This window comes from Pomacea canaliculata, linkage group LG3, assembly GCF_003073045.1.
Source record: "Pomacea canaliculata isolate SZHN2017 linkage group LG3, ASM307304v1, whole genome shotgun sequence".
In the NCBI taxonomy this organism is placed as follows: domain Eukaryota; kingdom Metazoa; phylum Mollusca; class Gastropoda; order Architaenioglossa; family Ampullariidae; genus Pomacea; species Pomacea canaliculata.
This window is the reverse complement of record NC_037592.1, coordinates 38,630,383-38,701,977: the sequence shown is the minus strand read 5'-3', so window position 1 is coordinate 38,701,977 and position 71,595 is coordinate 38,630,383. Positions and strand designations below refer to the sequence as shown.

The window sequence follows — 71,595 nt, the reverse complement described above, 5'->3', positions numbered from 1 at the left end:
AGAGACAAAGATCGTAAAGACCGTGATCGCAATCGAGAGCATGAACGCGACAGACGTGATTATGAGCGTGATCGAGATCGTGGCAGAGATAGGGGTCGTGATCGTGAACGAGAGAGGGGTCGAGACAGGGAAGAACCAGCTGAGAAGGAAAAGCCAGCCAGAAAGCCCTACTTTGAAAAGCCAGCTGAAGAGGTAAGCATATTTGGTGCTGTAATCTTCTCATTTAGAGGCATATTCCAGACTATGTACACCAATCCAACACCATACTTCGACTGTGCATTCAGCTGGTGTGTATTTTAGGTGTGAAGTGAGATGTGGCAAAGAAAAGCTTCACAATACAGCTCAGTGATATGTCTTGTTTCTTAGTTGATTCCTTGAGATCATTTTTGAGTGTCATTTGTTTATTCTTTCTTGAGGATGAAGACAAAGATAAGCCTCAACAGACAGCCAAAGATTTGGTGCGGTCCATCAATGATCGATTTAAGGTCAGTTGTGAATGCAATATTATGTACATTCGAAATAAAAGATCTGTCTTTCTTTCTTTTTTTCCTTTCTTTCTCTCTCTTTGGCAACTGTGGTTCAACCAGTAATAGTCATGCTTCTGCAGATAAATGTGTAAGTATGCTTTTGCTGTGGAGATGTTTATGTCTTTGCTAAGTGGGAATTGCCATCTGCTACTGTCATATTCACATCTGTTGGTAACTGCATATTCCCGGTAATTTGTATCAAATACAGTTTATAATCTTGAATATGCTTTGTGTCTTTTTTGTATCATAAAGCAGCGATTTAGCAACCAACTACAAGCAGGGTGTGGGATAGTCACCACAGTAGTAATGTATGTTCTGTTGTAGTTGGGACCATGACTTTTAAAGAAGACAGAAAGATCCATGACTTCAAGCATTAATGATAGATGTGGTGGTTTGGTTAGTGGGGTTTTTTTTTTTTTTTGCTTTTAATAAACCTCAAGTCTTCTGATGCATTAAAAGAGGTTTTTGTTTTTCAGGGTTATGCTGACATTGAAGAAGAGAAAAAAAGGTAACTGTTTTTCCTTCCAACTGTACCATAAACCTAGCTCAACCTAGAACCTTACAAGTGTTATGAAAGTCATAAATGTCATTTTTGATACCATTATTCCTGCAAAACTCCCTTTTCTTGGTATGTTTCATTATTTTAAGCTCAGTGTAGAGGGTTGACTAGAGGGCAGTGTGGTATATTTGTATATTTGCTTTGTTTAGTGTCAAGGGGAAGAATATCATTTATTAAATCCAATACCATTCTTTACACTTTTTAAAAAGCCTTTATTGCAACATCTCATTTGCATTCAAGGGCGGCAGTCAGAGCCGAAGAGGAGCGACTGAAGAAGCTCAAAGCAAAGACAGAGATTGACAGCTACGCTGAATGCTACCCTGGGTAAGCAGAAAGCTTCATCATCTGTGTTGCAAATATTTTTTAGTTTTGTCAGGGTTCTGTTTCACTGGAATCCTCAGATTTGGTAATGGAATGTTGATTATATTATAAGATGTTTATCAATCAGAATTGGCAGGGAATATTGTAGGCAGGGTTAGGGTTATGTCAGTGGCTGTACACACATATTAAGACAGATAAGAATTAAATCACATTTTTGATAACTGCTGATGATTGTGCAGGATGATGGAATCAGCTGATGCTATTGACGACTCTGATGAGGAAGCAGACTACACAAAGATGGACCAGGGCAACAAGAAGGGACCAGTTGGACGCTGGGACTTTGACACACAAGAAGAATACAGTTCCTACATGTCTAGCCGAGAAGCTTTACCAAAGTCAGTATTTTCTTTGTGGATTTCTCTCAGATTTCGCATCATAAAATAATGTTACAGTATGGAATAGGTTTTAAAATTTTGTGTTTTGTTGCATTTCAGGGCAGCATTCCAGTACGGAGTGAAGATGTCCGATGGTCGTAAAACAAGAAGAGCTGGACCCAAGGATGAAAAGTCAAAACTGGACAGGGAGCTTCAGCAAATTAACAAAATCATTGAGAAACGAAAAGCTCCTGGTGCAGAGGGATCATCCAAGAAACCTAAATATTAGCTCCAGCCATTGGAAAAACATGAATACACAGATCAGATGCTGTTGGTGTTTGAAGACTCATCACAGGCCAACAGATTAAATACGTAGCCACATAGAGTTGTGTTGCAACATTTTTTGGCAGACAGATTTTATTCTTGTACTTTGGTCTCCTTAACTTAAGGGTGAGGTTGATCCTGTTGAAATGTAGCTGTTCATGGGAAAGCAGATAGCGAAGTGGTTAGCTTGCTGGCATCTTAAACTAGAGTCATACCAGTTCGACATCATGTGGTGCAGCAAACTTTCCCCAGTCAACCCATCTGCTGGGAGTGGGTACCTGACTCTTTTAGGGTTGGAGGAAAGGAAATGGGTACCACCCTCATCTAAAGTGTGCCCCTTGTCTCTAACACCTCACCCTGATGACTGAAAGATAAGGGGATGATCTTCACCTTTAGCCACCTTTTGTTAATGATACCAGGATTGCTACCACAGCAGTTTCTGTCATCTAGCATTCGTTGAGCAGTGTTTTTTTAACAATACAATTTGTTGGTTTTTTTTTCCCATTCTTCAGTTGAAATGGAGCCATGTCTTAGGAAAGAATGCCTGTGTTCAAAATGACAATGCTAAAGAAGTGTTTTTAATAATACATTTTGATAATCATTCTGAGAGCATAGTCCCTTTGTGTGTGCATACTTGTCTTCACATTTGCTTGAATACATGTATTTGGCAGTAGCAGAAAAAAAAGAATTATAATGTAATAAAAGCCAGTAGAGGGCTTCTATTGATTGCACCTGTTGATATAGAATGCTGGATTTTTTTTTTAAAGTCTGTAATCACTCAATGATTTTGTCATTAAATGAAACTATGTACATTGTCTTGTTATGAAGGCTCTTTTGTTGTCTTCATTAGACTAACATTAGAAAAGTCATTTGTCAAGTTTCTGATCAGATGCAGAGTAAAGTGGAACTAGATTATACACAGGCGGCATAACTGCAGGCAAGGTTACAGTCGCTGCAAACTGCGATGACGGTTAAAGATGGACTTAGTCTTGACAGACAAGGATTACAGAGCAATGACCTGTAGGCAAAACCTACTTACGAATGGCGAGGATGGTGTAGACACACGTAGACTCGCGGTGAACTTGGCCTTTCCTGTTTACTGGCAGTGCAATATATATATATTTTTTTTATTGAGAATTGTTTATATTTACAACAGAAAAAGTCTGAGAGAGGGGGAGAGTTTCGCTATATAAAGGTAGGATAATATTTGAGGCACAAATCTTCGTTTGGCTACAAGTGTAACAGACTTTTCTTGAGTAGAGAGCTGACGGATACTGTCGCAAAACCGAACTTTTACAAATTGCACAGTCTGGGGATACGAACCGTCAGGTTAACTGTTCACAGGTAATTGGCTTCCGCCACGGAGGAAATAGCTGACGAAAGGTGAAATGGATGAAAGTAAAACAGATGGCCTCGTGAGCAAGTAGTCGAGGGATGTTTCAGAAACCAAACTCTTTTGTTGACAGCCATCCCTCCCTGTCTGCACATTCGCCCTGATATAGTCTTAGTTGCTGGCACGGCGTAAAACAACAACCAGCCCCGTTTCCATAATGTTTAAGTCAAGAGCGTGAGACTTGGCAGTCGTGGGTTCAGATCTCGTTTCGGTCACGCTGATGTTTTTGTTTTTCTTGGCATGTGGAACCTTTTCATAGAACCAGCTTGCTTGGCCATGATGTAACTTAAACTGCTGCCTCATTTCCTCAGCCTCCTTCAGCGTGGACTTTGTTTTACTCGTTTCAGAAGATACACTTTACCGCCTAGCGACTCCTGTATCTCTGTAAACGCTAAAGGAGAAAGCAGTCTTTATCCAGGCAGCCATATCCGATGTTGTAGGGAGTGCGATTAGCTGAGTAAAAACAAAACTGTTTCAAAGGGATCCCGAACCCTTCACCGCGTCCATGCGCCCCGATTTCTATCGACGGAAGACTGTGTCGTGGCGATAACGATGTCGGTCGTGGTGGACTGGCTCCCATTCAGCGAGCCCACAAAACGCTTTTGTTCCGGAAAGGTCGGGAGTCAAAACCACCATGGAAATATTGTGCCATCATCGCATCCGGACCGCTTCAGGCGAGCTCGCCATTGTTTCCTTGTTCTTTCATTGACTTAGTTTCTGCTCCTTAGCTGTGTGCATCGTTATTACACCCGTATGTCTGTTATGAGAATTAAAAAAAAAAAAATAAATAAACCCCGCTGGTCTACGTATTTTTATTGGTTTCTATCTTTATTCGTTTATAACTTGTTTTCACAACCCTCTTGTTTAAAATAAAAATCATATTGCCTTGGTAACTGTCGTCGACGCCATCGCTTCTGACTGTTGAAGTCTTGAACGTCTCGGCCCAGAGGTTTCTTTGCAAGCAGAGATAGAGATGTGCAGATATTTCATGTTGTTACAAGTTGCAAGCTCGTCACTACACATTACATGTTTCCATGCATTTTTAAGTCCACCTTTGCTGTATGAGCGACTTGACATGTAAGTGGATTACATAGAGAACTCGGCAGTGCGACCGACTTTTAAACTAAAGGCTGCTGGTTCGAGGTTTGAGCACGTATGAGGGGAAGTCTCCCCCGGACACCCAGCAGATTGGTGCCTGAGGGGAAAAACTACAATGTGGAAGGGTGTTGTGAGGTGGGTATGTAGGCTATATGCAGTGCCCTACACCTGATGAACCACTTCCATTTCATTGGCTGCCATGCACAAGTTTGACAGTTACCCGTAGGCTCACAGTCTTTATTTGTTTTCTGTCCTTTCCCTTTCCACAGCTACAGGTGTGCCGTGAGACTCTCGTCATACGATCTTTGTAAACTTTGAAACTCATCATCCTCACTGTCGCATGGATGCCGCCTCTGGTTGCTGCACACGTGAACACTCAAGTATTTTACGGTTGGGGATGTGAGTAGGCTGTGTTTCTCCAGCAATTTGCACGGGATAGTGATTCCCACAAAAATAGAAAGAAAGTAGTTTAACACAAAGCCCGTCAATTGCAGTCTCGGAAGATAAGATTTTATTTATCCCAGATAGCAACTAGAAGTAGTTTGGTTGTTTACTTCCCTTTTATCGCAGTTCTGACAGGGTTCGAAAGAGATATATGCTCTCAGGTGAAATAAGAGGCAGGAGCGAAGAAAAAAAAAAAAGTGGTGAGCAGGATTTTTCTGACACCGATGTTAAAGAGGAACAACTCAACATCATCTACTAGGGGAAGAAGAATAGGAAGGAAACATGGGCGCATAAATTTAGTTTGTCTGAGTTCTTCTTGATGACGAAAAAAAAAAATAGGATTAACATTGCAAACTCTACACAAAATATTTATAAATATTAATCCTTCAACAAAGAAATAAAAACCCATGGCTAAAGAATATTTAACATGTTGAATGCAAATTTTTTCACTTAATCATGCCGTCACCATTCGTTTCCTGCAGAACTCCGAAAGACATCAAAAGTGTGTCCTGATGTCTTGCGTTCACACACACGCACATACACGCACACACACGCACACACATGTAGGTGTACATTAGTAGGACATGTATGTGTGAGCATGAGTGAACCCAGGAATTAGCATAATGCACGTGTTAACATATTTTCAGGGCTCTACCCGTGCCTGTGAGTTTTTCACGAGCGACACGGACTCGGCCTGCGAAATGTTTTCTTCCTATGCCTGTGACTGAACAGTGCTCATCTATTTTCTTTTTCTTTTCCCCTAAAATACACAAAACATTTTAATGGCTGCTTCCTGTTGGAAGTGGTTGCGAAGTGTGGTCCATTTCTGCCTCTACCAAGTCTTTAACCGCATCAACAACCTGGTGACAGCTTGGAACTCTCTGAAGACAAGCTAAGGTGAGAGAAATAGGTTTTCGCGAGAATGTATTATCTCTTATTTCATCCTAGCTATCAGAAACCGACAGTCGTGAATGTTCTAAACAGATGATCAACTCTCTTTGCATATTGACTACTACTGTGGTTTTGCGGGCTTTGCACCTCAAGTGATAGTTCAACATCAATTTAAAGCAGTCTTTCTTAGACTAGAAGTATTTATATCTAGTGATTAAAAATGTAATTTTAATAATTTTTGTTATGGTAAAACCCACTTAGGATTTAGTTTCCTGAGCCAGGTAACAAATTCTTTAGTTCGTCGTTTCCGTAATGATTTGATCTTTTAATCCCAAATTCTGTGGAATCTTGTTGTTACTTGTATTTATATACCTTTGTATATACTATGTCGATTTTGGCTTGAGGATAATTTAAGCTTGGGACTTTTTTTCCCTTATATGCAGGTTGAGCGTAAGAAATGCAGTCAAAGGATGACACAGACAATAGATCGCCGAAAAAGGGTAAAGACCAGAGCCCAAGACCGAAGTGTCGCTCAGATGTCGAAGACCCAAAGGATGCCTCATCAGCGTCGGCACCAGTTGCAGAAAAGAAAGAGGAGAAGGACACAAGACACCCCCAGAACCTGCCGCCAAGCCAAAGCCAAAATCTCCGGATGCTGCGTCCCACAGATTAGCCATTGGTTGCGCAAACTGCCTTATATGCAAGCATCGGAAAGCGATGATAAGCAATAGAGGAATCATAGACAACATAGTCGAGTTTCCAATAGAAAGGCCTCCGACCTTCGACCAACTCATTGCAGGTCTCCGGCACGAAGATGGCCCAAAGATCATTGGGGCGGAGAGCAGTCCAGAGGAGTGGCCGCCTATCTCAAAGTTACATGACGAAGAGCGCCTCTCCGTCAGGTGGAAGTGTTCAAAACATGACGAAGAGCGCCTCTCCGTCAGGTGGAAGTGTTCTGGTGTTAGGCAGCATGTCCATCGCCGATGAGCGCCAGGCAACCAGTAAGAAGAGGGAACATCCGGCAGCAAAACCGCCAAAGACACCAGATAAACAAGTAACTTGTTCATGTCTTTGCGAAAGTACACCACCAATAATGGTGAACCCCAACATGAAGATCGACCAAGAGAGGGATGACCTCTTCAGGTTACTTCGTTTCACGATTTCTTCCCGAGCAGCACTCTGGAAGAAATAAAGGCTCTGGTGGAGAAAATCCTGGCAAAAGGCTACACTCTGGACTCACCCTGCGACTGCTCGATCACACCTCTATTGATGGCTGCGTTGGAAAACCGCGTGGACGTGGCCACCCTGCTGCTGGACTACGGCGCGGATCCCAACACCAGCAGACGATACCTGTCCAACTACACGGCCCTGCATGTCGCGTGCTTGCACAGTGGCACCTGCGACTCTCTGCCCATGATCAAGCTCCTGTTGCGGTGTGGAGCCAATATCAGAGCTCTCACTGCTAATGGCGACAATCCCCTGACTCTAGCCTGCCTCTACGGTACCCCCGAGATGGTCAATCACATCGTGGCGCACAGCAGACAGCACACAGGACTTGAGAATTACTGATTTATGTAGGAGTTAACGGGATCTGAAGTTCCGCTTTATTTCTTTATTTTTATTTCTTTCATTTGCATCTGTTTTCTTTACTGTCAAACTCTTCATCGTTCGTCAAATTAGTTTTGGAGATTGATGGAAAGAAAATTGAGATTTTTGATTGAGGATAGTGACGGTAGGACCCGTGATATGCAGTAGTGATGAAATGGTGTAACATGGACTCGCTTTATTTATCGTTCAGATTAATACAAATATTTGCAGCAGAAAACAAGATTCAGTTTGCTTACTAGGCGGGTCTATAGACTGTTTGAATGGAAGGCATGCGCTGTGCAAAGTTCGTGAGCGGTGACTAATGCTATGATACTCCATTGTTGCGAGGAAACAAGCCAATATTCTAATATCCTGAATTTTTGTCTCGACAAGCACCACGATAAATAACCTGCATCAAAAATTAATCTGTCTCATTGAATCTGTTTAATTCTTAATAATATACCAGCAGCTGTCACGATGGATAACAGGTAGAGCTCATGAAAATATTTTAATTGAGGGAAAGGTTACGATCAACACTTCATAGATGGAAAGTTACTTTAAATTACAAAAACTAAAATAGTGAACAATGATAATGATGATGAAAATGTTTGCTTAGCAGACGGACTCCTTTTGAAAAACTGAAAAACGTTTTGTCTATTCCTCAAAGTCGCTTTGAAAAATCAGGTCGTCTGCTCAAGTTACTTCTGGAATCATCGAAGCCAGTTTCCCTAAACACGATAGCGATTGTCGTTAAATGAAGAACATGCGACTTAAAAGTAAAAAGTTAATTAATTGCTCATGTCCTTTTCAGGACAACATACGGAAGCAGTTGAGAAATCTTGTTGTCTTCAGTATGTTTGCCTTCGCGGCGTCGCAGTGCATGTAGTGTTCGTGAGGTCATGATGGCGAGCACCACTACTGTCTACTACTTCTACTACTTGCCTACATTTATTGACATCACCTCTGTGTTCTCGTAAACATGCGAGCGGTCCGGTGACGCAGCGGTTAGCGCCTGTCACCAATAACAGGTTAGGATGTCCTGGGTTCAGATCTCGTCTCTGGCACGCGGTTCTTTTTCTGCACGTGGCATCTGTTTAGAGGGCTGGGTGCTTTGCGATGATATATAGCCTTAGATGCTGGCTAGGCGTGAAACACCAAATTCCAACCCCACCCCACACAAACACATTGAAAAGCCTGGTGGAGCAACGATCACAAGTACAGGATTCAGGATTCTTGGACACTGAGGGAATTCAGATATTCTTTATACACACATTCAATAGTCAGTTTGTAACAGCTAATACACTAAAACCTGATTTCAACGTGAAAGAGGTGCATGTAGTACCAGTCTAAAAACTTTTTACAATAAGTAGATCACATACAGTAGCAGTTGACCACGTCACACAGATGGTCTGTGATTTTTTTTTAAACGACTTTTGACGTTTAAAAAATATTCTGGCCGATCATATGTGCGTATATCTTTGTCATGAACCAGCCTGGTTCAAGGCCAGAACAGCAGCTGAAGCGGGTATACATAATTACAGAGGGGCCGTGGTCAATGGAAGCGGACAGCGAGAGGAAGCCTTTCTGTCCGTTTCTACTTGAAAGATCGCCGTGGTTGATAGAGGCGATCGAGGCCCAGGGTAAGCGGGTGTAGATAATTACAGGTGGGCCGCAGTCCATGAAAGCGGACAGTGGAGGGAAGCCTCTCTGTTGTTTTCATTGATGTGACACGATTGATGGAGGTGATATAGGCCAGGGTAAGGGGGTGTAAGGTGTAGTAGTAGAGAATAGCGCGGTGGTCAGTAGTCTTAGTACAGAGAGATAGCGTTAGGACCGGGGATGAGGGGTGGCGAGTAGCCACGTGCCTCGTAGTAATAGTTAGGGTTAGAGGGGTAGTCGGGGTCCCCTCGTGTTCCAGCAGAGACATAGTCTCTGAGTGATTGTCAGTCGCAGGCAGCAGGTCTGAAATAGGGAAGCCCGTTCAGTCAGAACGTATCACTACCTGCTGGCACTTGTGATCTGGTGGAGTAGAGAGAGGAGTGTGCGCTGTAACAAGGATTGATTCTACTGTGTCCGGCAGCAAGACTGCGAGGCACGGCTGGCAGACCCACCGTGCACCCATTGTGGTCACCTGCAGAACAGCCTACAGTCATCTCTACTACGAAATCGTCGCTGCACCATTGCCTGGGGCAACTGTGGTGGGCAGTGACAAGAAATAATCTACGAGACAGGGTGTATGCAGGCAGCTGCACCGTCTTCAGGGAACAACGACTTTCAGTCCAGAAGTCAGCTCTACTACGAGCATCATCGCTGCACCCATTGCCTGGGGCAACGGTGGGATAGTGATAAGAAATCGTCTAGGAGACCGGGTGTACGCAGCCAGTTCAGGAAGCAACAAGCGAAGCAGTCGAGTGGGACTATCAGTACGATATTATTCCAAGGCTGTGAATTGTGTGTCAGGGACGGACCGCGTGTCCGGACTTATGTGCAGATACGTGCAGATACGTAAGATCATATTATTTTCTCAATTCATTGTTTAATTGTCTTCATGTCAACCTAATTTGCTTTTGTTTTAATTATAATCTTTTACGTGTACACTGTCGTGTCAGTTGAGTGTTTGCGCACGCGGGTGTGACTGCTAATCAGGACGCGTGCGGACGTGTGAACGGGCGGACGAGAGGTGAGGGTGAAAGAGGGCGGAGCGAGCCAGCCAGAGTGACCCCTTTCCCATAAGGGCGAGAGAGGCCCATCCCTCTACAGCCACGCTCCGTTTCATCACAATCTTGTACCCATTTATCTACAAAAATGGAAATAATAATAAATTATGATTGACTATCTCTTCTCAGCTGTTATTTGACCTTTCGCTAAAAAATAAAAATAATAAATAAAATAATAAAAACCCAATAATATTGAGCCTTTATTTTTTGTTTTTCAATGAAGGTCGCAATTTTATTTTTGTTGCAAGAGTGTTTTCATGTTTCCACCCCACCGAAGGTGTCCATCTTTCCGCCTGGACATCCCACACTACGTGTCAGGTGTACGCTTCCAATGAATTTTAAAGGTAGACAGGTCTGAGTACTGTTACAAGTATGAGATTCATGTTGCAATGTTCAGGAAGCTAATACAGGTAGTCCTCGGGTTACGACGGTCTCGAGTTACGTCGTTTTCGTGGTTACGACACTCATTCCCACTTACAGCGACAGTGATAACAAAGCAACGTAGTCGGCTTATTATTGAGATGGAAAGATTATTGGCGCTTTGGTTGGAAGACCAATATCCGTATCCCTGTGAGTTTTATGGTTATTCAGGAGAAGGCTAGGCGACTGTTTGAGGCGTTGAAAAGAGAAAGGGGGAAGGAAGTGAAAGTATTTGTGGTTTAAGGATCGTGCGAATTTCCATAACATTAAAGTGCAAGGTGAAGCTGCTAGTGCTGATGAGAAAGCAGCAACTGAGTTTCCTAATGCATTGGCTAAGATAATTGAGGAGGTGGTTACTGTGCTCAACAAGTGTTCAACGTGGATGAGACAGGGTTGTTGTGGAAACGTCTGCCTAACCTAACACTGTTTATTACTGTTACAACACTTACAGTACAGTATTTCATTATTAAACGTACTGTACTACAATATTTTACTGTACTTATGTTTAATGATAACTATGTAGCGTACTGTGTTAGGATAGGTGTTTGGATAGGCTAAGTGTTTGCAGTACTGTACTGTTATTATGATGGTACAGTACTGTATGAACGTATGATCCGACTTACGTCGAAATTCGGTTTACGACGTCGCGTCAGGAACGGATCCCCGTCGTAAGTCGAGGACTACCTGTACATCAAAACAGTCAAAAATACAATCGTCTTGTTGCTATTAATAGAATGCGTGATTCAGGCGTGAGTGTAGTTTAGTTACTAGCCTCTGTGACATGCATGCCTCGTGTTACTGGAAGCACTAGAACCCTGACACACAGAGTGTGTGTATATGTCAATATATATATATGCTAGTGCAGCTAGTTACATTGCCAGTATTTCAGCTTCAGACTAGCCTTTTCTTTATCACGACACGCCTGAACCTTGATTCATTCAGGAATGTGCTCGATATTAAAATGAAGTGTCATTAAAATATTGTACCTTCTGCCACAACAATCAGGGGGTAAAACTTTATGTATATGCACGTCCCTCGCATACATCAATATATACCAAAATAAATCTAAGCTTTCGCAATGGCTCCTCCTTCCCTCACCTGTATCCCTCCCTGAGGACTGCTGTAAGGGATGGGCGAATTCCCTTTTCCCCACCCTACTGCATGAGTCACCTGAGTGGTTAGAAACCTTTATTGTGACAATGGTGCGCGGCTTGTATTTACCTTATATCACCCCACGTGACATTTTGACCGTTTTGTGGAGGGTTTTATTTGGGGGGGGGGAGGTTGAGGGAGGAGGAGGGGTTTTAAGAGGTACCCTATTCTCATTTTTCTACCATTCCCGTTGGTGCTTAGAATTGTTTTTGCCAATTCGTTGATCGTTTTCAAAAGGATGACTCAGTGTCATCAGTGTCATCAGTACAGATAGGAGAGCCTCTGCAACAGTAGAATACAAAGACTTTACGATCGTTCAGACAAAAACAATCCGGGTGTCCTGACAATATTGTGTATCTATATCCTTACATCAAGTAAGCTCTTGTGTGAAATAACAAATCATGTCACACTAAACCTTTGACCGTCGCATGAACCCTCTCAAAATCTAAAAATATACAATTATAAAGCCTACGGTTTCATGTCTTCAGTGCTAAGCCCCTCACACTGAGATGAATGCACGAATGGGGGATGATGGGGGAATTTTACAGAGGGGGACAAATTGCTATAGATTTAGTCCTGTCCTGTAACAGACGCCACATGCCTGAGACGAAACCTGAATCCAGGACAACTGGTCCTCACTGAGCTGTGACAGGTGATCACCGTTGCGCCACCGCTCCGGCGGCTTACGACAGATGTTGTTAGTATATCAACAGTCAATATCAAAAGCTTTTTCTATTCATAAGCAGCTTTTCGTGAGCCGAAGAGAAGCTCTTTCTATGAGGTCACTGCTAGGTCTTTCTCTGGGCCACACTGCATGTGAAATCTTAAGCATTTTTTAAATCGGTGATCTCAAGTTCTGGTCGAGTAACATGTTTGGTCTGAATAGTCGATTAGCTACTTTAGTCAGGCGAATTAAGACTCATTTAAAGAATTTACATGCTTATCAGCCAGCATCGGATTCTGAAAGTTATACCTAGAACTGTGAGCTTAAAGTTAAGTTCGACTTAAGACCTTATGCAACCCAGCCCCGATTTCTGTTGACCTCTTTCCCTCCATCCCTTGCACTATTGTAGGCAATGATGACAAATGGTCCATGGAAGCAGACGACAGGATGGTGGCTTGTAGAGAGAGGAGAGGGAGACAGTGAAGCGGCGCTCAGTGTCAGTTCGAGGCTCTGAGCTCATTCACGCTCTTAGTGAAGCTTCTTAGAAACATCAAAAGCATTTTAATTTATCTGGACCTGGACATTATCTTAATCTCTTGCTTGCATGAACCTTACACACAACTGTAAACATTTATTCATTCATGTCATCTTCACACGTGCAAAATTAAACACATAATACACCCAGGCACTTAGCCCGCAGAATTCTCTGATGATCAACACTTACCGACTTTCCGTCTTTCGACTTTCTCTTCATCTTCTCTCCGTTCCACCTCTGCCCTTTACCTACCCTCACTCCTTTCAATATTTCGACCTCACCCGTCCTCATAGCCTTCTTCAAGTGTGTGGGTGCAAGTAGAACTCGGTACACAATATCTAGTCACACGGAACCGCAGCCGCCCCCTTCCTCTCTCACCTCCCCCTCCCCATCACAGTGCGGATGTTTGCGCCGAGTGTAGAACCCTCGCCGCAGTTTTCTCGCCGAAACTCGTCGTGCGGTGCAGTCAGACTCTGTGTGCGCGTGCGCCGTAGATGATTCGAACCACCATCGACACCACCATCCGGACAAGCGGCGAGTGGTTTGGAGAGTTCAGCGCCCCCACCGTATCACGTAGTCGCTACGGCGAGCGACGATTCCTCGATGTGTTGAGCTGCCGTCGGAGCAAAGAGCACTCGCCTGTTGAAGACAGGTGCCACTGGTGCATTGACGACGGGTGCCACTGTCCCACAGTGAATCTTACATACGAGTTTGGAACAAACCCCTCTCTGCGAATCAAAGTACAATATTCTAGAGGTCATAGAGTGTGTAGTGCGTTCTACCTTGTCATGTGACCAGAAGACCCCACCCTCCTACCCCAGGTGATCAGCTCTATAAAGACGCAATGTTTCGCGGGGTGGAAGTAGTAGCCACGTCCACTGAAGTACCCGGCAGTGTGTCGGCAGAGCAGACTGGGTAGAAAGCGCCGGAGTGAGGAAGGTGTGAGAGGTTGACTTGTCCAGTGTCATCAGTAGAGAATCCTAGGAGAGCCTCTACAACTGTAGAGTACAAAGGTTGTTCAGACAACAACAATGTCGACTGTCCTGACACTACTGTGTCTCTGTAGCCTCACCTTGTGGACCACCGCGGATGTCAAGGTGTTGACTCCACAACTGACTTCCAAAATTGAGGAGTTCGTAAGAACCTCATTCAGTGCCGGGGAGTTGTCAGCCTCTCCTTGGCCGTCGTCAAGGGCAACGAGACCTGGACTCGAGGGTTCGGCATGGCCGACAAAGCGTCTGGACGACCGGTGAATTCCTCCACCTTGTTCGCCATCGGGTCGGTGACCAAGGCCTTCACAGCCACTATCCTGGGTATGCTGATGGATGAGAGTAACAGGTATGTATCTGCTACTTAGGTAAATATATTTGTGCTTGTATTTATATTTCAAGAATGTGATTTCTCTTTAGTAAAATACGCGCAGACACGCAATGCTTTGACCGTTATGGAGCTTTGCGTAATTAAATGCGCGAAAGACATGCGCACAAAATTATCGTGTTAGTAACTTTCGGTTTATGAAAGGTCTTTTGAATTTTTTTTTCAAATAGAATTAGGTCATAACTATTTAAATTGGTTTATTCAAAGTGTGAGAAATCCTTGAGGACGTTTGCCAACATCGCCCTGTTCAACACAGGCTCCATTCAAAGTCGATGTCGGCGCAGACTGTTGATCCTAGTTTCACATCAGAGGTTGGACCAAGATAACTTTTAGGACGAATAATTTTATTTGAATCGTTGTATTATATTTCTGGGAACTTCATTCCCTCTTTAAAAAAAAAATATATATATTCTAGTTAAAGACAGGAAGTCAGAGGAGGTCAACACAAAGCAGTTTGTTGTGTTGTGTTGTATTGTGTCGTGTCCGTGTCCAAAGGTCACATTCTACACGCACTTGTCGACCTAGAATTTCTCAAGTCGTTTGACTGTGTAGAGCCTGTTTCCATGAAGGATAGAAGATGGCTCTATCCATTTTTTCCCGTTTTCCTAACTACATAAAAATATCGAAACAGCGCGAAACTGTGAAGGCACTTTAGAGGATATTTTAGAAAATCTGAGAACCTGGTCTTAAGAGCACTCTTTGTGTAAAACGGTGAAAATGTATGAATGATTGCACACATGGCCACCTTCTGACACCTTAATCTCGATTACCTTAACCAGAACACGTGAGCGCTTTCCTTAAACGTCTGTAAAAAAAACTGTAAGCTACATTTTAAATATATTCAGTTCTCCTCGTCCCTCTCTTGCAACCCTCCTTTAGTACAACCGTCTACATAGCGAGAGCCTATTCTTTATAGTGGATGTAGTTCCGGAAGTAGCACAGCGTGACCTTTACCCTTCACCCTAACTATTCATTATATTTTTATCTTTCACCGATCTTCTCTGTTTATGCCATGGAAGTAGGTCACCAGAAAGTCTGTGGAAACCTAGAGGTAGTCATAACCACAAGGATAGTCTGAAGTAATTACAAGTCTCAGACGGATGGAAATAATACAAAAATGAAAGATAAAAAAAAAAAACCCAACAACAACAAAAAACAAAAAAGAGAAAAGAGAGAAATCTAAAGAGAAAAAAGGAAAAAAAAAAAAAAAAAATGAGAGACAACAGAAGAAAAGAAAGATACAAAAAAAAATTATAAAAATGAAAAACCCCAAAATAAATTATACATAAATGTTAAAAATGTAATGATCATATTTATTCGTTCACAAATACACTGATGCTTGTGGGGTGTAACCGCCAGTTAGTTCATTGCCCTGGTTAGTGGTTAGCTTAGTCCTTGCTACTCCTCGAGGAGCATAATGCCGCTTTGGTCTAGTAACCCGCTAATGTTAAAAAAAAAAAAAAAGCTATTACAGAAACCTCAACAGTTCATTGCCCTGAGGGTCACAAATGGTGGAAGCTCAGTTCATGTGATCTGATCAACGTCCGTGACTGTCATCATCATACAGACACGTGTTACCAGAATTATGAGGTGAGCACAAGGCCGGGTGCAGTGCACTTTACGGGTAGCATGTCCTGCATGCATTCTCAAAGCTTGCTTCTCACCAGTCCCACAGCGGAGTGTGCAACTAAATAACTCAAGCGGATCAGAGGTTCACGACATCAAAAGACATTGAGCGAGGGTGACAGCTGTAGACTGAGGACTGCTCACCCAGAGAAAGGAAAACAAGTTTGAAAAATGTGTGTGGTGTGTGTGCGTGTGTGCGTGTGTGTGTGTGTGTGGGATGGTGTGTGTGTGTGTGGGTGTGTATATGTGTGTGTGTGTGTTTTTGAAAGAAACGGAGGTAGCGATGGAAGGGGGAGAGAGAATGAAGCAATACTGTCTAGACTACAAATAATTCTGTCTTGCAACATGAGAAGGGAGGGAACGATACGGGTAGATAACCTTGGGTTAGGCTGAGCACACGACCGCGAAGTGTTTTGCTCAAACACTTCTTTGAGAAGAGATTATGAAGACGAACAGACGGATAAGACAAATCGTTTTTCCTTTCCTTTAAAATGTTAGGCGAGAGAGAACAGATACATGAAAAGTTTTTTCTCGAATGGAAAATCCGTTTTTGTGTATTTGCGTGTCATGATGAGAAATATTCTAAGACATGACCCATACTTCATTAATTACATTGTCGAGGTTTCAAACGCTTCCCGTACAGTATTATCTGAGCTGAGCTCTGGTTACTGGGAACCTCTCATGCAGACAAGCGAGGGAGGAATGAGACAGGAGGGCATTAATGAAGAAAAATTACTTTTTGCACAAATCCAACACACAAATAGTCAGATACTAAGGCACGGGAACCGCACCTAAGGAAAAGAGAGACAACAAAAAAGAGGGAGAGAGAAAAATAGAACAAATGAAGAAAAAAGGAGGAAAAAAAGCAAACACGTGAACATATAATAAATGAAAAGAAGAACAAACAAATAATAAAAGAAAAACAAAACACAAGAAAATAATAAATAAAAGTAAATCAAAAACGAAACAAAAACACCGAACAAACTAAAAAAGTAATAGACAAATAAACGCATAAAAAGAAAAAAGGAAAGAAAAGAAAGGAAAAAATAGCAAACTATCATAAAGAAAAATAAAAGAAGGCATGAAAGAAGAAATAAATAACGAAAAAGTGAACTAGCGCGGGGAAACATTATGTTTTACTCCGATCCAGCAACTAAAGCTTTATCACGGCAAAGCAGCGAGTCCTGTAAACAGCTGCCATGTCCAGAGAAGAGATTTGAACCCATCGCCTTTCAGTGTAGTGGTGACAAGCATGTGTTTTAACCTCTACATTACCAGGCGCCCCCTCTGAACCCAGGAAACTAATTCTCACTTTATTGTGCCATCGGACCGTCGAGCAAAAGAGCGAACGAGCGAAGGAAAGAGAGAAATGAAAGAAAGTAGAGAGGAAGAGCTTCTGACAATCCCTACTGTCTGGGGATATTTATGGAGGGAGTTTCATTCGTCACTGTCTTGAATATTCTTAAGGGCTTCATCCCGCTGTCCCTCCGGAACAAAACTTTGTCTGATGTTTTCTCTCCTTTTTATCTCTGCCGCCATAATGGTGCGGGAGGGAGAATCTTCAAGCTGAGAAATCGCTCACATTTATGAATAGGATATTTATTAAAATGCACGTGCGTGAACATACCTCTCCACACACCTCCGACCTCTCTGTCTCTGTCTCTCTATCTCTCTCTCTCACACACACACTGTGTGATGGTTTGACTTTCAGGAGGACGAGTTGATTTTTCTTTCCTGAATGATAAGGGAGATAACCTCAAAGTCTGCTGCCAATTTGAATTTTGCGCTTGTCTGCCCATGTTTGAGATCATAAATGCCCTTCGGGGGAGCATTACTGACAAGGGATTTCGTAGAAGACTGCCTAATCTATTCATTACTTCTCATATTACTACAGTCTATTACCGTAAGCATTCTACAAAACAAACGCCGTGCAATCCGGTGAAAATATCTGCAGCAATGATAAAGAAAGATAGAAAACAGAAAACAATAAAATTATGAAGGTACAAAAACTCGAAAGCAAACGAATTGTTTTATAAATGTTCATTGACAACACATGCACAGTCTGCAATACATGAATTGAACGTGCACATAGACATAGCATCCTTAAAGTAAGATACACTTGTCTTAAAACTAACAATAGGAATACATCTCGAAGGTACTGAGTGTACGATTTTTTAAAAAAAATCAACAAAACTCTTTCTTTTCAAAACATCAAGAACATTTTAAATATTTGAAGAGATTCACTGCACGGGCAGTAAGAAGTATACTGAAGCAGTTCAATCAAAAAAAGTGTAACTTCTGTACAGTCCTGACAACAATTAAAGGATTGCTAAGGAGTGCAAACTTGTTTGGAGTATTTTTGTGCTCAGGGACGAGATATAAAGTTTCGTGCAAGGTACTCTTTCCATAAACCAGGGTGAATACACCTGTGTTGTTGACCTCTGTCGGTTCATTGTGATGTTTTTCAGTGGGTACCTTGACAGCAAGAAGGAAGGTGAGTATTTACCCAGGGTTAGAGGTCCCACCCGGAGCTCCACCTTGCACACCACTAGTCTCTCGCGGTTTCCTTGAGAGCTCTTCAGATGTAATATCAACAAAAACAGACGCTGCAAGGGAAAGGATGAAAAATCATGCTGCTGCACTTCTCTATCATCTGAGGACATTTTCCAGCGGACACAGAACTGTATATCACATGACATCTTCGACTCTCACCGCATTGGGTCAGCTTACCTGGGTATCCAACCGACAAGTGTGCACGTCGTTGCGTTTCGACACAATTTATTTTTAACCACTGGCCCTATCTTCTCCTTCAGATATGAAGCAGAAAGAAAGTGTTTTCATATATATATATTCTGTGCCAACTTTGACAGGCGCGCGCGCTCTTCTTCTCTTCCAAATAATATATATACACACGCATATATATATATAAACAGCAAAGACAAGCCTAGAGGAGGAGAGGGTGCCAGTTGAATAGTGTTCGCTAACAAAATTGTTTGACAGCAGAAAGCTAGGACCACTCGCATTTGACTGTTCAAAGCTTGCACTAAGCTTTGCCTCTGAAAACCATCCTGACAAAGACTTTGCACACAGTGTGAAGGATCCTCTGTTGTGAGGCGGCGTCCCACCTGTGATTAAACAAGTAGTTATTTGTTTACGATCCTGTTCGTTACCTGCGCCTTCTCGCTGTTTTGATGTGTTCCCCACCTCGGTTGTCCGTTCATTACCGTGTGTTTACGTGCAAAGCACTCCAGCATGCATGCGTGTAAACGCTCCCACGTGCACGTCACGTGAATGTGAATGGACGTGAAAATACTTTTGTGAATTTACGAACTCCACTGGGGCTCTCGCGCACGCCTGTGGAAATCTCTCACATCAGCCATCCTTGCCAACTTTCCCTTCCCCAAGCTAGCACTTCTGTTTGACCTTTGCACTTTTTCCAGCTTTACGCTCATCTGTCAGCTTCCTGATGGCATCTTGACGTCACTTCCGGTGCTTCGTTTCATTTGTTTCCCCTGTTGATCTCTGGTTTCTGTAGCCGTGAAATTTGTTTTCGTGAAGCAATGAACAGCGAAGGGTTAATACGATGAGTTTCTCCAGAGACAAGCTCCACAGACATCCGCCTGAAGATATGGCACAGTGCCGGAGGCGAGGTACGGTACTGGGGGTCATGTGACCCTCACTCACCAGCTGGAGAATAAGATAACAACCTACACCACGGGTGGCTACTCTGGGGATGCGGGAGTTGTGGTGGTGGGGAAGTGATTATTTAAACTCGAAGCAGGAGTATGTGAAAGTGGGTTCGATGCTGTAGAAGAGAGACACGTGTGCACATAACACCCACAGAAGTCAGAAAATCTGAGTACAGGGAGCAAACTACTTTTACAAGTTTAGGTTAATGATGTTTAGGTCAACATTAAAGGCTTTATTTTAAGGAAGAACACTTTTTTAAAAAAACGGTTTGTCATTGCATTAGTGAACTATAACGAAAGAAAAAAATATTTTCCTAAATGAAAAGAGTGGTGATTGGCTTAAATGACTTTTCGTTGAGCAAGTCCTTTCATGTCTATCAAAGTGCAATTAAAAAAACTGAGTTGAGCTCATGACCCCGACTTTCAGCTGGACGGTGATGCACTCACATCGTGAAGGCTACACGTGATGTTAAAAATCTTCTCACAGCAGGTTAATTAACATGTGATCCTGGTGGCCGCACTTAAAATACATGGCTGGTCGCTACAATGCCCATAATTATCCTTCGAGCGCTGTAGAGAGCTGAGTGCACACAGCTCCAAACCTCAGATGTTAGCCGTATCAGCGGTTATTTTCGATGTCACGATTCCAGCCTCTTTTTAAGCCGGTGACGTTTATAGAATCACTTAAAGCAATTATTTTCATTACTTTCTTTTTCATTACTTTCTTTCTTTCAAAAGAAGAACTGTAACGATATTCCTGCATTTTCGCGCAAAAGCAAACATTGGCTCCGGAGAAGTGAGCATGTTGGTGACAGTTGTAATGTGACTCTTGCCTTAAATACACCCGCGGGAAGACGTTAAGTACAACGGTCACACGCCAGTTACTACAAGTTCTGACATGACTCACGAGACCCCAGTCCTGCTCTTTCCCGGATACTTTACGACGTTGACGATTTACTAAACATTCACATTATGTAAATACACTACAATTTGGCTCATGTCAGTTTGGGATCAAGTACTATCCGTATTATTTGTCCTTACAGTGTTGTATTATCGTTAAACCACCATCAACTCAGACATACATATGAAAATCAACTTCGGTCGGCCAGCTGCTACTGATGCTCTCACCCTGAAAATTCTTCCTGTGTCTCAGTCTCTCATGTAGCGTGTCCATTAGTGATGAGATGAGTAGCAGGTGTCCAGCCGACAGTCGCCCCGAGCTGGTGACTCTCATCTCGATGAGTCTCGTTAGACAGCGACGACTGCTTCCCCAGCGACACGGATACCGAACGCTGTCCCAGTCCAGGAACGACACGTGGCTTCTTCAACGATTGCTTGCAAACACACAAACGGAGAGAATATTTCACAGTGATGAAATTGTGAGAACATGGAAGATAATGATATGCTATATGGAAACGCGCTCTCATTTAACTGTCTACGAAATTAGACATTTTTTTCTCCCCTCAAGCTGAAGAATTTATTTTATTCTTTGTAATCATCGTGATGAATTTTGTACATGGGATTGACACACATTAAAATTTATTACTGACAGCTTTTAAAAGAATTATTAAACAAAACATAGATTTGGAAGTCATTTCATTAACTAGACAACACACCTGTACTTTAAGGTTTTATTCACCGCCCTTCCGTAGTAGTAGTAGTAGTAGTAATAATAATAATAATAATAATAATAATAATAATAATAATAATAACAACAACAATAACAATAACAATAATAGAAAGTATGTTTTTAATGATGAAGAAAATGTATTTTAACGCCGGTAACATTCGTTTGTTTATGTCTGCAGGGGGTACACATGGCAGACACTGATCAAAGACATTCTTGGCAGTGACTTCCAGATGACAGACAATTACATCAACAGTCACATGACAGTCAAAGATATGTTGGTGCACAGGACAGGTCTGGCTAACCCTAACATACCACTTTTTGCTGGAGCTGCAGAGGGAATGTCCAGAAGAGATTTTACAAGGTACTTTCGGAAAAAATTAGTTTGTAACAGACATTAAAATGTTACAGTTGTGTTTGTTAGTCATGTTTGCCATGCCAAAATAATTCTGCTTCATCTGCGAGGGAACTGGCAGGTGACTTTTAAAAGCATTTTAAAGCTGAGATCACTCTGATAACTGAAGTAGAGGTAACAACCATTACGGACGCACTGAATTTACCTTGTCATTAGCAAAAAGTGCAGTCCTCTCGATCTTAAGGTTTGCAGTGTGTGTGTATATATATATGTAGACACACACACACATATTCCTTGAGTATTCTATATACAGGCGGCTTCAGTATTTACCTGTGGCGGGGGACTTTCGTGACGAGTGGAACTACAACAACTGGATGTACGTACTGGCCGGGAGGGTGGCCGAGGTGATGGGCGGAGCATCCTGGGAGGAGCTTCTCCATCAACGCATCTTTCAGCCTTTGCAGATGAATGACAGCCGGGTCATCGGGTACAATGTGGAGGTGGATGCGACAACTTCGCCTTGCCTTATGCTCAGCTCAAGAATGAAGTGGTGCTGTCGGACACCTCAGTTTACAGGTAAGGGGCTTGACTACATTCTAACATTAGTTCTAACTACATCCTACCCTCTAAAAGGTTCACATGGTGGTATCGAGTATGGACTGTTCGTGTTATTTGATATTTACACTCTCTCAGTTACTTTAAGATTGTGTGTTTCTTCTGTCATAAAAGTGGTGGATAATCCCTTGTGTTACATAGTCATGCTTGTAGAAAGTCTTCGAAATGTTTAGAAAACTCGCTGTAAGAGAAAACCGCCGCAATACTTACAGAAAACTGCAGTAATACAGGGAACTGTAGTAATGTCTATAGAAATCCCTAGTAATAACTCAAGAAGATAATTGAGCAGACTACAGTACAGAGAAGAGTTCTGTTGTATTCAGTTGTTTTCTTTTCACAGAATCGGACCAGCGGAGCCCGCCGGCGCCATCGCGTCTTCAGCAGACGACATGGCCAAGTGGTTGTCTTTCCACTTGCAGGAGGGAGTGACGCCGGCCCAAGAACCTCTCCTCAAGAAGGAAACCCTCGAGGAAACATACAATCTGCACACGGCGCTTTCTGTTAAATTTTTAAAAAGAGACTTCGTGAAAAAGCCGCAGTTCCCTGTCACCTTCAGCAGCTTCGGCTATGGTTTGGCCTGGTTCATCTCTTCCTACCGAGGTGAGCTTGTGTAGGTAAACGAATGTCTTACCTGCTTTCATCTATCACAGGTCGAGCAGGCCGCGTGGATGTACTGGTACGTGGACCTTTGGGTTTGATTTTTTCTCCTAAACTTTGGTTCTGGGTGGTACATGGTTATTTCCGATGTAATGCCAACTTATCTGTCGTGTCAACGGTACATGATATTATAACACCTGTGTCTTGTGACGTCAACAGGTTACCAGGTGACGTGGCATTCAGGAGGAATCTACAGCTACATCACTTACCTGGTCCTTATAAGAGACCTTGATATCGGGATCTACATCGGTACCAGCGCTCCGTTCAACAGCACTTCAGGTGTTACAGCCATCGAGGTCTTCTACTATATTGCTGACCTCCTCCTTGAGGAGGATCCTTGGTTAGACACAGTCACCTCCTGCCAGTTCCCTGGTCCCTGGCTAGGTGCACCAGAACAGGGCCCTTCCAACACTAACGATGTTCCTATCGTTGTCCCAGGCCTCGTCGAAAAACCTAAACTGTTCGAAGGGACGTATGGTAACAGACTGTTCGGGGACATCGTCGTCTCCATCGACACAAGCGGCGACCTTCTGGCCAACTACAGCCGCATCTTGGGCAAACTGCACAAGACCAGCCAAACCCACGTCCTAATGTTGGACATGTACGGTTCCCTGGAGTTTATGAAATATGGAGGACAAAATGTGATGTACATCAACATGACCTTCACCTCGCCAGGTCAAGGCGGGGAGTACCAGTCGCTCCTGGTCAGCTCCCCTGACATGGGGGAAATGGATGTGCTTCTGTACCAGCGAGGGGTGACATTTTCAGACCTTTCAGACCTCAGACAAAGTGACAGTACCAGTGCAGGCACACAGTCGTCTTCACTCTTACTTCATGGCGCCTTGGTACATCTACTTTTGAGCAAATGTCTATGAAAGGATTAAATGCAAATTTGTGTGGGCTATGTCAAAGTATTGTAGCGACTTTGTAATTATGGGTATTTCCATAGACACGAAGAATGATATGTGGATGTTATATAGTTTCATTTATAATCCTATAAACAGGGGTACATTGGCACTGTAACTGCTACCAGCTGGAACATTTCAGTCTCACCTCTATTCTATCGCTCATGAGAAGTTGTTACTGATATAGATAAATTAACCGGTTCTACTGCAGTAGTTTTTACAGATTGGTTCGCCAATACAAAGTAGTATAATATTTTAACAGTTTTCAAGAATTTAAGAATTCAGGATGTTGGTATAATCAGTAAATATCTTGTGAAAAACAGACTAACAAAAAATTGGTTGCAATAATAAAAGCTTGGTTGTAAATAAACACGTTTTTTTTCTAACTGAAACAACTTGCTATAAAGTTTTGTTAAAATAAAGTTCTAAAGGCTTAAAGGTCTAATAGGACGTAAATTTCTTCTCTAATTCGTGAAAAATCTCAGCGCAAGGAACTATTTCCTAAAATCTTCCTCAATTACCTTTTGTTTTCAAGAAACACTCCTACAAACATCACGAGAAAGGTCAGAGTCGTGACGTCACGTTTGTACACCCTTGTACTCGTGTGCAGTTCTGATGGTTGTACTTGGCTATGCTTGAACGGTTGTACCTCGACGACCCACAAGCTATTCTCTGATTTGAGGAAATAATATTTGATCTTTACGTAGTTCTCAAAAATAAAACTGCACACCACGAGACCCTTAACTCGAAAATTCTATGTATGTTGGACAGGTAGCATGCGCAGACGACGAAATAAAGTGCCCATGACCTCCCGACAAGCGTTTGACCTGCCTGAGACCTTTCAGCAGGGCATCAGAGAGAGAGAGAGAGGAGGCTGATAGGACTCTCAACAAATGAGCCTCCCTGAGATGAAATCTGTGAAGTTTTTCTTTTCGCTCGATTTTTTTTTTTGAACGTGAGAAACACAGATCGTAAAAATAAATTATTCCTCACAGACCTCCCTACTTGTCCATCGCGGCTGTCTTTATCTACCAAGCTTGAGAAAGTGGGGCTGGTGTACGAAGTGATATAATATCTTGCCATTTTGGAGGAAAATTACAAAGTTTAAGTGCGTCTTTAATATTTACATCTCATGTTATTGCTGTGGCTTTACGGTTAAACGTGTTTCACTTTGAAAATGAAGTGACCACCAGACCTCAACACCTGTGACATCTTTCCTTCCCTTCTTTCGCTGTTTCTAAAAAACATTTCCTAGTCTATTTTTCAATGTCTGAACGAAATGGTAAAAAAAATATTCATTGTGAAAGATTTTATTTATCAAGGTCAGATAATATCGACTCTGTGGAGTGGACGAAAAAAGAAGATATAACTACATCAGAAGCGTTCAGTACATTGTGTTGGATACAATTTTTTTTACATCCATCTCCTTTCTTAAAATATACAATTCGAACATCAAAATCCTGACAAAGTTAATACACAGAAATGCACAATTAAAATATGTCGCTCGCTGTCCGACTGACCGAGATCTTTACAGAGTAAACGGTTTCATGTACAATCATGACGTCAGCGTTGTTGGCCTCTTTCAGTGCCTTGGGATGTGTGTACACGTGTATCTCGAGAACAGACGAGAGAGAAGGGGGGTTATTCACCAAGTTTCAGAGATCCTGCAATGAGGTTTACCTCATCATTGAAAAAAAATTGCAAAGCACTAGACTTTTAGGTTTCCTTATACATACATATATATATGAAATAATCCCGATACTATATATATATATATTTCTATGTAGGCAAGGTGGAAGACTGAATGCTGAACATCTTAATACCCTTGAGAGGTGGAAAGAATAAAGAATCTTGCATCTTAAGAGCTCTTGAGACTAACTGTCTACAAAAAACCCACATATATTCACGACTTTGGCTTCCAGCACAATTTCTTTAAACTGAGTTATCTTCTCCATTAAATATGAGTCAGAAAGGAAATTTTATTCTCACATCGTGTGCCGCATTCGACAGGAGATTGCTCTCTCTCTCTCACACACACACAATCATATATCTGTACAGAGAGAAAATAGGAACATAGAAGGGTACATAGTGCGCAGCAAATAGTGTCCGGAAGCAAAATCCTTTGACCTCAAGGTTAGGACCGTTTGACTCGATTGTTCTGAGCTAAACTTTGTCACTGACAGCCGTCCTCACAAACTGACAAACTGACAAAGACGTGGCACACAAGGTACGACTGATTCTAGGCTACAAGACAGCATAACGAATTTAATTTTGATTAAACAAGTGGGCTTGTTTTAAACACATCCTGTTCTTGACCTGTATCTTCTGGCTGTTTTGATGTGTTCCCCACCTCCATTGTCAATGGAGACCGTTCATTACCGCGTGTTTAAGGGCAAAGTACTTCCAGTACGCACGCGTGTAAACGTCACGTGAGTGTGAATGGACGTGCAAGAATTTTGTGAAATTACAAACTCCACACGATCACGTGTATGCTTGTGGCAATCCCACACATCAATTATTCTTGCCAACTTTCCCTTCCCGCAATTACTACTGTTTGATCTTTGCCCTTGTCCAGCTTTGCGCTCATTGGTCAGCTGCCTAGAAGACGACGTCACTTCCGGTGTCTCGCTTCATTTGTTTCCTCCCTGTTGATCTCTGGTTTCTGTAGCCGTGAAATTCGTTTTCGTGAAGCAATGAACAGCAAAGGGTTAGTTAATACGATGAGTTTCTCCACAGACAAGCTCCTCAGACATCCGCCTGAAGATATGGCACAGTACCGGAAGTGAGGTACGCTACTGGAGGTCATGTGACCTTCACTCACGCAAAAGGAGTTTTTGTCCAGATTTGTTGTTTGAACTTTCTGTACCTCTTTCAAGCAGATACATCATTAGAAAACCAGAGTTTTCTCGCTGAATAAAACCTGTTTTTAAGCGAATATTGAGGGTTTTGTTTATTCGCCACTTCACAGTTTGTTTAACAAAGTAGACTATCTCTGCTCCCTCATCTCGGTGCTTGCGCCCTAGACAGTTGCCTCTTTCATCTGATATGAGTGGCGGGGAGGGAGCATTTTACAAGTGAATGAAACATAAATACGGTAACCTTTTACACCGAACTTTGGTAAGTATGCTCCATGAGCTTCACAATACAATCCACGTGACTGTGTTTATATAAATTACACACACACACACACACTCACACACAGAAACACACTCACACACACACACACAAGGGCAACGGTGGGAATATTTCTCAGACGATGAAGTATGAGATCTGGGAGATAATGATCGCGGCGTGTAGAAACACATTTCTTCGCATTTAAACTGTCTGCAAACTTTTACAACAGTTTTTCACCGTCAAGTCTGAAGATTGCTTTCAGAGTTTTAAATCTTGTTAGCTTTTGTACACGTAACAGCGCTTAGAAAAGAAATAAGAAAGAAAACAAGTCATTTCGTTGACTAGACAACTCACCTCCTCCTACCCTTCTCTAACATCGATGATCACATGGAAAACCTGTATAAGGCTAGTGACTGGGTGCAACGATTTCAAGCAGTGTGGACTTGTTCTGGTTTCTGTCTTTGAGGTCTCATGTTCATATATATATATACACACTCGAGTACACACGCTCGCGCATTGTTCCTGTCACTCGGTAGAGTTCCCACAGACATACTAAAGTATGTAAACAGTGGGCAGCCTCCCAACTCGCCACACAAGCTGGTGTTTGCGAGAAACCAAGGACTGGATCTCCCAGGCTCCTTCTTCAGTCCCAAATGAAACTGTTAACACTATTATGTACAAACACACTTTAATAAGTAACATCGTTAACACGCACAGTAGATACATGACATAGGAACACATGTACATCAGCAACTCTTACACACCTCATAATGAAGATCATCGGTAAACAGGCCGCAAACAAAACATTTTTGTTTTACCAACTCTTGCTTCTTTCTCATCAGCAGTCGGCTTTTTTATCTCACCTTCTACTTCAGCAACAACCACTCATCGTCAGCGTTGCTGTCATTATCGTCATTGTTGGGTAACTTTCAGTGGGACTTGGAAATCGTTCACAAGTAAAGGTTAAATTAAAGTTAACCACTCGCCCTCAGCCAGAGAAACCCGAGATAAATGAAAAGGCCTGTGTACAGGTTTATAGTCTCACAAAGTTGATATCTTCATGTAGATGTTGGGGACTTTGCATCGAGTAATGAGTTATGCACGTTCATTGAGTGTTCAAAATCAAAAGCATTGTTTTCTTTTGACTATCTATCCAGGGCGATAGACCTCTCTGATGGACGCGATATTATTGTTTACTCTCGATATTTTCCCTTCATGTTTAACCTACCTTCCCTTCCATACACAACAATCGCTCTCACTGGCAAAGAAACTCCGACAAGCCGAACTTGCAGCGGTCCCTCAGATTCATGCATCACGTGACTTAACGGTTACGTACGTTATTCATCACGTCACCGACGGATCCGTTTCTTCATTCGTCGTCCTTGTGAACGAATCGCGAGAGAGAGAGGCCCGCATGTTGTTGTGCCACTTGCGTCCTCACGGTTCATCCTCACATCGCATGCTTGGTGTGGAGGAAGGGGAGATGTTGTTATCACCCACAGTACTCTCCTGATGCAGCTCGGCTGCTGCACTCAGTTTCCGCTCGCACGTGGTGACGGCGTCGCCGCAGTCGCTGGCAGACGTGGAGTCGTGCCTCTCTGCCGCCGTCGACACGAAAGAGGTAGAGTGTACTTTATTCAATAGCCTCTTGCTTCTTGTTAGGTCAAAGCGAAGATGTGAGCCCATGTTCATGCCATCTACCGGCAGAAATGTGTGTCAATGAAAATCAGCGTTGCGCCATATACTTTTTTTTCACAAGCTGAAGTGCAGATATTTTTCCTGATGTCTTTTCAGGTACATACAATTCTTCTGCGTTAAAGAAGTGCCGGTTGAACAAATTTTGCTATGAGGTTGAAATTCACAGAACTGCTGTCAGACGTACAGATGACACCCAACTGTCGACAGGACAACAACAATGTCGACTGTCCTGACACTACTGTGTCTCTGTAGCCTCACCTTGTGGACCACCACGGACGGCAAAGTATTCACCCCCGAACTGACTTCCAAGAATTGAGGAATTCGTGAACAACCTCATGCAGTGCCGCGGGGTTATCGGTCTGTCCTTGGCCGTCGTCAAGGGTAACCAGACCTGGACTCGAGGGTTCGGCATGGCCGACAAAGCCTCCGGACGACCGGTCAGTTCCTCCACCTTGTTCGCTATCGGATCCGTGACCAAGGCCTTCACCTCACCATCCTGGCCATGTTAATCGACGAAAGCCAGGGGTGAGTAGATCCCAGTCAGGTTCCCATGGCAACCAATCTCGATCAGCTTGTACACATACAGTTTACATCGCAGTCTTCTGTTTACGAAGTGCATCAAGCATCTCTTACTTTTGTTGTGTCTGATTCTTTGTCTCCTTTACAGTCCCTCTTTCCTATTGCTTATTCTCTCTCTCTCTCTGTGCCTGAGTGTTTGAGTGAGAGTCTGCGCGTAACATGCTTTGCAATATTTACCAATACAGTTTACTTACACTCAGTTTGTAATCCACAGATAAGACACTGGATGCCAGGTGTTCTGGGCTTTATTTCAGGTCAAGAAGGGAAAAGCCGACCAGTTTATTCTTTGAAACATTTTAGGGTCTCAACTGTCCCTCGAAATCCGTAATTTGTTATGTCTATCGCAGGGTTACTGACATACTAACATGGATTGCAGATAACTAGCAAGGGCAATGTCAGCCCTGATGTCTGCAGTGTTGTGTATGTGTCACAGTTCAAAGTCTCGATGTTGTGTATGTGTCACAGTTCAAAGTCTCGATGTTGTGTATGTGTCACACTTCTGTCTGTCTGCCGAGACCAACTCTTAGTCTTTTACGAAGTTCTCCGCTGTTAGTCTCGGCGAGCCTAAATAATGAATGTAACTAAACCCTAAGCTTTGTATCCATCTGCCTCGTTTTAGTAATCTGAAATGTGAATAAACCGGAAGCTTTGTACACAACTGCATCGTTTTAGTAGTTACTTGGAAAAAAATCGTCTGCAAGAGGTCCAATAATACAAGTTTGTGCTTTAACCGATTTTTACGACTTCAGAAGAGGGGCAACAATTATGTCATATTTCGAAAAGAGTTATAACTGGAAAACCATACATGTTTTAAGTAATATTGACTAGACAGAACGATACTAAATAAAAATGACAGCTGATTTTGAGCAAAGAGATAAAAAAATATAAAACAAGCAAAACCAAGTTGTAATTAAAAAAAGGGCAAAACGTACAAACTCTATTTTTACTATTACAAAGAAAGTATTGTCCAAACATCAACTCTTTGAAAACAAAATCTCCTTCTCGATTTACTTCTCCCTCCTTCCTCTTTACCTTCCAATTCCCCACATTCTGTCTTGCAACTTCTGTATCTTTCTTTGCCTCTCTTCTTTCTTGAGAGAAATGGAATTTAGAGAACAGTTTCTGTGCAGACAGCGGTTGGTAAAGTTTACACTGGTCACAAATTCTATTGCGCTCTGTTTTAGTTGAAAACGTACTTTGTTTCCTTGGACTTGAAAGGAAATCACGAGACCTCAGAAACTGTGATTGTCTGAGTTCGCCATCAGGATTTATTTGTTCAGTGCCAGACACTTCCAGCTGTTTGTGCTCAGTTTATCGCGGTTTTCATCTGCAATGTTATTGTTCTCGTCAATCTACGATTTCCCACGAAAGTTCTGGATGCAGAGTTTGTCTGACGACCAGACATGCATGGCAAAGAGCCAAAAACCTGTTTAATTACTCAAGAAGAGGCGGACCACAAACAGCAGCTGAAAAAAGTAGATAGCAGCAAGGAAAAACGACTTGGATGAAGCTTTACTACGCCATTACTTTACGAACTGCATACCTGAAGCTTCTAGTTACAGAAACAGACTTAAAGGAAAAGGCAAGCGAACTGGACCATTGGACATAAAATGACAAAATACTGATGTTATCAATCCCCTCCGCTCAAAGTTTCAAAACAATTGTTTACCTTCAGCTGCTAGTACAAGAAGTTATGTTTTATGCTCGAGAAAATAGAAAACATGGCGGCTTCCGGTGTAGAAAACGAGTCAGAACTTTAGTATCTATAATGATCTCTGAGGATAACCGTGTAGTTTGGTCAGATAATATGCTGAAACACTTTACACTAGAACAAATGCCGGATAGTTCATAAAATAGCATAGACCGAGCCAGTGGTAAGAACCTCAATATGTTGATATGTTAGTATGAAATATGTATAATTTTATCTGTCTAAAACCGACCGTGTTTTTAGGTTAGTTTAACCCCTTCGCTGTTTGTGAACTGCAAGGGTAAATAACACGTAACGGAGAGTGAGTGAGAATGTCAGCGGACAAAGGGAGATCACTCTAGCAAAGAAAAAGAACAAGCAGACGGCATTGAGGGACAAAATGGCGGAAGGACGCTGTGTGTGCGTTAAGAGGACAAGCGTAGATGCCAGCGTTGAAGAAGTAATTCTTGCCTAGCCAAGGTTTTTTTTTTCGTGTACGGGCAAATTGTGTTGGAGCCTTCTGAAGGAGGATTAGATCTAGAGGATTCCTCGATCGCCTTCGGTGAAACACTCAGCAGTGTGTGGGCTCGGTGCTCCGTTGGCTCCGTGTCGTCATCTACTGTGACTGCGTGAACCTCCTCCCCGACACGATCATTGTGTACGGCCTGTCGCTGAGCTACACTGAGTTTGCTACCCCCTCCTGAAAAGAAACTCCGCCTGTAGTAGATTACCAGTGTGATTTGTGTTATTCGTATTCTGACTGCAGATGCAAAGGGCGACCACCCTATGCACTGTGAGTATGGTTACAGACGACTGATATGTTGAAGAGGTAATGAGAACTGATACACCGCGGACTAGAACATTGGAAACTGTTTAGTTATGAACTGAGAGAGTGATATACCTATATAATTAAAAGTAGAGACTATTGCATTACTAGATGTCTGCTTATCATAGATGGTTTTGACCATCTTCTCTAAAGAACTGAGACATTGTCGTATAAATAGATCTGTCTGTATTCTATGTCGTACAGTCCTGAGCAACTTAACAACTTACACGTGTTATTGGAAAGAATGCGCAAGTCCGACTGTTGGTCGTGACACGTGATGTGGACAGCCTCAGGCAATCGTTGTTTTATGTGTTGAAAGAACTCGTACGGACGTCGTGTGTGTGTTGCTCGTGTGAGAGCCGGCGTCCGTGACATGGTCTCATTGTTCCCGATTCCAATATTGCTGCAACTATTAATCGTCACGAATCTATACGGTTGAAAATCCGCTAGTTCCTTAGACATGATAATATACTCTATCACAATACATTAATCTTTTTCTATAATTTGTTTGTTTGTTTGTGTGTGTGTGTGAGAAAGCGTTTGAAAATCAACGCAAGCGCTTATTACTAAAAACAGTTATTATTGTCAACTCTTTAGTCAAAATTTCTTTTCACCGGGTATGTCTGCAGAAAGTACACGTGGCAAACAAAGGTCAAGGACGTTCTTGGAAATGAGTTCCAGCTGGCAGACGAGTATTTGACCAGTCACGTGACAATCAAGGACCTGTTGCTACACAGGACAGGCTTAGCGACCACCAATCTTCCATTGTTCGCGGGTTTCCCAGACACTCTGACAAGAAAGGACTTAACTATGTAAGCTGCTAGAGCAGACACTGAAACTTGCTTCATTTAAGAACTATGTTGTGCACTTCACTTATTTCAAGAAATTGGTTCAGTACCTGAAATAGAGCAAAACAGCTGTCCACCAGCCAAATCCTAAACTACAAAATAACTGAGATACTGTTCTTGAAATTTTGCTAACAAAATTAAACTGAAGTTTACACTAAGAAATACATTATATTTTTAACGTAGTGTTAGTCAGACAAGAAAATACTAATTTATTTGTGTCTTTAGGCGGCTGCGGTTTCTTCCGGTGTCAGGACTGTTTCGTGACGAGTATAACTACAACAACTGGATGTACGCACTGGCCGGGAGGGTCGCCGAGGTGATGGGGGGAGCATCCTGGGAGGAGCTTCTCCATCAACGCATCTTTCAGCCTTTGCAGATGAATGACAGCCGGGTCATCGGGTACAATGTCGATGTGGATGCGGACAACTTTGCCTTGCCTTATGTTCAGCTCAGGAATGAAATTGTGCGGTCAGACCCCGTGATTTACAAGTAAGTAAAGAATAATAGTTGTAGAGTGATCACACACACACACACACATGCACGCACACTAATTAGACAAAACTACTAACAAAACTTCTAAAGGAAATTCAAGGGGAAAATAAAAATAATTAGAAATAATTAGTATAAAGTAGTTAAAGAAAAAAGGTGTAAAAACATGCCTTTTCAAGTGCATAGTTAAACTTCTTACGACAGGATGACTGCCACAGAGCCCGCTATCGCCATCGCCTCTTCTGCGGACGACATGGCCAAGTGGCTGTCTTGGCACGTGCGGGGAGGAGTGACGTCAGATGGCCACGTGACGCTCAAGAAGTCCTGCCTCCAGGAGATGTACGCACCGCACATGGCCGTGCCCGACCTTACTTACATTAAGAAGCCACAGTTTCCGATCTCAATCAACAACTATGGTTATGGGTACGGGTGGACAACAGCCACTTACAGAGGTAAGCAGCATTGACCTGGCATATCTGATTTCTCAGTTATGTTTGTCATTAGAGCGCTTAATTAAAGTCATCTTTATGTTCGCTAAGCTTGAAATAGTTCAAATGTTACAAAGTGGTCAAAATGGGAATATTTTTCCTGTTTCTCTAGGCAGTCTAGGGTAGCAAGTGTCAAGTATAAAATTCAGCTTAAAGCTGCTGAGAAGTTAAGAGAACGTCTCCCTACCATTAGATGCAAAGCGAATTTGTAATAATTTTTGCTTTAAAATGATTCATGCTTTGACATTAATTTTAACTATTGAGGCACCCAAAGGCAATAGCAGGGACGAGAACTTTAAGGATCTGCTAATGAGGCGTTGACCAATCATTATGTGATGTCGCTAATAGGTCTTGATCTCTTTCCAAAACCCAGAGGGAGGCTGCAGTATTCAAAGGCTCGAATTTTGTAAACGGACAGGCGTTTTCCACTTAGATTTTGGGAGTTTTTTAATTGCTTAATTTGAGAGTTATTTGACACTCGTGCTAGCCTTTATTCTTTAATAATTTCCTAACAGGCTTTGTTTTCAACTTAGTGCATTGCAGATCGAGGTGCTTAACCATTTAAACCGTGAACTTTATTGTCTCTTTTCAGGGTATTCGATGGTCTGGCATAGTGGAATAATACTCGGTTACCTCACACTCTTGACTCTTCTACCCGATCTTGATATTGGTATCTTCATCAGCACCAATGGGCCTGGAACTATGAACACATCTTTCGCTCGCTCAGAAGTCTCCTACTATATAACAGACCTTCTTTTAAGACTAGACCCTTGGTTAAATAATGCAAACGCTTGCCAGTTTCCTCAGGAGTGGGAGAACGTGACAGATGACCCGTCAGAGGATTCAGTCTTGGTTCACGGAGAACTCAAGGGACTTCAAAACTTCGTTGGACAGTACGGAAACGTTTTGTTCGGGGACATCACAGTAACTAAAAACGGAAGCAACGAACTGCTGGTGAACTACGGACGAGTGACGGGAAAATTGCATAAAACAAAGGAAGACCATGTTCTTATGATGGATATTTTAGGCGTCTTGGAGTTCGTGACACATGTAGGGAACGATGTCTTGTACATTAACACGACCTTCGCGAAGGCAGACGAGAGTGGACAATACCAGGAGATATTAGTGAGCTCCCCTTCAATGACTGACAGTATTATTATGGTATTCAAACGTGGAGTTACCTTTTCCCATCTGTCAGACCCACTGACCAGCGGAAGCACCACATCAAACTTTGCTTTTATTCTCTACTTTATGACCCATTTCTTCCTTTTCTTGCTGGTGTTTCCCGAAGGGATTTTTATAAATACGAATGAAAGAAATATACTTTAAACAAACAGCTTCTTAGAGACACAGTGGTACTGAAGCTCTTCAGAAGGCAACGCATAAATTTAATCTGAATGTTCGTGTGTCAAATCAATTTACATTAATATTAAAATTAACACGATTTTCTAATCTGAGAATCTTCTAAGCTGATCCTTCTTCTATTTTATAAACGTTCTCGGTGAATATTAGCCTTGATTTTAAAATAATGTGCTGAAACGTAAATGTGTTATTTCTTTCTTAATTACACTATTACAATACTATACTATCAGCACTTCGAAGAAATTCTGAACCAACCTCATCCCCATCTTTTCCTGATGTACCACCAGCAACTGAACAGCTCCACGTCAACACTAGCCCTCCCACTAAAGCAGAAGTCATCAATACCATCAAAACCACCTGGCCAAGTGACCAGAGAAAGGAGACCTCTCCCAGTGCAACAGTTCGCGGGGTATCATACTGCTGTCCATTCCCAGCAAAGTCTTGACAAATAATAATAATAATAATGATAATGATAATAATAATAATAATAATAAATAATAATAATAATAATAATAATAATAATAATAACAGAGAGAGACGGAAGAAGGCACTAGACAAGAGACTGAGACCAGAATAAGCAAGGTTTTACCAGAATAGGTCATGTACTGACCACAACGCCACCCTCCGTATCATCAATGAGCAGTCTAAAGAGCTGTTGTTGTTGTACGAGAGAATCTTCACTTTTCCGAATTGCACGTTGGTGAACGGACGTCCGACTTGAAGAGACGCAAGAAAGTGGTCCGCTGGACTTTGCGAATGTGTAGTGTACTGGAAGTCTACAGCAGCACGAGTTAGACTTAGATTATTGATGTACGTAAAGGAGTGGTCAGTAAACATTGAGTGGTGAACACTGAACGTCGAACTGTGATTATAGTATAACAAACTGAATATTGATTTATTGTGTGAGCATTTATGAGACGAGCGACATCGAGGAGAGATAAGTTTTTAAGAATTACGTGTGAACCTAAATGTCAACTATTTCTGTATCTATGTACTGTTTTGTTACATTCTTTGATTTATATATATATTGGCATATTAACTGAGTGAGTGTTGTAATTAGGTGTGGTCGAGCGCTTGTTAACACGTACCATAATATCAGTGGTTAAGCTCTGATATCTAAACCCAGGGACATACCAGTTCGAGACACGTATGGCGCAGAAAACTTCTGAGTAGACACAGCCATCAATGTGTGAACTGCTGTCTCTTATTACTTTCACAGTTCTAAATGTGGTCATTAAGGCATTCAGCCTTTTTCATGACGGTAAAATATCGCACTGTTCAGTCAAACACATTCCTTTTTATTTGTGATCAAACCAATCACTATAAAAATATTTTTCTTAAAATATAAAAATCTTTATTGTTAAATATACCAGCAGATACCATCTGAAGGATATCACAGCTAATAAAATCTACTGAGGTGATTTATTATTGAACTGTACTTTCAACGACGGCTATAAAGACAGCTGACACCATCAAAGATATGAACTCCAGTCTTAATCTCTAGCCTTTTAAAGTATGATTGCAAAAACATCTGGTTCTATTAAAGAGGGGAACTTCGGTATTAATTTCTCCTATTTGTTTTCTCTGTCGCCTTCTCCGTGTATGTCCTTCATTCCCTCCTTCCTTGTGTTTTCGTGTGTTCAAAAGAAGCGTGTCATGACAAACAGATTCTTTGACAGTACGAGCGGCAAGACAATTCTCGAATAAATAATGTCGTGCTTTCATCCAAAATAAATCGTTCTGTAGCCGTAGTCATCAAGCCAGAGGAAGTGGTTTTCCTGGGGCAAAATAGTAGTGTAGTCAGACCGCGGTGTGCGCATGCTTGCTGCCCTCTACCTTCCCCTGTCCCCCTCAACACACCATCAGCCCACCAGCACCGTTGATGATTCCAACCGCAGCTTTGATGTGATTCAACTGCTGAAACCATCATTCGGACAAACGGCGACGTGGCAAGCGGCTGACGCCACCCCTCCCTGCACCACCACCAAAAACTTAGCACCCAGGTGATTAGCTCTATAAATGCGCACTCTTCTCTGTGGTATTCGGCAAAGAGTGTGTCCTCAAAAACAGACTGGACAGAAAGCGAAAGACCTAAAATCTTGTGAAGAGGTTGACGAGCCCAGTGTCATGAGTGTCATCAGTAGACAATCTTGGAGGACCTCTACGACTGTGTTCAGACAAAAACAATGTCAACTATCCTGGCCCTGCTATGTCTCTGTAGCCTCACCTTGTGCACCGCTGTGGACTGTAAGATGTTCACTCCAGAACTGACTTCTAATATTGAAGAGATTGCAAACGGACAGGTAGATAGCAGCAGTCACCTGCTACACCTCAGAAGTGCTCCAGCGAAAGCCTTGACATCCGGGTGATCATCTCTATCAAGACCAACTGTTTTCTGGCGTGGCAGTATCAGCCACAAGTACTGAGGTACCCGGTAAAAAGTCTCGTCACAGCAGTCTGAGGGAAGTCTGAGGATGACTTACCGAGTGTCAGCACTCCTAGGAGGGCTTCCACAACTATCTTTATAAAAAAAAACCAACAATGGCGACTGTCTGGAACTGCTGTCTCTGTAGCCTCACCTTGATGTCCTTGTGGTGAACCTCATCCAGTGGATTTCCTTGGCCGTCGTCAAGGGGAACGAGACCTGGATCTAGGGTTGGGCATGACCGACACAACCTCCAGACGACCAGTGCATTCAATTCAATTCTTTATTTACGAGGGGTAAAATAAGCAGCTGAGCGCTTTTTTCCATTTAGCCCTCGCCCTTTACAGGGAACGAAATTAACTAAATAAATGAATTAATTAAGCATTATGAAAAATTGAATAAACATAAAGAAGGGTGGATATTTAAAAGGTGATGTTAAGAATATGTATTTACAAGGTCACCTGGAATTGAAGGAATCTCTAGGGGCCTAATCTTGTAAATGTTTGAATAAATGGCGTCGAAAGCAGTGCAGAGAGTGCAACTGCTTGAGATGGAGAGGAAGGCCATTCCAAAGCACACTTCCTGAGAATTTCAGACTAGATTTGAAGAGATCAAGTCTAGGAAAAGGGATATTAAGTTTTGGTAAAGTTCTCAAGTTATTGGAGGAAAACAGTAGAGAGAGTCTTGGTGATAGTTTGCCCGTCAGTATTTTATGCATTGCTTCACGTTGTTGGGCATCAGCTTGGTGAACTCAACCACCCTGACTATAATCAACGGTAATTGATTGCCACACACATTTCGATTAATATGTGATCCAATACATCAGTATATAATAATATTGTTTAATTTGCCATCAAATTCCATCTGAAAGGATATAAAACAACTAAGACAGAAATCTATCGTCGTGATTCATTATGCAAGCCGTACTTTCAACAACTGCTATAAAGACAGCTGCTGCTATCAATTATAAGAACTCCAGCATCTATATCTACTTTTAAACACTGTTGTAAAATGAGCTGATGCCTTCAAAACAAAGCAGTAAAAAATCTCGAAGAAGAAATTAATTGGAACTTGTAAACAACACTGCAAGAAAGATTGGGACTCATCACATTATCCGTGTAATAAGACGACGTACACTTACGTTGACCACACACGACGTATTACACACACATAACGACGATGAGGACGAAAAGATGTGTAGGCGAATCGAATCAAAGAGGCACAAGTTCAGAGGAATGTCACTAAGACAGTTATAATGAGAGTTTATTACCGTCACTCATCGTGCAGTGCAATTTTCCCCCATCACCACCACACACCATCAGCCCACCTGGTCACAGCGCCTGAGATGATAAACGGCGACGTGGCAAACGGCAGACCCCAACCTCTCCCCCACTCACTACACCACCCCTGAATTTGTTCGAGGGAAAGCGTTGACGCCCATGTGATCAGCTCTATAAAGACGAGCTATTTTCGACGTGGCAGTATCAGTCACAGGTAACTCTTACCCGGTAAAGAGTCTCAGACTGAACAAAAAGGGCAAGATTTAGGAAGGTGTGATAGGTTGACTTACCAAACAATGTCGACTGTCCATGCACTACTGTGTCTCTGTAGCCTCACCTTGTTCATCGCTGCGGACTGCAAGGTGTTCACTCCAGAACTGACTTCTAAAATTGAAGAGTTCGTGAAAAAATACATGCAGGCATATGGGCCTGTCGGCCTTTCCTTGGCCGTCGTCAAGGGCAACGAGACGTGGACTCGAGGATTCATGACCGACAAAGCCTCACAACGACCGATCGATTCTTCCACCTTGTTTGCCCTCACGTGGTCGACCACAGTCTTCACATCAACTCTGCTGGGTATGCTGATGGATGAGAGTAAGAGGTATGTATTTACTAGTTAGGTAAAGCTAAGGATGGGCTCACATCTACAAGTCGAGACGTGACTTTACAAATCTCTGCATATCAGGCTAAGAAAATGTGGTCCCTGGGATAGTGTTCATAGAACTTGGCTAGTCGCTAAAGTTCACAGTTATCCAGTTAGCGCTTTAGTTACCTACGTGCAGCTGGGCCCAGAATTCCTGTTAACGCCATGTTTGATGTCATGATTTTAGCCTTTTGAATGTTGGTGTGTGGTGATTCACATCATTATTTTTCCTTCTTGCGAATTTGGTCTTTTCTAAAAACACTTGCAGTTATTTGTCTTGAATCATTTATAAAAGACTTTACTTTCACAGTCTTTACTACCTATTCATATTTTCATAAACCTGCTGTTAGATTTACCAACTAGAGTCGTCTCGAGGGCAGTTTATTATGTATAATCAACAATAACCTCTCGCCATATATTACTAGACACAAGTTTGCATAACTTGATGGTTTTCCGAATCACTAAACATTTGTCTAATCTTGATAAAGATATTTTTTTGTCTGTGCCTATGAACCACCTGAAAGCTCTCCTGTTTACTTGCACTTCGGAGTAAATAATAACATTTCCACTATCAAAGAATGATGGGTGGAGTGCATGTTGAAGTATGGGGATGCGTCTTTTGTGTTGTAGCAGGGGATGTATCCCCTTTACTACGTCCTTCATTATCTTTTGCTCGTGCATGGGCTAGTCCTCTGTTGTGTGTATGTAGATATGTATTCTCCCAGTAAGAAAATCTACATGCAATTAAACTTACTTTTTGTACCGTTCATTTCGTCTTCGTTCTGATCTACGTTCATCAAAGGTTCGCTAGGCACGTGGTGTCCTGTGACTGAGCGACTGGGTGTGTGTTCGTGCCGACTGTCAGCAGTTGCGAGCGTGCATCTAGCGACGCTAGGGGGGATCCGCGACACTACAAACATTCTGCGAACTGTGACACAATTTTCTCCTGAAACTTGAAAATTTATTCTTGCCTTATAAATTTTCAAAAATTTTGTACTCCTCATTAACGCACATGAAAATTATTATTGACAACTTCTAGAACAGAAATAGAAAAAGTTGAATGAATTTGAAAGTCACTTTAGTAAGTAGACCACTTATTCAACTGTACTTTATGGTTTTGCCAAAATTCTATTACTGTAGATTTTGTTTAGCGGAGCTTTGTTTTGTTTCAGCAATTAAAACAATTAATATTAACGCCAGTGACATTCATTTGCTTGATGTCTCTGCAGCGGATACACATGGAATACACCAGTCAAAGACATCCTTGGCAGCGACTTTCAGCTGGAAAACGACTACATCACCAATCACACGACACTCAAAGACATTCTTACGGGGAGGACGGGTTTAACTAACAACATCACACCCTTATTTGCTGGCTTGGAAATATCGAGGCAAAATTTAACGAGGTACTTAAAGAAGTCAAAAGGGTCGAACTTTTATTCTAAAGTAGTTTCAATCATGGTGTAGTGCTTCTAGTCCTTTAAGCTATCTCCACCACACTGACATCAGTTTGACAGCCTAAGTAAGTAAAGGTACAAAATCGATTTCGTAAACAAACTGAACATTTAAATAAGTAAATTAAAACAGTAAATAACAAATAGAAAGTTACTGAAACAAAAATTACAAACAAGAGAAAGACTTTCTGTCCGTCTGGCTAGTATCTTGCACTGAATTCGTCTATTTAGTAGGGAAATGGCTCCCCACTCACTCTTTAAGCCTTGTCGTATGTACAATATGTACAAACAACTTTAAGCATTATGTTTACAGACGGCTTCAGTATTTACCTGCAGCGAGGAGTTTCGTGACGTGTTGAACGACAACCATCTGGATGTACGTACTGGCCGGGAGGGTCGCCGAGGTGATGGGCGGAGCATCGTGGGAGGAACTTCTCCACCAACGCATCTTTCAGCCTTTGCAGATGAACTGACAGCCGGGTCATCGGGTACAATGTGAAGGTGGATGCGGACAACTTCGCCTTGCCTTATGTTTGGCTCAGGAATGACGTGGTGCTGTCGGATAGCGCGATTTACAGGTAAGTGGTTTGACATTTGTTTGACACAGTCGGTCTCACTGCAGTCAGGTTTGTACTCAATGATATGATATAAGAACTTCGTGCAATATTCTATCTTAAAAGTCTCTTATAGTATAAATATTGCTTATTTTTACTGTTATTATTTTACTGTTATTCCTTGCGTTACCATAACGATGCTTTTGTGAAGCTATCACAATGCTCTCAGGTCGGCGATGAAATAGTAAACAGTGGTAATACACAAATAGTACACCGCAATAATGTCGACAGTTAGCAGTTTTTTTTTTTTTTTAGGCCCTTCGCCCCTCCTGGGGCATAGGCCATCGACGACAGTCTTAACTGTTTTCGATGTTTTGGTAGCAAGGATTTGTTTTTACGGGGTGGGGGTGCTGGCACCACGCCCAACCCGCCTCCTTTTTCAGCCAGGCTTGGACCGTCCTTGGCGGAGGGCAGCCAGCCCTGTAAACAGATGCCACGAGAAAGAACAGCATGCCCGAGACGAGAAATGAACTGGGCAGCCAACCTTCACTGTATTGGTGACAGGCGCTAACAGCGCTAACAGCGCTAACCGTTGCGCCACCGGGCCGCTTGACAGTTAGCAGTACTAACACATAAAACCGTAGCAGTAGAGGGAAACCAATAGTAATACAGAAAACTGCAATAAAACATAGAAAATCTTAAAATAGAAAAGTAAATTAGTAGCGATTCTAAAAAAACACAAAACAAACTTAGTGTTTATAGAAAACATTTAAGAACAACACAGGTCGACACTGAAATCATTACTGACATAAAAAGGTCCTAATCTGTAGTATTTGGTATGCTGAAAAACTACAATCATCAAAGTTTTTTTATTGTCTCTCGTTTTGAAGATATGTGATACGCCGTTCATTCTCTATGTTTCACCTTCCATCTACTTCAGTCGCTCATGCTGTCCACATGACAGAGACTACACAACAAATGACTAACTTTATTTCAGTAACGTGTCTTCTGTAAACATTTGTTGACCAGTTCAATAGACGACACTAGCTTCATAAAAATCTTGTATAGAATAGTTTTCTCTTCACAGATTCACACCAGCGGAGCCCACGATCGGAATCGCGACCTCAGCAGGCGACATGGCCAAGTGGTTGTCTTTTCATTTGCGGGAAGGGAAGACGGCGGACGGAGTGCCTCTTCTCAAGAAGAAAACCCTCAAGGAAACATATAAGTTGCAAATGGCTCTTCCTCATACTTGGAACTTCGCTAAGAAGCCTGAGGACCCAGTAACCTTCAGCGTCTACGGCACTGGTTTCTCCTGGTTATTTGTCCTACTACCGAGGTAAGCATGCTTACGACTCTCTAGTTTTTACAGATCTCAAGCACGCACCACGGAGGTACGGGTACATTGACGTTTGGTTTCCCAAAGTTTGATTGTGAGTCTCATAAACTTTTTTTCTAATGCTGACGTGTCTGTTATGTTAGTGAGACGGTATGGTGCTCCTTGGAGGGGTACTCCTGAGGGGCCGGCTCTCACATTGTTGTTTTCTGTTTGGATGTGGTGCTTTTACTTTTATTTACCGACCTGTACTTTGTATGACTTCATCATCATTGTTCTGGACTGTTTAATCACCTGCCACATTTTTGTTTTTTCTCTTTTCATATCAACTGTCATGCAGTGTCACAGTCACTCGGGTTCCCACAAACCCCTGGACATTTGCGTGTTCTTTTCTACACAAACAACGCTGTACATATTTTATAACTTTAACAAGTAAAATACACAATAAGTGTTGAAAAAAATAGTAAAATACATCAGTAAATCCTTACTACTATTTAATATATATATAATTACTTATTAATGATCTCTAATTCTAAACTCAGTCCTGAGAGAAAGTTTCTTTCTTGATGATCAACTTCAAAACTAATGAAGTGTAAAGTTCGATACAACACGCAGTCTTCTCTGGTCAACACCATCACAGTTTCTTTATTTTACATGTCGACCTGCAGTAGACTTTGCCAAACAGTGATGCGCTTCAACATTTAACTGCAACTTCTGTTTTGTGATTATGTGAGGATTCACCTGACAATTTGACCTGCCTTCTAATTATTTATTTATTCTCCTCCAATGACTTTCACATCTGTAGATCGACATCTTAGTCTATGAAATACTTCCGGCCTTTTTCATGGCATTCCCATTAACTTCACAGAGAGAGTCACAAGAATTTTGTCTGTGGTGTTGTTGTATTTGTAATGTGTATAGAGTCTGTATTTAACTTTAATACCGCGCTATAAAAACTTTTATCATTCTTATTATAAACCCGGTGGGTTTTGGCATCTCCAGGTTACCAAGTGGAATGTACGGCGGGACCATTATACAGCTACGACAGCTTTATAGCCCTTATTAGAGATGTAGACCTCGGCATATACTTCAGCACTACTGCTTTGTTCGACACGTACCTGCATACACGATTTGAAATCTTCTACTACATCGTTGACTTACTTCTTGGAGAAGATCCTTGGCGAAACACAACCACCTTCCCCAAGTTCTCTCTTGCACCAGATCGAAACGCTACCAACACTACCTATACTCCTTTTGTTGTCCCAGGTATCGTGGAAAATCCTGAACTGTTTGAAGGAACCTACGGTAACAGGCTGTTCGGGGACGTTTCCATCTCCCGCAACACAAGCGGTGAACTACTAGTCAGCTACGGCCGCATCTTAGGCAAACTGCGGAAAACCAATAGCACCAACGTCCTACTGGCAGACCTCTATGGCCCCTTGGAGTTTTTATACACATAGCGGAGATGACGTGGAGTACATCAACATCACCTTCACCTCACCAGGTGAATTTGGTCAGTACCAGTCGCTTATGTTGAGTTACTACGATGACCCGCTTCTGTTCCAGCGTAATATCACTTTTCAGAAGTAGCAACAAGTAACGGTACCAGCGGACACAATCAGCCGTCATCTCTCCTGGCACTTTAGTACAACAACTTTAGAGAACAATGTCCATGAAAGCAATAAAAGCGAGCTCGTTTAAACAATTCCATATTATTGTAGAAAATATACTTTTTATGTGATGATTATATTTAAAGAAAACCACATTTATATAGGATGTTGTATAGGGACTAAATATATCATCAAATTTCTTGGAAATGTTTGACTGAAGAAGCATGGTCCATCTTTTAAAAGAAATTTAAAATAAGTGAGAATATCACTGAATTGAGGACTTTTTCTTTTGATTACCTGAGTTAAAATAATATGATAAATAAAATAGTCCTCACAGACCTTCCTACGTGTTCATCTTTATTATAATGTTTGAGAAAGTGGAAGTGGTGAGAAGGCAAACTGCATACACACATATAAATACATCTATACATTCCTTGACTCACCATTTGAAGAGCGGTTGTGTTTGTCTGTTCGTACTCGTCGTCAGTAGGAACTTCGGGCGGGAAAGATGCAGCGACAGACAAATCTTGCCATTAGGCCTGTCTTGAGTGGTGGTGAGCAAGGTTCTGCATGAACGAGTCCACTTCTTCAAATATTTACAATGTCATGTAAAGTAAATGTAGAGAACAGGAGATCTACTTTTTTAGGGCATAATTATTATTTTTTTTATTTATTTTTATTTTTTTATTTTATTTTTTTTATTAATAGCACAACATATATGACATTTATCACATTGATTACTACATTCATTTAGTATAGAAGTGGGGAAAAGAGTAAAGAGGAAAGATGTGGAGAAGAAGCGAAAGAGAACATCCTAGCTTCCATTAATTGCGCTTATATTAATAATTTTTGATATGGTTTCCAAATAACTTCAAATAGGTCTAATTTATTACCTAAAATACTATGGTATCTTTCTATATCTGTGTTTTACAATTTTCAAAAAGGCATGTATAGAGGGTATATCGTTTTTCCATTTGCATACATAAATGTAATTTTTTGCAAACAAGATAATTAGATGTAACATTTTGTCCATACAAATGTTTTCCTGTACACCAAATAAAATAAGTTTTTCAGAAAAATTAAAATTTTTTAGTGTTGTATATTTACTAATCATGACTGAATGTAAATCTCTCCAGAAAGCGCTAACAAATTGACATTGCCATAACAGATGACATATTGTCTCTTCATCGTTAAGACATATAGCACATTTGGGGGAATTAACAATCTTTCTTATAAAGAGAAACCTGTTGGCAAAGTTCTATGGAGAATTCTTTACTGGAGCCATTTTAGTTGGTTATCAGATGTTGTCTTATGGCATTTGTTAAATACAAGTTTCCATGGTATGTTTTCAAAGGTAGAGTCCCATTTCACAATTCCACTAGGCAAGGAGTCAGAATTTCTAAGCATTAATTGTACCGATTTATTTCCTTTACAAATTATCTCCCATACCTTTTCTTTTCTTTCCTCAGTTCCTTTAATGTTTTTGATCTGTAATTTACTTTGAAACTGTTTAATTGCATTTAGAACTCCTGCGAACTGTAGAAAGTTAGTGGTCAAGTTGGGGAATTTTAGCAGATGAGATATGTGAGATAGTCACCATTTTCTTGAAGTAAATGTCTAACTTTGTAGATATCTTCTCGTAGCCAATCACTAAAGTAAATTGTGTGGTTGCCTATAACAATGTTTATGTTGTAGAAGAGACATTCTGCATTAAATTTATCAATAGTTGCGGGTGTACATTTTACATGTAATCTTTTAAAATGTTTCAAAACATCATGCCAAAAAGGGTTGCGTATTCTATTAATTAATGAATTCACAAATTCACTACCTAGAGAATGTAGTTTATCAAGTTCAGGATACAAGTATAGTGTAGATTCCTTTCAATACTGCCTTGTTGTAGAAAAGTCTTTTTAGCCAACTGATTTTCATTGCAGATAGGAAGTAATAAATATTAACCATTTCCAGACCACCTTTTATGTAAGGTTGACATACCCCTTTCTTACTGATTTTAACCTGCTCTCCATTCATAGAAAATTAAAAAATAACTGTTCAATTTCTTTCAAAAATATGCCCTCACGGTCAGGTAGGTTATGGAATAGGTAAGTTAATTTTGACATGGCTAAGGTTTTTAAAACTGTTATTTTTCCAAATGGGGTAAGCTGGCGCTTTCTCCATGAGCAAAGTAATTTTTTTATTGCAATTAGTTTATCATCATAGTTTAAGCTTACAATATGGTCCACGTTGAGTTATGGATAAACAACCTTTTAGATAGCCGTGGTTAATTGAACGTACCATGAAGATGCCAATATTTTTAAAGAAGAACTTAAAAAATCCACATGTAAATCCATCACCACCAGGGCTTTTATTATTCTTCATTAACCATAGTGCTGTATGTGCTTCCCCATAGGTGATAGGTCATTCCAGTGAGTTATTTTCTTCCTTATTCAATTTTACTGCATTTTCAACCAGTGTATCTAATTCCACTTCTATTATATTCTGCTGGCAGTATAACCTTTCATAAAAAGAATTTGTCTCATTTACCATTTCACTGTCCTCATAAGTGATATCTCCATTTTCTCTCTCCAAAGAACACATGTTCTTTGCTAAGAAGTTTCTACTTTCTAAATTACAGAAGTATTTACTTGCTTTCTCTCCATAGTGTATCCACTGTACTCTTGAGCGAACCATCATGGCATTTAGCTTTTTTTCGCCTATCTGTTTTAATCTAAGTTTTTTTTTCTAATACCTGTACAGCAGTTTGGTTTAAATTCCTGCTTAATTCTAATTCTTTAATTTCTTTAAGTAATTGATTTTCTTCCTTTCTTTCCCCTTTAGCCCTACGCAATAGTTTTTCCTCTAATTTCCATCAGCAGTGTTTCAAAGAAAAGTTGGTCATCAATTACAAATTCAATGTGTTCATCAGTAATATTACTTATGTTATTCATATTATATACTGGCACTGCATATTGTTGTTTAATATCAGTGATCAGCTTTCTGACAGTATCAATGTAGGTATTATCCCTCAATAAGGAGTTGTTAAACTTCCAATATTGTTTCGGTCTACTTTTTGAAATGTTTGACTTGAGTCCTAATTTAACTATAGAGTGATCAGATTGATAGCCTGGTAGAATTTTTACATCCCTTATTTCAGGCATCAGTGATTCTGAAATTAAAAAGTAATCTAGACGGCTTTGCTGGGTTGAATTAAATCTCCTCCAGGTGTAGCATTTTTTATCTTGGAAGATTTCACGCCATATATCTATCAGTGCTAAATTTATCATTGCTTCTTTTATCTTATTACGGCTTTGTGGGCGATTAACGCAACATTTGTAATTTCTGGCATCTAGGTTCGGGTTTAAAATTACATTCCAGTCCCCCCCCCAACAATGACCTCTAAATTTCCCGTGTTTTCAATGAGCTGGAAGACTTTGGAGAAATAAAGTGGCTTATCTCTATCACTGGGGCCATATATGTTGGCCAAAGTTATGTGTTTCCCTAAAAGTTCCATATCCAATGGTATGTAGCTAACCTCAGGATCTCTGATAATATTATGGACTTTATATTCAAATGAGTTAGCCAAACGAATGGCTACACCCTTACTATTTGTGTTATCACCTGCTAAGAAACAGTCATATCCCCAGCATGATCTTATAAAGTTTTCAGAATTAGTTGTCCAGTGTGTCTCTTGCAAAAGGTGTATATCAAACTTTTGTTTCCATAAATAATCAAACACATCTTTCATTTTATATGGTTCCCAAGGTCATTACAGTTAAAAGAACAAATATCAACAGATTTCTTGGTATCCATTATAGTACATAAGTTGTATAAGTGTACAATAAATAGAAAAACACCTTGAAATATACAATAATGCAATGCAATAATATTTGGACAATTTAACATCTATTACAGTAGCTAATACAGTAGAATAGTGCTTAGGCCTATGTCGAGCAAGTTTTGTCTTAGTTTAATACCAGATGGGGAGGCTATCGGTAAGTGAAACATTAGATAAGAGATAATATCGGGGATTTTGCAATGATTGTTATATATAACTTCACTGGTTATTTTCAATGTCCCAAATTTTCTACAATTATGTTGAAATAAAGAGAAAGATATTAAATTATATAGCGTGTACATAAGAGGAGCTGGAGATTTCAGTGGTAGAAGTAAGAGAGAAAAAGAGGATAGCAAAGTTAATGGGGTTAAGAATAGAAACACATAGCTCACACACACATACACACATCTCACCCTTGCTGACAATACACACTTGCACTTACAAACCGTTTCTTCCTGTTCTTGATTCTTTCTTCTCGCGACTTTCTTGACACAAAGCAGACGATGATCGGTCGTGGCTGGTTCTGCTGTAGCCTTCTCCCTTGTCGATGGACCGCGTCCAAGTCTCTTTCTGTTATTTGTTTTACTCCCAGTTTTTCACGGAAAAGTTTTAGAACAGTTTCTTGACACTCTCTGATCGTTTCACCTTCCGGTTCCGCGACATAATAAATTCTAATATTGTAATTCCTGGAGTATTGCTCATTAGCGTTGCTTTTGTTTTCAGCCTTCAAAGCTTTACTATTAGCAACTTCTATGTCCGCTTGTGCTGCCTCCTGCTGCTTTCTCAATTCTGTCACTTGCCTTTTCAATCTGTCAACTTCCTGTTGCAACACGAGCATTGTAGATTCCATTCTTTCAATAGTTGCAGTGACTTTGTCAATGTTTGCTCCATTGCCGTCTAACTTTGCTAATATCAGTTTTTCCACAGGTGTCAAGATTTCTTGGGGATTAGGTGACTGAGGCAGTGGCTGGTTAGTTTGTGGTGTCTGTGACAGCGTGTCGTCTGCTGTCATGTCGGTGCTGACAGTGGTACTCATGTGTCGGCCGATCGTAGAAAAGTGATTCATAAACGTTGAAGACATAGTACATTCGGCTTCTTTTTTTATTTTTCTTCACCTTTTTCTTTTCTAGCCTTTTTTCTTTTGAAGGTTCAGTCAGGCTGTCTTCATGAGTTGACGACGATGTGTTGTGCGCCTTACGTTTCTCCGCTGTGGGCCGCCCGCCATGTTGTGTGCTGACCTGAGCTGAGCCCCTGTGGAGTTTTCCCTGCATACCGTTTATTTTGCACAATAGATGATCTAAACACAATATTACCACTCGAAAAATAATTTATAAAAAAATATCTCAGGATTTGGCCTGGGTTGGCGAGCAACCCTTGATTATGACATTATTTGATAGTCGTCACTTAGCGGCGTCTAATCCCAGGACTATCTTTATACAAAAACAATGGCGACTGTCTGGAACTGCTGTGTCTGTAGCCTCACCTTGTGGACCTTGTGGTGAACCTCATCCAGTGGATTTCCTTGGCCGTCGCCAAGGGTAACAAGACCTGAATTCTAGCGTTGGGCATGACCGACACAACCTCCAGACGACCGGTGCATTGCTTCACGTTGTTAGGCATCAGCTTGGTGAACTCAGTCACTGATACGAAATGAAATGTTTTTTTGTTTTTTTGTCTGTGCGAGGCCGCCGGCGAAAGCATGTGACCTTGGCTGATTTTGCGGTATTGACGTCAGACACGTTGCGTCATTTTGTTTGTTGTTTTGGCATCTAGAGGATTCTATGGAACAGGCGAGCGGATGCTCGATGTTTTTTGTTGTTTTTTTTTGTTCAACTGTGGTATACTGTTGATATCAGCGAAAGTTGAACAGCTGGTCGTTGAGTATTCGAGAGTTAAGCATTCAAGAGTTGGAAGTGCTAAGCTGCAGTAGGCCTGTGTGGCTGCCAGCTGATGATGTTATCGGCGTTGTGCGGTTGAAGTAGCGTGCGTTACTAGTTGAAGCAACAGCGTGTGTCGCTGTTGTTAGTCACCGGCAGGAGTCGCCGAGGTTTCTTTTAACCAGAGTGAAAATTACAGTGTGGACTGATGTACCAAGTGTTAATAAAGGGTTTTCCTGTTCACACGTTGAGACTGGAGTAACTCTGGTACTGGAGAGATTGACAACGCAGATTCCGGACGTTAACGAGTCAAGTTACAGACGGACGGGAGGTAGGGAATAGAATCGTCAACCAAATCTTTTCTCTCCCCTGTCATCCTTCATCATTTTTTTTCGTTCCAAACGTGACAGTCACCCTGACTATAATCAACGGTAATTGATTGTCAAACACACATTTCGACTAATATGTGATCCAATACATCAGTATATAATAATATTGTTTAATATGCCATCAAATTCCATCTGAAAGGATATAAAACAGCTAAGACAAAAATCTATCGTCGTGATTCATTATGCAAGCCGCACTTTCAACGACTGCTATCAAGACAGCTGCTGCCATCAATTACAAGAACTCCAGCATCTATATCTACTTTTAAACACTGTTGTAAAAAGAGCTGATGCCATCAAAACAAAGCAGTCAAAATCCTCGAAGAAGAAATTAATTGGAACTTGTAAACAACACTGCAAGAAAGATTGGGCTCATCACATTATCCGTGTAATAAGACGACGTACACTTACGTTGACCACACACGACGTATTACACACACATAACGCTTGATGAGCTCCAGTAAACGACGATGAGGACGAAAAGATGTGTAGGTGAATCGAATCGAAGAGGCACAAGTTCAGAGGAATGTCACTAAGACAGTTATAATGAGAGTTTATTACCGTCACTCATCGTGCAGTGCAATTTTCCCCCATCACCATCACGCACCATCAGCCCACCTGGTCACAGCGCCGGAGATGATTAAAACAAAAGCTGATACCACCATCCGGACAAACGGCGACGTGGCAAGCGACAGACCCCAACCTCTCCCCCACTCACTACACCACCCCTGAAAGTGTTCGAGGGAAAGCGTTGACGCCCAGGTGATCAGCTCTATAAAGACGAGCTATTTTCGACGTGGCAGTATCAGTCACAGGAACTCTTACCCGGTAAAGAGTCTCAGACTGGACAGAAAGGACAAGACATAGGAAGGTGTGAGAGGTTGACTTACCAAACAATGTCGACTGTCCTGACACTACTGTGTCTCTGTAGCCTCACCTTGTTCACCGCTGCGGACTGCAAGGTGTTCACTCCAGAACTGACTTCTAAAATTGAAGCGTTCGTGGAAAAATACATGCAGGCATATGGGCCTGTCGGCCTTTCCTTGGCCGTCGTCAAGGGCAACGAGACGTGGACTCGAGGATTCGGCATGGCCGACAAAGCCTCACAACGACCAGTCGATTCTTCCACTTTGTTTGCCCTCGCGTCGTCGACCACAGTCTTCACATCAACTCTCCTGGGTATGCTGATGGATGAGAGTAAGAGGTATGTATTTACTAGTTAGGTAAAGCTAAGGATGGGCTCACATCTACAAGTCGAGACGTGACTTTACAAATCTCTGCATATCAGGCTAAGATGTGGTCCCTGGAATAGTGTTCATAGTACTTGGCTAGTCGCTAAAGTTCACAGTTATCCAGTTAGCGCTTTAGTTACCTACGTGCAGCTGGGCCCAGAATTCCTGTTAACGCCATGTTTGATGTCATGATTTTAGCCTTTTTAATGTTGGTGTGTGGTGATTCACATCATTATTTTTCCTTCTTGCGAACTTGGTTTTTTCTAAAAACATTTGCAGTTATTTGTCTTGAATCATTTATGAAAGACTTTACTTTCACAGTCTTTACTACCTATTTATATTTTCATAAACCTGCTGTTAGATTTACCAACTAGAGTCGTCTCGAGGGCAGTTTATTATGTATAATCAACAATAACCTCTCGCTATATATTACTAGACACGCTAGGGGGGATCCGCGACACTACAAACATTCTGCGAACTGTGACACAATTTTCTCCTCAAACTTGAAAATTTATTCTTGCCTTAGAAATTTTCATAAATTTTGTACTCGTTATTACTGTAGATTTTGTTTAGCGGAGCTTTGTTTTGTTTCAGCAATTAAAACAATTAATATTAACGCCAGTGACATTTATTTGCTTCATGTCTCTGCAGCGGATACACATGGAATACACCAGTCAAAGACATCCTTGGCAGCGACTTTCAGCTGGAAAACGACTACATCACCAACCACACGACACTCAAAGACATTCTGGCGGGGAGGACGGGTTTAAGTAGCAGCCTCACACCGATACTAGCTGGCGTTGAAATGTCCAGGCAAAATTTAACGAGGTACTTAAAGAAGTCAAAAGGATCGAACTTTTATTCTAAAGTAGTGCTTCTATCATGGTGTAGTGCTTCTAGTCCTTTAAGCTATCTCCACCACACTGACATCAATTTGACAGCCTAAGTGAGTAAAGGTACAAAATCGATTTCGTAAACAAATTGAACATTTAAATAAGTAAATTAAAACAGTAAATAAGAAATAGAAAGTTACTGAAACAAAACTTACAAGACTTTTTGTCCGTCTTGCACTGAATTCGCCTATTTAGGAGGGAAATGGCTTCCCACTCGCTCTTTCAGCCTTGTCGTATGTACAATATGTACAAACAACTTTAAGCATTATGTTTACAGACGAATTCAGTATTTACCTGCAGTTGAGGAGTTTCGTGACGTGTTGAACTACAACCTCTGGATGTACACACTGGCCGGGAGGGTCGCCGAGGTGATGGGCGGAGCATCGTGGGAGGAACTTCTCCATCAACGCATCTTTCAGCCTTTGCAGATGACTGACAGCCGGGTCATCGGGTACAATGTGAAGGTGGATGCGGACAACTTCGCCTTGCCTTATGTTTGGCACCGGAATGACGTGGTGCTGTCGGATAGCGCGATTTACAGGTAAGTGGTTTGACACTTGACACAGTCGGTCTCACTGCAGTCAGGTTTGCACTCAATGATATGATATAAGAACTTCGTGCAATATTCTATCTTAAAAGTCTCTTGGAGTATAAATATTGTTTATTTTTACTGTTATTATTTTACTGTTATTCCTTGTGTTACCATAACGATGCTTTCGTGAAGCTATCACAATGCTCACAGGTCGGCGATGAAATAGTAAACAGTGGTAATACACAAATAGTACACCGTAATAATGTCGACAGTTAGCAGTTTTTTTTTTTTAGGCCCTTCGCCCCTCCTGGGGCATAGGCCATCGACGACAGTCTTAACTGTTTTCGATGTTTTGGTAGCAAGGATTTTGTTTTTACGGGGTGGGGTTGCTGGCACCACGCCCAACCCTCCTCCTTTTTCAGCCAGGCTTGGGACCGTCCTTGGCGGAGGGCAGCCAGCCCTGTAAACAGATGCCAAGAGAAAGAACAGCATGCCCGAGACGAGAAATGAACTCAGGGCAGCCAACCTTCACTGTATTGGTGACAGGCGCTAACAGCGCTAACCGTTGCGCCACCGGGCCGCTTGACAGTTAGCAGTACTAACACATAAAACCGTAGCAGTAGAGGGAAACCGGTAGTAATACAGAAAACTGCAATAATACATAGAAAATCTTAAAATAGAAAAGTAAATTAGTAGCGATTCTAAAAAAACACAAAACAAACTTAGTGTTTATAGAAAACATTTAAGAACAACACAGGTCGACACTGAAATCATTACTGACATAAAAAAAAGTCCTAATCTGTGGTATTTGGTATGCTGAAAAACTACAATCATCAAAGTTTTTTTATTGTCTCTCGTTTTGAAGATATGTGATGCCGTTCATTCTCTATGTTTCACCTTCCATCTACTTCAGTCGCTCATGCTGTCCACATGACAGATACTACACAATAAATGACTAACTTTATTTCAGTAACATGTCTTCTGTAAACATTTGTTGACCAGTTCAATAGACGACACTAGCTTCATAAAATCTTGTATAGAATAGTTTTCTCTTCACAGATTCACACCAGTGGAGCCCACGATCGGAATCGCGACCTCAGCAGGCGACATGGCCAAGTGGTTGTCTTTTCATTTGCGGGAAGGGAAGACGGCGGACGGAGTGCCTCTTCTCAAGAAGGAAACCCTCAAGGAAACATACAAGTTGCAAATGGCTCTTCCTGGAACTTTTAACTACGCGAAGAAGCCTAAAGACCCAGTAACCTTCGGCGTCTACGGCACTAGTTTCTGCTGGTTTTTGTCCTACTACCGAGGTGAGTATGCCTACGTCTCCCGAGTTTTTACAGATCTCAAGCACGCACCACGGAGGTACGGGTACATTGACGTTTGGTTTCCCAAAGTATGATTGTGAGTCTCATAAACTTTTTTTGTAATGCTGACGTGTCTGTTATGTTAGTGAGACGGTATGGTGCTCCTTGGAGGGGTACTCCTGAGGGGGCCAACTCTCACATTGTTGTTTTCTGTTTGGATGTGGTGCTTTTAGTTTTATTTACCGACCTGTACTTTGTATGACTTCATCATCATTGTTCTGGACTGTTTAATCACCTGCCACATTTTGTTTTTTCTCTTTTCATATCAACTGTCATGAAAGTGTCACAGTCACTCGGGTTCCCACAAACCCCTTGACATTTGCGTGTTCTTTTCTACACAAACAACGCTGTACATATTTTATAACTTTAATTAATAAAATGCACAATAAGTGCTGAAAAAATAGTAAAATACATCAGTAAATCCTTACTACTATTTAATATATATATAATTACTTATTGATGACCTCTAATTCTAAACTCAGTTCTGAGAGAAAGTTCCTTTCTTGATGATCAACTTCAAAATTAATGAAGTGTAAAGTTCGGTACAACACGCAGTCTTCTCTGGTCAACACCATCACAGTTTCTTTATTTTACATGTCGACCTGCAATAGACTTTGTCAAACAGTCATGCGCTTCAACATTTAACTGCAACTTCTGTTTTGTGATTATGTGAACATTCACCTGACAATTTGACCTGCCTTCTAATTATTTATTTATTCTTCTCCAATACAATGACTTTCACATCTGTACATCGACATCTTAGTCTATGAAATACTTCCGGCCTTTTTCATGGCATTCCCATTAACTTCACAGAGAGAGTCACAAGAATTTTGTCTGTGGTGTTGTTGTATTTGTAATGTGTATAGAGTCTGTATTTAACCTTAATACCGCGCTATGAAAACTTTTATCATTCTTGTTATAAACTCGGTGGGTTTTGGCATCTCCAGGTTACCAAGTGGAATGGACGGGGGGAGGATTATACAGCTACAACAACTTTATAGCCCTTATTAGAGATGTAGACCTCGGCATATACTTCAGCACCACTGCTTTGTTCGACACCAACATTTATAAGCGATTTGAAATCTTCTACTACATCGTTGACTTACTTCTTGGAGAAGTTCCTTGGCGAAACACAACCACCTTCCCCAAGTTCTCTCTTGCACCAGATCGAAACGCTACCAACACTACCTATACTCCTGTCGTTGTCCCATACATCGTGGAAAATCCTGAACTGTTTGAAGGAACCTACGGTAACAGGCTGTTCGGGGACGTTTCCATCTCCCGCAACACAAGCGGTGAACTACTAGTCAGCTACGGCCGCATCTTGGGCAAACTGCGGAAAACCAATAGCACCAACGTCCTACTGGCAGACCTCTATGGCCCCTTGGAGTTTTTACACATCGCGGAGATGACGTGGAGTACATCAAAATCACCTTCACCTCACCAGGTGAATTTGGTCAGTACCAGTCGCTCCTGTTGAGTTACTACGATGACCCGCTTCTGTTCCAGCGTAATATCACTTTTCAGAAGTAGCAACAAGTAACGGTACCAGCGGACACAATCAGCCGTCATCTCTCCTGGCACTTTAGTACAACAACTTTAGAGAACAATGTCCATGAAAGCAATAAAACAGAGCTCGTAGAAACAATTCCATATTATTGTCGAAAATATACCTTTTATGTGATGATTATATATTATATATAGTGACTAAATATATTATCAAATTACTTTGAAATGTTTGACAGAAGAAGCATGGTCCATCTTTTTAAAAGAAATTTAAAATAAGTGGGATTAATAAAAGCCTTGTTGGCGCAGTTCATATTTTAGTGATGATAACTCGACACGAACAACATCACGTGAATGATTGTTAAGTACCGCTGCACAGTAATTTAGATATCCTACATGTTTTGCACACGCTGTGCATATGTTCTGACATGAAATAAACCTTTCTTAAGCTGACTGATACATTACAAAAAAATAGAAGTAATTGTCAAATTAATTTTGCTGTAAAATCCTTTTTTTTTAACCTACGGGTCTGATAATGTTCATTTTAAAAATACAATGTAACTCCAAATTCTACAATTATTTTTTAAATCACATGAAAAATTTAGGAAACTTTTGACAAAAGTGACATGATGACGAAAGAGAGTGTCCGATGCCTCTATACAAGTCTGGGACTTTCCAGGAGAGTTTCAGTAAGAACCGACAGATACAGAGCTGTTTACCCAAGAGTATCATTGAATTGAGGACTTTTTCGTTGATTACCTGAGTTAAAATAATATGATAAATAAAATAGTCCTCACAGACCTTCCTACATGTTCATCTTTATTACAATGTTTGGGAGAGTGGAAGTGGTGTGAAGGCAAACTGCATACACACATATAAATACATCTATACATTCCTTGACTCACCATTTGAGGAGCGGTTGTGTTTGTCTGTTCGTACTCGTCGTCAGTGGGAACTTCGGGCGGGAAAGATGCAGCGACAGACAAATCTCGCCATTAGGCCTGTCTTGAGTGGTGGTGAGCAAGTTCTGCATGAACCAGTCCACTCCTTCAAATATTTACAATGTCTTGTAAAGTAAATGTAGAGAACAGGAGATCTACTTTTTACGACATAATTATTCATCGTTTTTACTAAAAGTCAACACAGCTATAAAATATAGCAAGTTTAGAAATTCTATTTACTATAAATAAAAATCAAGATAAAAACTTTATTCAATTTCAAGAGGAGCAAATAAATAGCAGCGAGAAGCTCGTGTCTGAGAAGGATTTCTGAAAGATAACACTTTCAGCTCCAATTTTCTTTACCTTCAAAGTAAGAAGAAAGTGTAAAGTCATATGCAACATCACTCTCTTCGATGAGTCAGCTGTAGCTATTGACAAATGAGAACCTAGATCAGTGGTTCTTAACCGGGGTTCTATCGAATCCTAGGGCTCGGTGAGTCGGTCTCAGGGGTTCGGCGGAGGCAAGACACACCCGCAATTCGTGATGACACTCAAGAAGGGTTCGGTAAATGGGCAAATGAAACTTGTGGATTCAGTACCTCAAACAAGGTTAAGAACCACTGACATAGATCAACGAGCAACAAAAAACCATGCAGTCTGTAGTTAACTGCCTTTTAATAATAATAAAAAAAAGACTTTTCAATTCAGGAGAAGCGAAGTTCGGACAGGGAAATGATCAACTCTTACAGCCAGTCTGTTTCTTTACTATTCAATCTCCTTCTCTCTTCTCACCTTTACTCTCTATCTCCCCATCCCTCACTACACACCATCAGCCCATCTGGTCGCACAGCGCCGTAGAAGATTCGAACCGCAGCCTTACTGTCACACGGCTGCTTTCCACCATCCAGACAAACGGCGACGTGGATAGCAGCAGTCACCTGCTACACCCAGAAGTGCTCCAGCGAAAGCCTTGACGTCCGGGTGATCAGCTCTATCAAGACCAACTGTTTTCTGGCGTGGCAGTATCAGCCACAAGTACTGAGGTACCCGGTAAAAAGTCTCGTCACAACAGTCTGAGGGAAGTCTGAGGATGACTTACCAAGTGTCAGCACTAAACAATCCCAGGAGGGCTCACCACGACTATCTTTATACAAAAACAATGGCGACTGTCTGGAACTGCTGTGTCTCTGTAGCTTCACCTTGTGGACCTTGTGGTGAACCTCATCCAGTGGATTTCCTTGGCCGTCGTCAAGGGTAACGAGACCTGGATTCTAGGGTTGGGCATGGCAAGCACAACCTACAGACTACTGGTGCATTGCTTCACGTTGTTGGTCATCAGCTCGGTGAACTCAGCCACTCTGACTATAATCAATGTTACGTTAGTGTCAAACACACATTCCGACTAATATGTGATCAAATCCATCAGTATATAATAATATTGTTTAATATGCCATCAAATTCCATCTGAAAGGATATAAAACAGCTAAGACAGAAATCTATCGTCGTGATTAATTGTGCAAGACGTACTTTCAATGACTGCTATAAAGACAGCTGCTGCCATCAAATATAAGAACTCCAGCATCCATATCTACTTTTAAACACTGTTGTAAAAAGAGCTGATGCCATCAAAACAAAGCAGTCAAAATTCTTTTCTTAAACTACAGATGGTATATTGCTAAATTCCATAAATACCATTTGTAAAGGTCAATAAAGAAATTCAGAGATGTGGTTTGTTATGGAGGCTGTATGTTGAACGTTTGGTATAAAGACGGTTGGCACCGTCAAAGATGGAACTCTAGTCTTCGTCTAAACTGTTGTTGCAAATTTAGCCTGTGCTATCAATTCAATATTTATTTTTCTAGTTGTTTTCTTTCTCGTTTTGTTTATAAGATCTTGCCTTCAATTCCTCCTTTCTTGTGTTTTAAAGAAGCGCGATACGAGAGAAGGTATCTTAAACAGTATGAGTGACCAAACAAAATCTCATACAAATGATTGTCGCAAATAAATCTCTCAAAATATTATCGGTATACACAGAAAATCACTACTCTCGTAAAAATGTATTTTTCACGATCCATTTCCTCTTTTTAAAAAAAATATAAATCTGCTTGTAAAAGCTACTAAAACTACACATGTTTACAACTTATTTTTGCAGTACATAGATCAGCCTCAATAGCAGTTGCCTTCATACAGTCTGTGAACGAAGTTAGGGACAGTTCTGGTCAATCATTGTAAAAATATCTGCTACTTACGTTATGCAATGTAATATATAAATGTATAATATAAAACTAGTCATGTAAATAATGTCAAGATATCAGTGAGAATTGTCATGTTCTACAAGCACACAGGCACCTGTGGAAGGCTCGCCCGACCTAAAGTTGTATTTTTCACTGTACACTTGATGTTATCAGATAATGTACTACATCTGCAGCGTCCATCAGAGTTTTGCTAACTTTGCCAGTTTTTGTAGTGAAGACTTCAGCTGCGAACTCACTTCGATGTCTTCTCCCTAAGATCGAGTCTCTAGCGAAAAGCGTTGAGCTTGGGTCTAGATCCCGTATGAAGACGCTGCCCGTGGCAACATGCGTTCGATTGGTCAGTTACGCCACATGACAGACCACAACCAATCACGCTTCACAGCCATCATGAGACTAAGTTCCCTACAGCGTCTGCGTGTGTTACGTGACTTAATTGCCTAATTTTCTGAGTTACTCATTTCTAGGTGATGTAAGTATGGTAGTGTGGGACATAGCAAGCAAGTAGGATAGAAGACAGCACGCACATACACGCACAAAGGGGGTGGGTGGAGGCTGGCGATGGGGTGTGGTCGCTTGCCGGGTGACAGCCTAGTGACAGAGGGAGAGCGGGAGGGGATCGACTAGCGACAGGATGCAAGTGGGTGGATGTGGTTGGGAGAGGTGGGGGATGAAGAGGCGAGAGGAAGAATGTGAGGAGAGAGCGAAGAGGTGGCAGCTCAGTTGGTCGGAGGAAAGAGAGTGTGTTGTGTGGAGGTTCGCCAGAGCCAGCGCCATCGACTGGCATTAGAGTAAACGATCTAGAACCCACGAGAGTGTTGTCTTGTTGTTGTGGAAGGATTGGGGGGAAAGAGCCCAAATCTTACCCTGTTAGATAACCGTTGCACGTCTCAGATGGTATGAGTCCGCCTTCAGCAAGCCAGTTTGTCCAAGCGAACGCCTTTTCTTGTGAATAGAACAGACAGGCCAACCCACACTCCAGCTCTATCCCCACTTTTTCGTGACAGCAATATATCGCGCTGTTCAGTCAAACATATTCCTAATCATTTGTGACCAAACTAATCACTACAAAAGTCCTTTCTTAAAATGTCAAATACTTTATTGTTAAATATACCACCAGATACCATCTGAAGGATATGAAACCAATCAAATCAGACTTTATTGTCTGTCGAGGAGACTCAAAACAGACAATAATCACACAAGTAATAAAATCTACAGATGTGATTGATTATGAACTGTACTTTGAACGACTGCTGTAAAGACAGCTGACGCCATCAAAGATAAGATCTCCAGTCTTACTCTCTCGCAAATTTAAAGTACGGTTGTTAAAACACCTGGTGCCCTCAAAGAGGGAAGCTTCGGTATTATTTTCTTCTATTTGTTTTCTCTGTTGCCTTCTCCGTGTATGTCCTTCATTCACTCCTTCCTTGTGTTTTCAAATATTCAAAAGAAGCGTGTCATAAGAAAAGATGTCTTCGACAGTACGAGCGACAAGAAAATTCTCGAATAAATAATGTCGTGCTTTCATCCAAAATAAATCGTTCTGTAGCCGTATTCATCAAGCCAGAGGAAGTGGTTTTCCTGGGGCAAAATAGTAGTGTAGTCAGACCGCGGTGTGCGCATGCTTGCTGCCCTCTACCTTCCCCTGTCCCCCTCCACACACCATCAGCCCATCAGCGCCGTAGATGATTCCAACCGCAGCTTTGATGTGATTCAGCTGCTGAAACCACCATTCGGACAAACGGCGACGTGGCAAGCGTCCCTGCACCACCCCGAAATGCTTAGCAACCGTGTGATTAGCTCTATATATGCGCACTCTTCTCTGTGGTATTCGGCAAAGAGTGTATCCTCAAAAACAGACTGGACAGAAAGCGCAAGACCTAAAAACTTGTGAGAGGTTGACGAGCCCAGTGTCATTAGTGTCATCAGTAGACAATCTAGGAGGACCTCTACGACTGTGTTCAGACAAAAACAATGTCGACTATCCTGGCCCTGCTATGTCTCTGTAGCCTCACCTTGTGCACCGCTGTGGACTGTAAGATGTTCACTCCAGAACTGACTTCTAATATTGAAGAGATTGCAAACGGCAAAGTAGATACCCAGCCTTCAAGAACTCATGGGGCCCTCATGGGACCCTGGTGGGAAGAAAGTTGTGGCCCTCGAGGGTTTTGGAAGAGGAACAGTTTACATTACTTAAAGCATTAGAGTTGTTTTTGAGCATAAAACAAACATTCATCCAATTATTAACATAAGAATTACAGTCAATAATTTTTTTACTGCATGAAAGGTATTTTTGAAATAATTATTAATAACATATGGATATAAAGTCAAACAATTTATTTACATAAAAGAAAAATATGACACCAAAAATCGATCCATGAGTGGTGGAATCCCTGTAGATGAAAAGAAGAAAAAGTCAGTTACAATGTATTTACATATTTTGATTTTTGCGATGTAAGTAGAGCAAACCTTTCACATAGATGAAATCTTAAAGCTTTCATAAATCTACTAATTACTAGTGAGATTAGAAGAACTTGAACAAGAGTCGAAAAAAAAGATTTTTAAATGGTAATGTCTTGATGGCCATTTGTGTGCATAAGAAGTTTTAGACACTATCTGAAAGTAGCCAATTTATCTTTAGTACAAAAAGTAAGGTAAATAGGCCTACTGAATAAATCAACAAAGAATAAAACAATGCTCACATTAATAATTTTAACTTGACTAATTCATTGTTGTAATTCTACTCATCATTAGATGGCATCACCCTTCGAATCATTCCTCAATCCCTTTCTCTTGGACTGTGGCTGTTCCCAAATGGAAATTGTAAGGTAGACTTAAATACAATCGGACACAATAATAAATTTGCAAATGTAGAGAAAATAATACTTAGATTCACTATTTTTTTAAATTGTTCGGAAACTTTGTCCTTTTAAGTACAGATTGACGTACACTTCAAGAAATCAAAACCAAGCAAAAACCACGCACCAATTAATATACTTCTCAGCTGAAGTGAGTGGAAACTTTTTCCCCTTTGGTTCCACTGAAATTGTATTTTTGAGCCAGCTCTGAAGAAAACCCCGTTTTAAAATTCTCTGTGCACGAGAGGGGCTGAACCTGTTTAAAAATATGTAGTTGTTTCCACCATGTAAAATACTACAATACAAATGCAAAATAAATTAATTCAATGGATTGGGTAAATTTAAGACATAATGCTGAACCCTACTCCACTGATGAGGGATCAATGGTTGCATGATGAATATAGCTACAAACCAGACCCAGTCTCTTAAATAAACCCTAGCAGGACTTCAGAGAAAATAATGACATTAAGTGACTCAAATCACCAAGTTAATTAACAATTAGTAGAACAATTTTAGTGGTCATAGTTAATAGACACACAGACTTCTCATTTTGACACTATAAAAAGCAAGTGAAAGAATTATTTTATGAATAAAATCTATGCATATAAAATAATACATAATTTTGTACTTCATAAAATGTGTATTATTTTTAATACAAATATTACACTGACCACACATTCTTGTCAGGAGAGTTAACCTGTAAGCGATGCTACGCCTGCCTGTTTGTTAAATGGTTTATCAAGACTGTAAAGCATCATACATATTACCTGATATATGAGTTAAAGCTAGTAAATTTAAAAATGTTGTCTAGCTATAACACATGATACTTAATATGACATACCACTTTGTTTCTAGATTACTTTCTTCATCACTCCTCTTTTCCCATATTTGAAGCAGCAGGGTGACCTGATTCAGTTTGTCAACTTACATTCTGTAGTGCTTTGCTCTTCTCATCAATTTGCAGAGAAAAAAATGTATTTGAAATCACAAACATTACTTTTAGTCTTTAAAAGTAATGACAAAAACCAAAACTATAGATGTAATCTCTTGATAATTCTTTTATATTAGCAGAAAAATGCTTAGATGATCATAATAAGGATGGCATGTAGACCATTCAAAACACAAAAACCTTGCTTGTTAGTGATCCTCATGAAATCATAAGGGAGGAGCATAATAAATTACTGTCAAAATTTCACTGAGCCAGACCACCACTCCATGCTGTGATCGCAATCTTAAAGATGTATAGTAATATTTCTTTTATGAAATCCATTAACAAAAAATGAAAAATGGCACTGCAGCATTTTAAGAAGATAGACTAAAATATGTGTGCATCAGATATGTCAGGATGCCCCCAAACCGTACGCCCGTGCCATATCCGGCCGCGACGCGGTGCCATCCGGCCCGAAACTTTCTGCCCACAGGCCAGAAATCGGCATTTAGTAATAAAAAAAAACCCGAAAAACGAATAAAGGCGAAGAAGAAGTTATTTATCCCCACGTAGGACGTTTCCCAATCTTTTTTTCGAGGACAAAATTTGATTCAGTGAACCGACTTGGAGTGTCTCATACCGCATGCAGCCGGACATCAGACAGTGGTTCCCACTAATTCCTACATAATAAGTTAATGGTAAAGATACAAGCTTGTTTCTAATAAAAAAATGGTATTCTGTCTATTTTTTTTCTTATTGTATTGGTTGTCGTGAAGTGGCCCGCGAACACGGCTGTTACCGAAATGGATCATGGCCCGCAGCCCGAAAAAGGTTGGCATCACGTAGACGTATGTGATTGTTAAAAAATGACAGACTTTGACAAAGTATTGCCATAGCTTGACACAACTTTGTTTTAATTCAAAGTCCGTCTTAAGTACACAAATAAAATCTTCTTTTTTTTTTGCTGCCATTTAACTTTCCAAATTTAGTTGTATCAGGAATACAATGTTGATTATCTTTTGCTTCTCCCCCAGAAGCACCAAAGACGGACACAAACGTCTGGTAATCCCGCCCGGCCCACTTTATGAGAAAGCAGACGCACCAAATCGAGCCGTGGACTCAGTGGAGTTCCATTTTCATAGATTTCAACTTCAAGTTAAATTATCAACTAAGTCCCACTAATACGAAAGAGAGTGCTGGTTGCTGCTTGCTTTGCTTTGACCTAGTTCATTTGAACCCACCAGCACTGTTGCATGTAGCTTCCGCAACTCGCTACTTCTGCCTAACCATTTATTTTATCCTGTAAAGACGTGCAAATAAAGTCTAGGCAAGAATACGAAATTAAAAACAATTTGTTATTACACAAGCAACATATAATTAAACCATTCAACTATGTACAGCCACATACAGAAGACAGCGTCTTGTAAAAACGAGTTATCTTGTAAGCTTTCTATATGTGCTGGACCTGCCGGGAATTTGATCTAACTTTATATGACTAACCAACTGTTATTAAAAGTACCACTGTTTAATTCCATGCTTCACTTAAACTTTTAAGACTTCAGCAAATTGCGGGTTCACTTTGAAGATGGGATATGATGATACCAGTTACAAAAAGTCCGACGCGAGGTGTCAAATGCGAGAACCGTGTGACCCGTCAATGCCCACCGCGCTTGCAGCTGGTTAGCAGCAGTCACCATGTACACCCAGAAGTGCTCGAGCAAAGCCTTGACCGCCATGTGATCAGCTTATCAGACCAACTGCTATAAAGACAGCTCTGCCATTACAACTATAAGAACCTCCTCACCATTATCTACTTTTTAAATCCTGTTGTTTAAAAAGAGCTGACGCAATCAAAACAAACACCCAAAAATGTCTATTTTACAACTGCAGAGCTATAATTGCCCATGGGCTATCAAACATGGGTGCGTCCTCTGGGGAGGGGGGGTTGCGAAGTGCTTACAAGGGGGGAGCGAAGGTGACGTCATTTTAAAGTCCGTCACAAAGACTGAGAAGTAATGAGATGACTCTAGTGCCAGCTCTAAACAATCCCAGGAGGGTTCACCACGAATGTCTTCATACAAAACAATGGGCTTACTGTCTGTAACATGCTGCTCTCGCTAGCCTCACCATTGGACTTGTGGTACCTCATCCAGTATTCCTTGGCCCTCGTCAAGGGTAACCAGACCTGGATTCTACGGTTGGCCATGGCAGACACAACCTACAGACGACCAATGCAATTCTTCACTGTTTGGGTATCAGCATGGCGAACTCAGCCCAACCCTGACTAGAAATCTAACGTAACTTTTCAAAAACCACCACAATTTCGACCCAATATGTGATCCAATACATCAGTTATATAATAAATATTGTTTAATTTGCCATCAAATCCATCGGAAGGACTATTATAAACAGCTACGAAAGAGATAATGAAATCTCAGCGTCGTGACTATTGTGCAAGCCGTACTTTCAACAACTGCCATATATAAGACAGCTCTGCCATCAAATATAAGAAACTCCAGCATCATATTAACTTTGAAACACTGTGTTAAAAAGAAGCCGATGCCATCAAAACAAATCAGGGACTGAAATAATCGGAAACTTTATTTTTAAACTACACGATTGCTAATTCCCAACGAGCATCTCAAAACCATGGCGCATCCCCGTCGGTTAATTCCTTCTAAAAATACTTATACAAGGTATTAGTGAATATAGCTACATTACCGCGTAAGAGTAAGATTTGGACATATCTTTCTGTTCCGTCAGCAGGGGCGTCACTAGTAAAAGGTTGAAAAAACCGTTGCTATATTGCTAAATAGCATAAACTCATCATGACTTCACACGATATGAAAGAAGAAATAAATCTTTACACAGAATATAAACAAAGGCGCTCTAAACTCTGAGTTTGAAAATGTTAATTGAAAATTAATTTTTAACTGCGTTATCATGGTTTGATGACGATACAAGAAAATAAATGGTTAAATGTGTTGTAATGTGCCCAGCTATAGTTGCTCCCCCTTCATAGTGCAGATGGTGTGTTTGCTCTGCCTTCACATCCTTCGCTGAGCGTTTATTACCGTCACTAGTCGTGCAGTGCGATTTCCCCCATCACCACCACACACCATCAGCCCACCTGGTCACAGCGCCGGAAGATGATTCGACCAACAGCTGCTACCACCCACATAAGTACAAACGGCGACGTGGCAAGCGGCAGACCCCAACCTCTCCCCCACTCACTACTTCACCCCTGAAAGTGTTCGAGGAAAGCGTTGACGCCCATGTGATCAGCTCTATAAAGACGAGCTATTTTCACGTGGCCTAAGTTATCAGTCACAGGAACTCTTACCGATAAACAGTCTTTTCAGACTGAACAGAAAGGCAAACATGATGAAGAGGTGTGAACGAGCTGACTTACCAAACAATGATCGACTGTCCTGAACCACTACTGTTCGTCTCTAGTCAGCCCATTTTTCACCCTTGTTTCACCCGCTGTGACTGCAAGGGTTCACTCCAAACTACCTTCTAAAATTGAAGTAGTTCCGTGGAAACTAACTACATGCAGCATATGGCCTGGTCGGCCCTTTCCTTAGCCCGTCGTCAAGGGCAACAGACGTTGGACTCAGGATCCCGCATGGCCAACACAAGCCTCACAACGACCATCGGATTCTATCCACCTTGTTGACCTCGCAAGGTGCGTGACCAGACGTCTTCACATCAAACTCTCCTGTGGCATGCTCAGTGGATGAAGTAAGATGTGTATGTGATTCTTACTAGTTAGTAAAGCTAAGGATGGGCTCACATCACCAACGCGTAACGTGACCCTTTACAAATCTCGTGCAATTACAGGCCTAAGAACACTCGTCTGGTCCCTTGGATAGGTTCAAATTACTTGGCCTAGTCCCGCTAAAGGTTCACAGTATTCCAGCTTAGCGCGTTATGTACCACTGCAGCTGGCCCAGAATCTGTATACTCCCATGTTTGGTATTCATGATTTTTACTTTTTACACCTAGTTGGGCTGTGGATGATTCACATAATTATTCTTTCCCATCCTTGCGAATTTGGTCTTTTCTAACAGAGACATCTTGCAGTATTGTCTTGAATCGTTATGAAAGACTTCTAATTTCACCAGGTCTTTACTACTTATGCATATTTTCATAAACCTGCCGATTAATGTTAGACTTTACCAACTAAACCCCAGTCGTCTCGACGCATTCTATCTATGTCATATCAACTAATAACCTCTCCGCTAATATATTACCTAGACATCAAGTTGCTAACTGATGGCTTCGAATCATCCTAACACATCTGTCTAATTTGATTAAAGATTATTTTTCCTTCGTCTGTGCCTGACCAAGCTCTCCTTATACTGCAACTTCGGAGTATAAAATAACAATTTCCAATCAAAAGGAATGATGGTGAGTGCATGCTTGAAGTATTGGGGATGGTCATTTTGTGGTGTAGCAAGGGAACTGTAATCCCTTACTACGTCCTCTCATTATCTTTTAGCTCGGCAGTGGTCTATCCTCTGTTGTGATGCTAATGCAGATTGTAGATATTCTCCCAGTAAGAAAATCTACCATGCAATTAAACTTAATTTTGTCTCGTTCATTTCGTCTCGTTCGTGTCAACGTTCATCAAACGTTCGCTACGAACGTCGTGTCCCCGTGACTGACCGCGACGACTCAATGTGTGTGTGTTCGTCGCCCGGACGTCGAGTTGCCGAGCAGTGGCATCTATCGACAGCTAGGGGATTCCGCGACACAAAACATACCAACATTCTGCAACTGTGACACCAATTTTCTCCGAAACTTGAAATTGTTCTGCCTTAGAAATTTTCATAATGTTTGTACTTCGTCATTAACGCACATGAAAAAATTATTGACAACTTCCTAGAACAGAAAATAAGACAAGCTTGACTAGAATTGAAAATCAATAGTAAGTAGACCACTTAAATTCGACTGTACATTTATGGTTTGCTAAATTCTATTAATGTAGATTGTGTTTAGCGGAGCTTTTTGTTATTTCAGCAATTAAAACATTTAACCTCAGAACGCCCAAGGGACATTCATTTGCTTATCTCTGCAAGGATACAACATGGAATACACCAGTCAAAGACATCTCTTGGCAACCTTTCAGCTGGAAACGACACATCCACCAACCACACGACACCAAAGACACAGTCGTGCGGACGAGGAACAGGGTTTAAAAAGGAGCAGCTTACACACCCCTTATCTGTCTGAGTTGAAATGTCCAGGGAAAATTTAAAAACGAGTACTTTAAAGAAGAAGTCAAAGGTCGAACTTTTATCTAAAGTAGGTCTTCTATCACTGTGTAGAGCCTTCATCTGCCCTTTAGATATCTCCACCACATACATCTAATTTGACAGCCTAAGTGATGTAACGGGTACAAAATCGATTTCGAAAAACCAAACTGAAAATTTGAGAATAAGGAACATTAAAAACTATAAACCAAATAGAAAGTTACTGAGAGCCAAACTTACAAAACAGAGAATAAAGATCTCTTTCCATTGATGGTGCTAGTATCTAGCAGCGCTGGAATTTCCGGTTTCTTCTCTTCATTACAGGAAATTGCAAATCCACTTTTCGTCTCTTTAAGGCTCTCTGTCTATGTTACAATTATGTATAAACAATCTTTGGAATAGCGATGTTTATGTTATTTCTAGATCTTGCGTTCTAGTTATTACTCTACGGGATTTGTATATCGTGACTGTTTGGGATCTAGCATTTAGCCTTTTGTGGGATGTACACATCTGTTGCCGGGTGAAGTGTTCGCCGATATGTTTGGTGATGGGCGTAGCTCCTGTGGTTTTGTTGTTAAATGACTCGTCCGATTCAACGCAGTTCTCTTTCATCCTCTTGCAGATCTTGAGATCCGCAGCCGCGTCATCGAGATATGTCGATGTCTTGTGATGGTTGTGATCTTATGCGATAACTTTCGCGCCTTTGCCTTTATGTTCGGTCTCATGAATTAAGTGTGCTTCCGGATTTATTTTTAGCCGATTACATGCGGGTATTAGTGGGTGGATCATTGTTTTGCATCCACATGCTGGGCGTTCTCACTGCACCTAAGTTTTTATTTCGTTCCATATGAGTTTATTTCGAGCTTATTAATTGATATCTTTCGTTGCAATGTCTATTTGTTCTATTCTTTGAAAGTCTCTTGGAGTTTAAAGTTTACTGCTTTTTTTTAGCGGTTATTTGCTCTTTGTGTTACCATTAACGATCTTTCGCTTTAAGCTGTCTCACAATTTATCACACGTCGGCGTGAAATTTGAGTTTAATGATTTTATTAGTTCATCTATCTCGTGTATATACACATAGGATTATTAGTACTTATCTGTGTAACTGAATTTGTCCGACAGTTGATTCAGTAGCTATCAGATAAATATTTTTCGTTTTTGTATGGAGTGGTACTGGTGTTGTAGGTGATTGAATGGTTTGGAGATGTACCGTGTTGTGTCAGCTGATTAGAGAAAAACTACAATATAATGAACCATTTTAGTACAATTTCCGCTTATGCTAATAGTAGTATTAATGTTAACTATTTAGTTAACTATTCTTATAATAAAACACAGAAACAAAACTTTATGTTCTATAAATAAATATTTCACTGAACTTTTGATTATTGAGACACTGTGTTTGGAGTATCTGTATGTGGAGTTGGATGCGTAGTAAATTAAGTGTCTGCCAATTTCTGGTTGATTCTTTGTTTCTTAGTGTTGGTTTGTCGTTGGCTGTATTATGTATGCTTGATTGTATTATAGTGACAGGTGATCTAGTTCGAAATGGGTTTTTTTTTATTTAGGCCCGTTTTGCAAGAGTCTGACCGCCGTTCCATCTCTAGTTTCCACCCTCCATCTACTCCAGATTAGACTCGCAAGCTGATCCACTATGACAGAGACACCACAACAAAACTAATGACTACTTTATTTCAGCATAAATGTCTTCTGTAAACATTTTGTTTGATCCAGTTCAATAGACGCACACTACTTCATAAAAAATCTTGCTATAGAATAGTTTTTCTGCTTCACAGATTCACACCCAGCAGCCGCCCTCGTCGTGAAATCGCGACCTCCAGCAGCCGACATGCCAAAGGAGTTGTTTATTTCATTTCGCGTAAGGAAGACGGCGGACGGATGCCTCTTCTCAAGAAACGAAAACCCTCGAGGAAAGCCATTACAAGTTGTACAACCATGGCTCTTCCTGGAATCCTTGTTAACTTGCGCTAAAAGCCTGAGACGCGCAGAACCTCAGCGTCGTCCTACAGGCTTATAGTCTCCTGGCTTCTGTCCTACTCCCCGGATCATCCACGTTCTCCCGAGTTTTGAACAGATCTCAAGCACGCCCACGACGGTACCGGCCGCTACATTGACGGTTTGGTTCCCAAAGCTGTATTGAATTTGAGTCTCAAACTTTTTCCATGTAATCTGACGTTCTGTTATGTTAGTAGACGACGGTATGGTGGGTCTCCTGGAGGGTACTCCGGAGGGAGCCGGCTCTCACATTGTTGTTTCCTGTTTGGATGGCCTGGTGCTCTTTATTTTATTACCGACACCATCTCGGTACCTTGATAATACTTCATCATTCATTGTGCTGGACTGGTTTAATCACCTTGACCACATTACTCGCTTTTCCTTTTTTTCTCCTTTTCATAATCAGACTTGTCAAGAAAGTTTTGTGCAACATCACACACTCTTGTCGCCACAACAAAACCCAAACCCCCGGGACATTTTGCGGCGTCTGAGTCGTGTCTCTTTCTTACAAACAACGCCTGACATGACTTTATTAACTTTAATTAATAAATATACCACAATAAGTGTTGAATAAATTGATAGAAAATCATCAGTTTTAATGCTTACTACCTATTAATACATAAATATATTTACTTATTGATGACTCTAATCTAAACCTCAGTTCTGAGAGAAGAAGTTTTCCTTTCTTGATAATCCAACTTCAAAATTGAGAACATGTACACATTTGATACATACCCACGAGTCCTCTAATGTGGCGGTTTCTCCAACAACCATCCCCACAGTTCTTCATTCTTTACATTTCGACCTGCAAACATCCTTTACCCTTTCTTTTCAGAGATCATAGTTAAGGACCACCACCTCCCAACTTTGCGCAACACACAGTCTCTAGCCAGATTCCAATATACCACTCAATGACACTCCTGAGTACGACTGCCCGCCTTCAACATTATAGCTTGCAACTTCTATTTGTATTATCGCAAACAATTAACCTGACCTAATTGACTCTTCAGACTGCCTACCTTTCTAAATCTCCTATCCTTATTTCTTATTTTATCTCCTCCTCCAATACAATATACTTCACATCTGTATATCCCAGAATTCATCCTTAGTCTATGAAACTATACTTCCGCCTTTTTTCATTGGGCTTCCCCTCTCTCACACATTAACTTCCCCATTAACTTTCACGAGAGAGACTTGTTCAACGAAGACAAATTTCGGTACTTCATATGCTGTTATGATCTGCATTTATCACTGTGTAGTAGAGGTCATGTATCCAACCGTCATCACCGCCCTAAAGTCCGCCTTTTCATAAAAAAACTATCGGAACGGCCTTTCTATCATATCTATAATTTATAAACACCCGGGTTTCGGCATCTCCAGATACCTACCCCAAGTGGGAATGGTTGTGCGGGATCATCTTATTATCAGCTACGCAGCCTTGTAACGATAGCCCTTTCATTAAGAAGCGAT

General features: G+C 41.2%; 4 protein-coding genes and 2 long non-coding RNA genes across 7 annotated transcripts in view; 5 read left to right on the top strand and 1 right to left on the bottom strand.

The window, feature by feature from the left end:
- Positions 1-2,921, top strand: part of LOC112560120 (protein Red-like) — a 10,070-nt gene extending 7,149 nt beyond the window's left edge. Inside the window, exons 13-18 of one of the 2 annotated variants that reach the window (XM_025231707.1) lie at positions 1-192; positions 417-485; positions 1,004-1,035; positions 1,327-1,410; positions 1,647-1,802; positions 1,902-2,921. The exon at positions 1-192 is cut by the window's left edge and continues 103 nt beyond it. In XM_025231707.1, coding sequence (XP_025087492.1) covers positions 1-192; positions 417-485; positions 1,004-1,035; positions 1,327-1,410; positions 1,647-1,802; positions 1,902-2,070 — 702 coding nt within the window. In that variant the 3' untranslated portion in view covers positions 2,071-2,921. Of the gene's footprint in view, positions 193-416; positions 486-1,003; positions 1,036-1,323; positions 1,411-1,646; positions 1,803-1,901 lie in introns of those variants that run through there. The other variant, XM_025231708.1, reaches the window with a different exon arrangement.
- A 10,511-nt stretch (positions 2,922-13,432) lies between these two features.
- On the top strand, positions 13,433-24,854 carry LOC112559671 (D-alanyl-D-alanine carboxypeptidase-like). Its single transcript, XM_025231005.1, has 6 exons — positions 13,433-14,344; positions 21,507-21,689; positions 21,994-22,256; positions 22,647-22,895; positions 23,112-23,797; positions 24,629-24,854. The coding sequence occupies exons 1-6, from the start codon at positions 14,229-14,231 to the stop codon at positions 24,662-24,664; spliced, it is 1,533 nt and encodes a 510-aa protein (XP_025086790.1). The 5' UTR covers positions 13,433-14,228; the 3' UTR covers positions 24,665-24,854.
- A 3,204-nt stretch (positions 24,855-28,058) lies between these two features.
- Positions 28,059-37,650, top strand: LOC112559805 (penicillin-binding protein 4-like). Its single transcript, XM_025231227.1, has 6 exons — positions 28,059-28,592; positions 28,766-29,194; positions 32,391-32,573; positions 32,835-33,098; positions 33,303-33,550; positions 34,179-37,650. The coding sequence occupies exons 2-6, from the start codon at positions 29,172-29,174 to the stop codon at positions 34,913-34,915; spliced, it is 1,455 nt and encodes a 484-aa protein (XP_025087012.1). The 5' UTR covers positions 28,059-28,592; positions 28,766-29,171; the 3' UTR covers positions 34,916-37,650.
- A 919-nt stretch (positions 37,651-38,569) lies between these two features.
- Positions 38,570-44,488, top strand: LOC112559764. The gene is made up of 5 exons (XR_003098362.1): positions 38,570-39,254; positions 40,526-40,702; positions 41,064-41,328; positions 42,392-42,643; positions 43,643-44,488. It is a non-coding gene; the product is annotated as an uncharacterized LOC112559764 (long non-coding RNA).
- Positions 44,489-51,093: 6,605 nt separating this feature from the next.
- LOC112559762 lies at positions 51,094-56,676 on the top strand. The gene is made up of 5 exons (XM_025231151.1): positions 51,094-51,549; positions 52,229-52,405; positions 52,748-53,011; positions 54,062-54,312; positions 55,317-56,676. The coding sequence occupies exons 1-5, from the start codon at positions 51,242-51,244 to the stop codon at positions 55,847-55,849; spliced, it is 1,533 nt and encodes a 510-aa protein (XP_025086936.1). The 5' UTR covers positions 51,094-51,241; the 3' UTR covers positions 55,850-56,676.
- A 4,735-nt stretch (positions 56,677-61,411) lies between these two features.
- LOC112559765 lies at positions 61,412-62,321 on the bottom strand. The gene is made up of 3 exons (XR_003098363.1): positions 62,054-62,321; positions 61,771-61,872; positions 61,412-61,461 (listed from the first exon to the last, which is right to left on the bottom strand). It is a non-coding gene; the product is annotated as an uncharacterized LOC112559765 (long non-coding RNA).
- Positions 62,322-71,595: the final 9,274 nt, after the last annotated feature.

What these genes read in the sequence shown, in the direction of transcription:
- LOC112559671 (XM_025231005.1), top strand. Translation starts at nt 14,229, where the DNA reads ATGGCCGACAAAGCGTCTGGACGACCGGTGAATTCCTCCACCTTGTTC. An exon ending in CTGATGGATGAGAGTAACAG is followed by an intron (nt 14,345 to 21,506) that starts GTATGTATCTGC and finishes TTATGTCTGCAG; the next exon opens with GGGGTACACATGGCAGACAC. An exon ending in TCGGACACCTCAGTTTACAG is followed by an intron (nt 22,257 to 22,646) that starts GTAAGGGGCTTG and finishes GAATCGGACCAG; the next exon opens with CGGAGCCCGCCGGCGCCATC.
- LOC112559805 (XM_025231227.1), top strand. Translation starts at nt 29,172, where the DNA reads ATGTTAATCGACGAAAGCCAGGG. An exon ending in TTAATCGACGAAAGCCAGGG is followed by an intron (nt 29,195 to 32,390) that starts GTGAGTAGATCC and finishes GTATGTCTGCAG; the next exon opens with AAAGTACACGTGGCAAACAA. An exon ending in ACAAGAAAGGACTTAACTAT is followed by an intron (nt 32,574 to 32,834) that starts GTAAGCTGCTAG and finishes TTGTGTCTTTAG; the next exon opens with GCGGCTGCGGTTTCTTCCGG.
- LOC112559762 (XM_025231151.1), top strand. Translation starts at nt 51,242, where the DNA reads ATGTCGACTGTCCTGACACTACTGTGTCTCTGTAGCCTCACCTTGTTC. An exon ending in CTGATGGATGAGAGTAAGAG is followed by an intron (nt 51,550 to 52,228) that starts GTATGTATTTAC and finishes ATGTCTCTGCAG; the next exon opens with CGGATACACATGGAATACAC. An exon ending in GTTTTTGTCCTACTACCGAG is followed by an intron (nt 54,313 to 55,316) that starts GTGAGTATGCCT and finishes TGGCATCTCCAG; the next exon opens with GTTACCAAGTGGAATGGACG.